Source organism: Arachis stenosperma, chromosome 10 (assembly GCF_014773155.1).
Source record: "Arachis stenosperma cultivar V10309 chromosome 10, arast.V10309.gnm1.PFL2, whole genome shotgun sequence".
In the NCBI taxonomy this organism is placed as follows: domain Eukaryota; kingdom Viridiplantae; phylum Streptophyta; class Magnoliopsida; order Fabales; family Fabaceae; genus Arachis; species Arachis stenosperma.
The window spans coordinates 33636632-33708720 of record NC_080386.1 but is presented as its reverse complement, the minus strand read 5'-3'; the positions used below and the strand labels follow the sequence as shown (position 1 = coordinate 33708720).

The following is a 72089-nucleotide window of genomic DNA, read 5'->3' as shown; positions in this document are numbered from 1 at the left end:
ATAAATGGCAATTTTTTACAGCATTTGTTCAATTTACAAACTAGCTAGCAGTTGGATTACTCATTTTCTATATCAGTAGAATTTATCTGACAAAACGGACTCAATAATACGGAGGATGGCTTCGACAGTCTTATTGCATTACTCGCTCTAATTGCTTCATCTCTCTCTTTACTCATTTCATTGAATAGTATCCACGAAGCATACTCCACTCTATAGTGGTCCATCTCGTCTTACAATTAAAAAGTATATTTTGTTTAAACAGCAATATTAATTCAGTAAAGTAATACAGAGTAATATAGTTCTAAAGATAGTTACCTGTTTCCAATTATCCCATTCATACTTCCCCCTTTTAATGTTTTCCGGCTCAATTAACTCAAGCCACTTCATAAGTCATATCTGAAAATGAAGAAAATAAATTACAAATCTCATTTAGGAAAGTTTAATGTTCAGAGTCACAAATTTATACGTTGATTTTTGGCCTGATATATTAACGTATGATGCTTTAATTTCCTTCTCCTTCTCGCCTTTCTTCAGAGGTTCCCCGCCGACATATGCTCTCATTCTTAAAATTACATATCCCTTAAATACCAAAACAAATCAGTAATACACCCGAATGAAATACACCCAAATGAATGCAAACAACCATTATTTAGAACATACTAAAGATATAAAATACACCCAAATGAATGCACTAGATACAACCAACTGAATAAACAACATACACCCAACATGATCAACAAAATACACCCAAATGGTTCCACAAAATACACCCAAAGGAGAACACAGAGCCAACTTACAGTGAATTTATTAAGCTGCTTTCTCTTATCGCTTGGAGCTTTCTTGTGTAGCGGGTCAAGTATATGAAATCTCCGCTTTCTTGTATCAATCACCCATAACCACCAATGGTCCGAGTGGCAAACAGGTGCAAAAATCTGAAGGATTGCCATATTTCAACAGTGTGTTATTTTATTTGGCATATAAGTAAAGCACGGTACTAACAAATTTTACAAATGAAAACTTACATATGGATGCGAAGTTAATTTTTTTGCATCTATGAAGGGAATAAAACTTGGGTAGTCTTCCACCCTGAATTCTTTATTGGTTTTAGGTGATATGAATTCCCCGTTTGGGTGCTTCGAAATGGCCATGTTCTGGAAGAATTGTGAAACAACAAATATAATACTGAAAATACACCCAAGTGAATACTATAAATACACCCAAATGACTACACAATTTACACCCAATTGAACTTAAAAAATACACCTAAATAAATACAAAGAATACACCCAAAATTCGTAGAAGTAACACTTACCACAATATCAGGGGGGAGACAGTATACTTGTTCTTGAAACCTTTTATCATTTGTCTGGTTGAGGATGAGGCACATGGCAGATACAATCTAGAAATATATGCCGAAATCAATTTATATTAATAAACATTGCAATAAACTTTGGTGTAAAAACATTAATGTTATTCTAATATTACCTCAGCTTCTATATAAGTTGCTACCTGGAGTGATGCAATGTGCATTTTTGTCAAAATGTATTTATCTTGGGCCATCAGAGTGCACATGTTCTCATACCGTTAGTTGTGCCATCCGCGTATGTCTTCACTCGCATCCCCCAGATGTAACACTTCTGTTTCATATCATCCGTATTCTGATTTATTCCCGCAGGAGTTTCAAACTTCCCAGAACTTTCTCCCTCAGTCTCCCTTTGAATTTGTGGACTTTTACTTTCTTCTTTCGCTGCACTTTTTGCTATTTTTTCTACCAAATTCTCTAATTGTTCTAGCAAATTTGCAGCTTTTGGAGATTTTGCCCTTTCTGCCTCCTGCATTGACGCTCCCTCCTGCGTTGATGCTTCTTCTTGGCTTGAATCAGTGAGGCCAAGGCTGAATGATGGCATCTGATCTGTTCTAGGAACATACGATGTTGTCCGTGCCATCATCAATAGGGCAGCAGCGTCTTCTGCGGCTGGATAACTGCGTCATCATGTATAACGTATTATAAGAATAAGAATATACGGATGATAAGCAAAGATTGATTTCAGTCTGATGAACTTACATTTTAGTTGGAGCTGGGGAAAGCGTGGGTGTGCTTTCTTCAAGTTGTTGGGGGGGTTCAGGAGTGCTGCACAGTTACACACAAATTAATCATGGCGTAAAAAAAACTATTCAGGAACAATATACACCCAAACTGTTACCAAATATACACCCGAACTGTAACCCAATATACAACCAAACTCTAAACAAATAATACTATTTCTTACGTTTTTGTAGTTCCTTCAATTTGTAGATGAGGGGTTGGTTCAAAATCTGTCTCAGGTGTTTCTTGAAATTCCGGCACCGTGGTTGTTTGGGACACTGGCACAAAAACTTGAATCGGAACTCTAAACAAGAAAAAAATGAAAGATTAACAATGCCTTTGAAAATAATAAGGTTATAAGGTTGAAATATTCTTGAAAAACTCACATTGCAAGTGCTTCCGACGGTGTCTGTTCCCTCACAACCATCATATTCGAATCAGTCGGCTCACTGGCTGACTGTTGAACCGGACTCAACCTAAAATACACCCAAAGAAAGTCAATAAATACACCCGAACAATTCAAAAAGAAGACAGTCTTTATTTTTTGAGAACTTACATACTTGCAGTTTTTGCTTTTTTCCTCCCTTTTTTTTCTCGAATAAAATAATAAAGGACTTTTTTTCTAAAAAAAATATATACAGAATTAGAAGTAGAAGGTAATAGAAGAACAAAAGTAACGGTTATTTGAAAGAGAAATTACATGCTCTCTGCCTGCTTGTTTACACTACTTTGTTCTGTGCGTCCTTGAGAGGAAGGATCATCACTTCCCAAGTTCACATCCGGTATTCTAAACAGATTTCATGTTAGTCAGAAAAAATATGATACAGGTATAAAATAGACCCAAATGAATGCACAAGATACAACCAACTGAATGGACAATATACACCCAACACAACAAACGAAATACACCCAATTTAATAAACAACATACACCCAACTTGATCAACAAAATACACCCAAATCATGATAACAAGATTTTATTAAATAAAGCTTCTTACGTTTCAGAGGAAACATAGCGACCTTCTGTCGATCGCAGGTCAGCTTCGTTCTGCCTGCGAAACAAGAAACAATTATTAGCAAAGAAAACACACTAAAATCTGAAATATACACCCCAACAAGACATACCCCTCTGCAGCAGATTTTTCATCGATTCCCCTTAACAATTCATCTAGATCTTCACTTTCTATTTCATATCTCTCACTACATTCATAAAAGAAGATGTTAACAAAAATAATTATGATGATAGACGGTAATATAGCTTACGAGGTACTGTACCCATCATAGTATTGATCTTCTTCAGGAGATGAATGCTCAACAACAACCTTTTTCTTTTTGGATTGTGTTTTGGGTGGAAAAAACAAGTATGAATCAGAAATAAAAAATTAATTTTATTACAGAATATTATCCAAAAAAGTGCTTACTTTTTTTGTGTTCTTTGTGTCTTTTTCTTTTTTTTTTGCTTCTCTACCGGTGATGATTCTTCACTTCTATAAGTTAATAAGAGACACTTTAGTTAATACACAAAATCTTTATAATGAGGCCAAAAGAAAGGAGTAATAATTTCAGAACATTACTCATCAGTTGATTCAGATTCTGAATCAGAATCTGAATCCTCTTGACTCTTCTTTCTTTTTCTGGAGTCCATTCTGGAAGGCAAACAATCATTATTTAGAACATACTAAAGATATAAAATACACCCAAATGAATGCACAAGATACAACCAACTGAATCGATAATATACACCCAACTTAGTTAACAACATACACCCAACTTGATAAACAAAATACACCCAAATGGTTCCACAAAATACACCCAACTCGACAAAGAAATTACACCCAAGTATGGTACTTACTTTTTTTCTTTTTTGCTGGGTTGTTTTCTTGGTGAATCCTCTGAGTCTTCTTGAGTCTCAGACTCAGAGGTAGAACTGTCACTGTCAGTTGTTTCTATCTCCGAAGACGATGTTGAACTCGCCTTCCTTTTTTGTTTTTTTGATTTCTTGTTTTTTTTTCTTTTTTCTCTATTTTTTTCATTTTCTCTCTTATTTCCACCATCTTTACAATCTCCTGAAACATTAGATATTTTAGTTAGCAGCATTCAGGTAAATAAAATACACCCAACATATTACGTTCACTTACCAAAATTTTCTCTGTTTCTGCACTCATTCTTTCGACCAACTACTCCTTACTCCAGTTGGCAATCCAGGGTTTTGGCGGTCTTTTAGCCTTCTTCTTGCCCTTGTTTTTAGAAAGATGAAAGTAAATTATCATCAGAGCAAAGAGGCAGACATCAATTGCCTTCTTCTTTTTCTCCTTGTAGTCGGTTATGCCCTTGACCATAAAGGTCAAAACATGCCCCCCCCCCAGTTTCGCTCCGTTATGCTGTCCATCTCAAAAATTGGGGCCAGGTGCACAGGCGAGATTTTGTTTATTGTCGTTGGTAAAAGGAATGCCATTTGTATATAGAGGATGAAAATCCTCTTAAACATTAGGCGTTCTTCTTCATTACCAACGCCAATATCCATCATCTCATCTGTAAGACTTTTGAGGGTCTTACCCTGGAATCTTCTAAAAATTACTTTGTCATCCTCAGAAAGTTTCTTATAATCGACTTTCTGAGGAAATAGATCTCCTACAAAAAGGAAAACAACAAAGCATCAAAGTCGGTTCAAATACACCCAAGCATCAACTTAAATACACCCAAGCATCAGTTAATATACACCTATAGTTTTTAGCGAGTTACCTGTTGCATTGATGCCAAGCGCATCACCTATTTTTCTTGGTGTTATTTTAAAAGAACCGTATCTCATTTCCAGTCTGTTCTCCCCTAGTTTGAAGTTGTTAGCCAGCTCCCTTAACACTTGGTGATGCACCCTTAGTGGTGGGATGTGCATCAAGCCACCGAATCCCGAATCCCTCACAATTGTTTTCTTTTCCTCACTCATATTTCTGAATTTATCACTTAAGAGATGTGTTGCACACTTAAGGTCTTTTGTTTGCTGTAAACAAAAATAAAATTATTGTCAGATATAATTCTATTATATAAAACTGATTTCATGTAAGACATATATTTGTTCTTACATTTCTTCCAGGTTGGTTTCTCGCTGCCATTTTCTCTGAAATGAAAAATACACCCAAAGATATCAGTAAGATACACCCATATATATGAGTCAGATACACCCATTGATAACAGTAAGATACACCCATAGATATGATTCAGATACACCCATATATATCAGTCAGATACACCCATAGATATGAATCAGATACAACCATATATATCAGTCAGGTGTCACTCAAACATGCATCAATATCAAGCAACATTACAAGGTCAACCAATATACACCCAACAAATTGATCCATATACACCCATAGATATGATTCAGATACACCCATATATATCAGTTCAAAAATATACACCCAACATTTTATGCCATATACACCCAACAAAGTACTGCATATATACCCACCAAACTACGGAATATACCCCCAAAAATGAGTTACAAGACCAGTAACACCTACAAGAATGAAGAAGAACAGTGTAACATAGAAGCAAGAATAACAGTAAAACCTAGAACATTAAAAACTATAAAATGAGACGTAGAGCAAAAAGAACAGTAAAAACTAGAAGAACGTAGAAGAACAGTAAAACCTAGTTCGAAATCTGGAAAATATACAGGAATTGTAATGTAACGTACCTTGAGTATTATAGCTTTGTTTACTCTGGAGATTCTTGATCGAGAGTTTTATGGTGTGTTGATGGAGTTTTCGAATGTTAGCGACGAGTTGTATATCTTGAGTTTCGAATGTTGCTCAAAAATGGAAGGGTTGCGTTTTCTCTGAATGGCTTTGAGAAGTGGAAGAAATGGAAGAGTCTTCCATTAAGGGGCGGTTTATGCGAAGAGAAGCGTAATCGTTTGAGTGGGAGCACGTGATGTTATGCTCCATTCAATATCAATACACGCGCGTGTGGAATGTTTGTGGGCTGGGGGCTTGTAACACTTGTAAGGCCTTATTGCTTGTATGTGTAGTAGGCCCGTATTATTTAATACGATCCGTTACATTTACTATTTAATTTGTGGCATTTAAAATGGAAAGGAAAGAAAAAAAAGAATGAAAATTAAAAAGAAAATGATTATTTTTTATTGTTTAGTTGAGGAGAGAAAATAGAGAAAAAAATTAGAAGAAAAGAAAAGTAGGCGAGACTATTAATTTTTTTCTTTTGGGTTAAGTACTGTTTTCGTCTCTAAGATCTGGGATGAAAATTAATTTCGTTCCCAACCTTTTTTCTATTACTAAAATTATCCCCAATATTACAAAACGTTATAAAATCATCCTTTTGTCCATAAATAAAATTTTTCGGATAATTTTGTCCTTAAGCAAAAATAAACACCTGCTGAACTATGATAGGTGTCCAGTTCCCGGATATGACAACGAATAATGGATTCTGGAAGGATTATTCTCTCCAACCACAGCCTTAAAACCTAAGCAATTGTAAGAAAAGGTTATAGAGAATAACCTTTCTGTAAGCAAGATTCAAGATTCACAAATCATAAACAATCACCTTTCAAACCAGGAGAACTTTGAGCAATGGAGTCAACAAGAAAAAATAGGTCCACACTTTCCGATGCAGGCTTGACTCAGTTTCCAGACTTGGTACAAGAATTTCCATCACCTAGAATACACCCAACCAGACCCAACCCCATAAAAGTACAGATATATCAAGAAACTAAATGAAAAGCACTAAGTACGAAAAATTTGTTTAGGAAAACTATAGCGAAGCTTCTTGACGATTACCACATTTTACACTCTCGTAACAAACTTCACACACTCTGTTCTACTGTTGGAGGAGCCAGTATGCTTTATTACCAGCCCCCTGCCTTCCCCAAGTAGAATCACACTGTTGATTCAACACCTGCTCTTGAGAAACCTGAACACAATGAAAAAAGATTATTAGATTCAAGTTTTTCAGAAATGCCTTCTTCCCAAAGACGGTTTTGTTACCTGAGGAGCGTGGTTACAGAACGAACGGCATATGGTGGTGTGGAGGTTCTTCGGCGCTGCTGCGGTGGCGCGTGCAGAGTTAAGAAACTCTCTGTTGCTCTGAGACACGTGGTCGTTCAGCTTCATCCTGGCCACTGGTTCTGCGGCTTGGTATATAATCTCCCAAGGGTCGTTTTGGTCGACGAACGGCGTCGTCGATAGGGAAGGAACACGGGAAGATCCGTTCGATGTTCCTTTGCCAGAAACTAAGCTACGGCGGAACCAGCTTCCGATTCCGCTAAGGGTAGACTGAGACGAGTCGGCGCATACCGCGAGTTTTGCATGCCTCTGAGGGTAAGGGGTGGGGTGATTTTTTTTATTATTTTTTATTTTTATTGAAAGGGCAAAATTGTCTGAAAAATTTTATTTATGAACAAAAGGACGATTTTATAACGTTTTGTAACGTTGGGGATGATTTTAATAATAAAAAAAGGTCGGGGACGAAATTGATTTTCACCCCATATCTTAGGGACGAAAATAGTACTTAATCCTTTTCTTTTCAATATTAAAAAAAATTATTATGTTTCTCTACTTTTAATATTATTTTTTAATATATTTTATAATATAAGAGTAAAATTATCTTTTTATAATATTTCTTTTCTTCTTATTTAACAAAAAGAACTACATATACAAACTAATTTATAATAACATATAAACTTAACAAATACTAATAAATTAAGTAAATAATAAAATATATAAAAAATATAAAAAATTAAACAAGACTAACGAAAAAATAAAATTAATATATTTAAATCAAGAAAAAATAAAACATGCTTTACTTATTCTATTATATATGATTATGTGTTTTAATTATTGATTCAATAGTTCTCTTGTAATAGAAAAGAGAATAAAAATAGAATTTTTTTTTTTTATAAAAGAAGAGTGGAAGACTACTCGTTGAACTGATTTTTTTTTAAAAAAAAATTAGAGTCAAAAAGTGGAAGAAAAGAAGATTAAAGAGATAAAAATAGAATTTTTTTTATATAAAAAAAGAGTGAAAGACTACTTATTGAACTGGAATATTTTTTTTTAAAAAAATAAGAGTAAAAAATAAAAGATATAAAGATTAAAGAGATAAAAAAATAAAACTTTTTACTGCTGCAAAAGTGAAGAATTTTTTGAATGTATGACCATATTGAAAAGAGAACATCGTTTATATTTTATTTTTTAAATAAATTGGACTAAAACTATTATTTCTTATTAGCATTATACAAGAATATTGGGTTTTTTTGTGGGTTTGTTCTAACTTATTAATGAATTATATTTATCTATTATAATTTTAAAAGGAGATTTTTTTTCGTAGAGGGGGACTATTTCCATAAATTTTTTTTGGAAAATTCTACCGTGCTTACAAACATTTTCAGCATAGTATGCTGATTGTGTGTGGCAATATGAATGATTGACACGTGGACGTGAAAATGGTTGTGAGATGGAATAGGAGAAGCATCCCGTTTTACAAGAGTAATTATGTGTAGTAATTAATTTTATAATTAATTGATAAGATAATTTAAAAATTAAGAATATAAAATATATAAAAATAAATATAAAAATTTTATAAGTTGTTTAAATTTTAGAATGTATAAAATTTATAAATTTAAATTAAATAAAATATTAAAAAAAATTAATTATTCTATTGATTTCTATAGTTTTGTAAAATTTTTAATTAGATCTTTATACTTTTTTTCTTTTTAATTAGTTCATTGCACCCTATTTTTTTTTTAATTAGGTCTCTCTTAGCCATAATTAGCTTAATTTTATAGGGACCCAACTAAAAAAAATTGGTACAAGGACCCAAATAAAAGAAAAAAAGTATAGAGACCCAATTAAAAATAAAATTGGTGCAAGAACTCAATTAAAAGAAAAAAAAGTACAGGAACCTAATTAAAAATTTCGTGAAACTATAAAGACCAACAAAGTAATTAAACTTAAAAAAGTTTGTTATATTATTATTATGTGTAACAAAATTAAGATAAACATTTATAAAGTAATTATTTATAAACATTATATAAGTTTATTCATTTATTTTTTTAACAGTATTTAATTTGAAGCAAAGATAAACATTATATTCAAAGTATTTTGTTATCTTCATGCATAATTTTAACTTTTATATTTAATTTATTAAATTATCTTTAATTTTATTATTTTTTTAAAATTATTAATTTATACTTTTATTATATTCATGTTTTATCGATTTTTAACAAATCAAAGGTGGTTCGATATCTAATAGTCTGGGTTCGATATCTAATTCATGTTTTATTATATTAATATTTTATCGATATTTAATTAGGTTCCTGTATTTTTTTTTCCTTTCAATCGAGTCCTTGCACCAATTTTTTTTAATTGGGTTCCTACATTTTTTTTCTTTTATTTGGGTCCCTGCACTAATTTTTCTTTGTTAGATCTCTATAAAATTAAGCAAATTACTATTAAGAGGGACCTAATTGAAAAAAAATTTGATACAAAGACCTAATTAAAAAGAAAAAAAAAGTATAAAAACCTAATTAAAAATTTTACAAAACTATAGATACTAATAAAATAATTAAACATTTTTTTAAATATTTTATTTAATTTAAATTTATAAATTTTATACATTCTAAAATTTAAATAACTTATAAAATTTTTATATTTATTTTTAAATATTTTTTATTCTTAATTTTTAAATTATCTTATCAACTAATTATAAAACTAACTATCAGGCATAATTACTCTTGCAGGAACGGGATGCTTCTCCTGTTCCGTCTCACAACCATTCCCACTCCTATGTGTCAATCATTCATATTGCCACGCAAAATCAGCATAGTATGCTGAAAACGTTGGTAAGCACGATAGAATTTTCTATTTGTTTTAGGAAAAATTAAATTTTGGGCACCGTCCCCTTCAATCCTTAAAGCCTCCGCGCTTGTCTGTTTTCAATTCATTTCGAGCAACTAAGTATATGTTTTCAATTGGTTGAACTTTTTGTAATTGATTATATTTCTTTAAAAAAGTACTAACAATAATTATAATAGAAATTTTTTTTGGTAACTAAATAATAAAGTTTAATTGAATAAAAAAATTATAAATTTAAAGTATTTCTCTTAATTTCACTCACTTCACATGTTAGTATTATCATACTCTTAACTTCTAAAATAATATCAATAAAATATTAAATTTTTTAAAATTTGAAAAATAAGAAACTGATATTCAAAAATATTTTCTGCAATAGAGTTGAACTCGAAAATTCTAATTAGTGAATATGCCTGAGTGCTATTAGATAGTAAAATTGTTACGTATCTTTTTAATAAATATTATTTGTATTATCTTAATTTTGGATTGATGTCTTATTTGACAATGTAAAAAGAGAATTAGTTATAAAATTATAAAAGTATTTATTATACTATAATATTTTTCTATAACTCTGAAAGTGATTTTTTTTTCATTGAAAACAAAATATTTCTCTTCGGTTCTATGCTTATGCCAAATAAAATATAAAAATATATTAAATATTATTAGTGATAATAAGTGTTATTTGTTTTTCATGATATTGAATTAATTACTTTTGAAAATTTCATTTACCTTATATTTTTAACAATATGAAAGTATTCAACTTACAAGTTTTAAAAAAAAATTATTGAATTCAATTTAAAATTAATAAAATTCTTAAAATAGAATTTAGATACTCATAATTCTATAAAAATAAAAAATGAAATAAAAAGTATCAATTTTTTGTTAGATATTTTTGTCATTAATTATGCACAAAGAAGATAAAGTGAATACATGAAATAAAGTTAAAAGAATAGAGTTAAAAAAATATTTAAATTACTTTTCAAAAAAAAATCTCAAACAAAAAACTTCAAGTTTTAATTTGGAAATTATAATGAAAAAAAAAACAGTAATTAATTCTTTCTTTAAAGTTATCGCACAAATATCAATAATATCCACAAGATCAAAAAATCTCATTTTAAGAAACTCATCTAGAATAACAAATCTCAAAAAAATAACTATTATTTATTTTTTTTAGATTTATCTTTAGCTTTATTAATAATAATGTAAAATTTGGCATCTCTAATCTATTCTCTAATTAAATTTCTCACCTTAATAGCAAGAAAATGTAAAACTTCTTTTTAGACATCAATTAAAATATACCTAGCAATTTTTGAGCATTTTTCAAATACATTCTTTTTCACTCTTTCATTGTAAGATCCCAAAAGTTTTAACATTTCTAGAAAATTATCTCTATTGCTTGAACTTTGACTTTTATCATATTTTTTTAGGCGTAACCTGGAAATGTCAACCATCTAATGTAATCTATAGATGCTCCTAGCCGAATTTGATTATTTTTAATCTCTTCTGATGTTTGCTTATGAAGAAGTCTATCAATATGTTGTGATTATTTTATCAAATTATCACACGATTTTAGCCCTTATGATAAAATGAGTTGGGACCTTTGTCAATGTGATTCAGAAGAGCACGTTCTTTTTCACTATTTATTTTTCTCCAATTCCTAAAACCATTATCAATAAAAGCATTTGAACTTGTGTTGATTGAATGTTTCTTAACATAAAGAAAGCATAAAAAATAGTATATGGCATCATCTTCTATAGAATATTCTAACCAAGATGAAAATAATTTAAACCATGAAACTTGAAAGTGACGATGATTTTTATCACCAGAAAATGAATAGTTATCAAGAATTGGTTGATTTGGCCCAACTTTAATATAAGTCCGACGAATTTCATCTCTTTGATTTGGATGAAACTTCTAAATCATTGGTCGCATTTCATGATCTCTTTCTAAATGAAAAACATCTAGTTAATTAGGAAGAAGTTGTGGATGCTTTAAGCTATTCAATGAAGAATTTGAAGTAATAAAATTTAATGACCCTCAAGTGTTAGAATTGTAATAGTAGAAGTATCTTCATTTTCTTGATCATTTTTTTTTTAAAATGTATCAATAATTTTAAACTTACCCATAATTCAAATGGCCAAATAAGTTCGTATAATAAAAAATGCATTTAGCAAAAAGTACAAGTTACAATCTATAATCTTTATAAAATATAAAATTATATTTCAATTTAAAATAAGATATTAAAATTCAGAACAATAAATGCTAGTATTGTAGTATCAATAATACAAAATTATAATTAAGTAATTGATGAATAAAGTACTAAATTAGTCTCTTACATTTGGGCATAATCCTATTTTGTTTCTTAAGGTTTAAAATGTCCTATTTGAATCCAAAAAAGTTTCATTTAGTTTCAATTTAGTTCCACCATAAGGTCAAAGTTAAATAATTACACGACAGCAGTACAAGATTTAAGTCGATAATTTGAAGAACAAATACAAGTTCTAAAGGCACAAAATTAACCGTGAATGTATTAATATATTTATTTATCATTCTCCTTAGTTCTATAGAAAATATTTCATTTAAATTGTAAAAAAATGATAAATAAATGTATTGATGTATCCACGGTTGATTTTGTGTCTTTGGAGCTTGTACTTATTTTCCAGATTATTGATTTTGTTCTTATACTGTTGTCACGTAGGATATTCTGTTAATTATTTAACATTGACCTCACGATGAGACTATATTGAAGCTAAATAAAACTTTTTTGGATTCAAATAGGACATTTTAAACCTTAAAGATCAAAAGAGGATTACGTCCAAACGTCGAGGACCAATTTAGTATTTTACTCATAATTGATTAACAAAAAAAAGTCAATATACAAACTAACTTATAATTATAAACTTAACAAATAATAATAAATTAAATAAATAACCAAATATATAAAAAAATTAAGCAAGACTAACAGAAAAATAAAATTAATTTATTTAAATCAAAAAAAGAAATAAGATATGTTTTACTTATTTTATCATGTATGACTATGTGTCTTAATTGTTGGTTTAATAGTTTTCTTATAATAGAAAAAAGAGTAAAAATATTTTTTTTGTGAAAGAAAAATGAGAGACAAGTTGTTGAATTAAAATCTTTTTTTTTTAATCGGAAAAAAATAAAAATAAAAAATAAAAGATAAAAAGATTAAAAAGATAAAAAATGAGAGAAATAGAAAATGTTATTATTATGCAAAAGTAAAAATGAGAAATTCTTCAAGTGGAGGAGGGCATTAAAAAAAGTAAGAATTTATATATTTTTTTAAATAAATTAAACTAGAACAACTATATCTTATTAACTTATACAAAAATATCTAAATTTTTTTTTGCTGGATTTACTCTAAATTATTAATGAATTATATTTATCTATTTTAATTTAAAAAAATAATTTTTTAGAAGAAAAATGAGATAATAATAAAAAAAAAAGATGAGTTATCTCCATCAATTTTTTTAACAGAAATCAAAATTTTGGCTCCGCCGAATCCTTAGAGCCTCCGCTCCTGCTAATTCTAGCTATTAAACTGGAAAAAATATAAATTCGCTACATGTTTAGATAGTTAAATTTAATGTTATCTTTCTTAAGCTGTTACAAAAGATAGATTTTCTATACCCATATAAATATATTTTATTGCCGCCAATAGAATTTGGCAAGAAGCATTCAATTTTTTTCAGTGTTCGTATCTCCCTTCAAGGTAATTTTTCATTCTTCCTTGCTTTTCAAACTATTTTTCTTCTTATTATTTTACAATGAAAAAAGTCGCAAGTAAGCATTCAATTTAATTTTTTTTCTTGTTATTATTTTATAGAAAACTCATTCTAAGATTATATCTGAAATCCAATTTATAGGTATCAGGTCAGAGAGATAGAGAGAGAGAATAGAAAAAGAGTAAAGTTCAAAAAATGTATTAGAAATGAATTGATAACAAAATTGAAAACCCACTGTGATTACATGTGTATCTCATAATATATAGTTATAGGAAATGCTGACTAGGACTGTAACAAACTCACTAACAAGCTATTAGTAATCCTAACAAGAGGCTTGGATAGCTTGCAAACTAAAGTCGAATTTTCTTTGTAACTAGGGGATGTTTCATATAAACTTCCTCAAAGAGATCACCATTATGGAAGGCATTGTTCACATCTAACTACCTAATATTTCGCCCTTTGGAGACAACAAGAGATAACACCATTCGAATTGATGTGGGGCGAATGACAGGGCTAAAAGTCTCTTTAAAATCCACCCTAGGTCGTTGGCTAAAGCCCTGAGCAACTAAGTGGGCTTTGTACTTCTACAAAGAGTCATCCGAGTTGTACTTAACTCGAAACACCCCTCGACACCCAATCGATTCTCTTCCCTCTGGCAGCGGTGCCAAACTCCAGGTTCTAGTTCGCATAAGTGCTCCATATTCTTCATCCATTACTTGCTTCCAATGAGGTATGGTGAGAGCCTCTTTGTAATTCTTTGGCTTCAAAGAAGGCAGAGATGACTTAGTTACATAAGGAATATGGCGACGACAACAGCATGTCGTAGAAGGAGATAACAGGCGGAGCCAACGATCCGCTAAGACTAACGTATCTACAACTCCATCCCCGAGTGGCAGTCAAATGAAGGCGTGAATGCAAGATGTTGGGTTTAAAAATACCATTCTTTGATTATGTGACCATGGGATGTCAGGGTTGTGGAGGTGCAAGAGAGGCCTGAATAGGTTGCTAAGAAGGGGTAGGGGTAGGGGCAGGTGCAGGTGGTGATAGATTGTTGGAGTTAATTGACAGTGAAGGAGTTAGTTGTGGCTGGTAAAGCAATTTGGGGTTGTGGCATAGGGTTAATATAAATAATAGGAAGATGAGAATTTGCTGAAGGGGAGCTAGAGAAGGGTGAGACGTCATCGGATGAAGCAAAATCAGTCTTGAAGGAAAACTTTATTTCATAAAAAAAGACATGAGTGCAGAGGATAATTTTTCCAGTGGCAATCAAACATTTGTAGCCTTTGTGTTGCACTCCATAACCAAACAATACACAAGGTTCAAATCGGTCATCAATTTTATGGGAGTTGTAGGGCCTGGTATAAGGAAAGCACAGACATCCAAAGGTTTGAAAAGATAGGTAATCAGGTTTAGAGTTGAATAGTCTTTCATAAGGTGTAACATTGTTTAGCACCAGAGTTGGTAGAGAGTTTATTAACCTAACGGCAGTCATGAAGGCATCCCCCCAGAACCTTTTTGGCATACACGCAGCTACCAATAATGTCAATCCAGTTTCTACAATGTGTCTGTGTTTGCACTCAATGGCACCATTTTGTTGATGTTCATATGGGCAGGAAAATCTCCACATAATACCTGTATCCTGCACAGACTTTGCCAAACTAATATCTTCTTTAGCGTTATCATTTTGCACACATTTAATCTTAGTTCCAAGTTGCAACTCAGCCATAGATTGAAAATTTACAAACGTAGATCTGATTTGAGACTTAGAGGACAACAAATAAATCCAAGTGAAACGTGAGAAGGCATCAAGAAAATGAACATAATATTTACAATTATTAACTAAAGCAACCGGGGCAGGTCCCCAAACATCTGTAAAGACCAATTCTAAAAGTTTTGTGTAAAGGGAATCAGATTTAGGAAAAGGAAGTTGATGTGCCTTTCCAATACAACAAGAAGAACACACAAAATTTATTGATTTCAAAGGAATATGACATGACTTAAGAACTTGACTAACTACCGAAGATAGTAGGCCAGCAGTAACATCATCTCTTGATTTCGGACAGAATTCAGAAAATTTGTACAATGCTTTATCAATTGTTCCTTGGAGTATGACCTCCTTAGAAACCTTGCATTTGACAACACAATGATCATCATGAAATTTAAAAATACCCTATTATCTTTTGTAAACTGATAGACACTTAACAAATTCTTTGAAATTTCTGGAACTAGTAGTAATTTGCTAAGTAAGAATTATTTTCTATTCAGATCTGAAATGAAAATTGAACTTCCAATGTGACTACTTGGCAAACCTGAACCATTGTGATGGTGAATCTTTCTGAACCAACGTATTCAGTCTTTTCGCCAAAGTTGTGAGCATCGGCAGACATGTGGTGCGTGGCTCTTGAATTTGGAAACCAATCTGAATCTTGCAGCATTGTTGGAGTAGCAAATTTAGCATCATTCTAAACCAAGGCATTTGTGTATGAAAAATTTGCGCTAGGGCTGTGCAAATGTGATGGGGCTTCAACTCTTCCATTACCATAACCATCATACCTGTACCAACAATTGAGAGCCGTGTGCCCAAGTTTGTTGCAAACTTGGCATTGCGACGGTATAGGACCACCTCTTCCGTAATTTTGAAATTGAGACTGCACCGTTCTTGCTCCTCTCATAAATCTTGCACCACCTCTGTCACGAAAGACACCTCTGCTTCCACAGAAACCACCTTTTGAGTGATAGAACTTTGATTGAGCGTGAGCCAAGTCTGCTTGCACAAGGTGATTTGGTTTCTTGTACTTTTCTAACAACTCCTCATGTGCCATTAGCAAAGCTTCTAATTTTTCTATGGACACAGGCTTGGATCTTGCCGTGATTATTATGATAAAAGAGGTATACTCCTCAGGCAAACCATTCAACACAGCTTCAACATGATCAACATCACTAATTGCAGCTCCAACACATACTAATGGATCAACTATTTTCTTGATTTCAAGTAAATAATATGAAACAGAACCTTCCTTCTTCGTATTGACTAGTTCTTTAATTGCCTAACTTTTGTTGTAATTTGAGATGCAAAGAACGTTTCTAACCTGCACCAAATTTCATGCGAGAAGACACAACCGACCATTCTCATCGTCAACCACTTGCTCATCGACACTAGTAATCAAATCTTCAACAATGCATACTGCTTCTTCCACTTCGAATACGCTGGATTTATCACATCGGCAACTTCATTTCCGTTGGAGAGATACTTCACTAGAATTGATTGTCTTGTGATGTGGTCAAGCATCTCGTATCTTTCAATCATTGATTCTACTTGATCCTTCCATGGTAGATAGTTATCCTCATCGAATCTCATAGCTATTAAACTAGAGAAGGCTTGCGCTACTTGTGTCAGAGACATTGTTGCAGAAGCCATGGGAGAGAGAAAGCTCTGATACCATATAGGTATCATGCCAGAGAGAGAGAGAGAATAGGGAAAGAGTAAAGTTCTGGAAGTATGTTAGGAATAAATTGATAGCAAAACTGAAAACCCACCGTGATTACATGTGTATCTCATAATATATAGTTATAGGGAATGTTGACTAGGACTGTAACAAACTCACAAACAAACTATTAGTAATTCCTAACAATAAGCTAACAATAAGCTAATTTCCTTTATCTCCTTCACAATTTTTTTTGTAGAGGACAAATTTGCCGTGTCCTCGACGAATCTTGTCAAATTCATAATGTTTTTTGTATATATGTGTTAGTTTATTTTTAGTGTTGGAGAGCACCATTCTTACTATATCATTGCTATATCTGCATGTATGTGTCATATACAATTAAATAAATAATAACTTGAAAAAGTCATACTTGTTGTTTATCCAACTTTTTTTTCATTCAAACTAAACTAAATTTTCTTTTAGAATTAAAAGTTTTAGTCATAGTTTATATTCTTCTCAAATTGGAGGGGCATAGACTTTAAAGTTCACCATACATTTTTTATTGAGTTTGCCAAAGAGCACGACAAACTTGTTCCTGCTCAAATAATAATAATTTTTTTATTTTATTTTAAAAAATTCTTTATTATTCTTGACGAACTTTTTATGAAGTAAAATAAAAAAAATTAATTTCAGAAAATTTTATTTTATTTTTATTTTTTTGAATCTATTTTTTTTTTTGTTTACAAGAGATTTTGGATGATGTTTGCCTAATCTTTCGGCGAACTTTATCACAGCTAGCAGGAGTTAGGCGAATTTTTTTTAAAATGCTAAAGTTCACTTAATGTTTGGACAAACTTTTTGTAAACAAAAAAAATTGAATTCTAAAATATAAAGGTGGAGTAATTTTTTTAAAAAAAGTATTTTTTTTTTATTTTACTTCCGTCAAAATTCCTTATTCATGATATCTATATTACATGGATACATGCGTTATGCCAACATACTCATTTATAACTTTGTTATAATGTTTATGTTTAGATCGTTGTTAATTCTATGTAAACTTTAAAGTGAATTCAAAATATGCACACAAATTATGAGAATTTAACATGGTTTACGCATAAATTAAAATAACATATAAATTGTGGGTTTTTTTTTCAGAAATAAAATAAAAAATTCATATTTTCTCAAACACTGTTTTTAAACTTTAATTCTCTAAATATGATTTTTTTTGTTTAGAGCAAGTTTGTCGCACTTCCGACGAATTCAGAGTTCGCTTTACCCCGGCGAACTCTCTTCACATGTTTTAAACCCCACGTTTTTAATCCATTATCATCATCTCCAAATAGTATGTAGATCTATAAATAGTATATAGGAATACATAAAAATACACAGACAACAAGCATAATTTCTTCAAGAATTTTTTTAATTATAAATTAAAAAAATAAGCCATATTTAACAATGACAACCATTATTATCGTCTCCAGAAATACACAAGTACACTGGAATAAAGCCATATTTAACAAGAATATTTTTAATTATAACTCGTATTTTATTTTAAAAAAAATTATTTATATTTTTTAAAATTTATTTCAAAATAAAATACGACTTATAATTAAAAAAATTGTTGTTAAATATGGTTTATTCCGGTGTACTTGTATATTTCTGGAGACAATGATAATGGTTGTCATTGTTAAATATGGGTTTAAAATATTTGAAGGGAGTTCGACGGGGGTAAGACGAACTCTATAATAGAATGTAGTGAACTTGCTCTAAATAAAAAAATCGTATTTAGAAAATTAAAGTTCAAAAATGATATTTGGGAAAATATAAATTTTTTTATTTTATTTCTGAAAAAAATCCCATAAATTGTAGTAGACAAAAACGATTTATGAAAAGGAATTATTCATGTATAAACCGTGAGAGGCTCCAACGTTTTATGAAGAAGGAATCTTGAATAACAAAGCTTCACAATTCTTTTTGTACCTAAAATGTCAAGATACTAATAGGATAGAAATCAATTGGGTTAAAGGATAAAGTATTCTTTTGATTTCTAATATTTGGATCAAATTTTAATTTGATATCTAACGTTTTGAATATCTTATTTTAGTACTGTTCATACCCTGACCCAACGCTAAGGCCCAAGTCCATGTAGCGAGATCCAACCCACTAATTGGACTCCTCAATATACCGACCTCCTCTCAAGAGGTCGGTGCTCCCTACGGCTTGCTCTAAGGAAGTCGGGATCAAAGGTTACCTGTCAGATAATAACTGCCCCTAAAATCTCTCAACCCACTTCCAGGAGCCATATCGTAACCTTCCTAAGATAAAGGGACGGTTATCCACCCTAAAAGGTGGAACTACTCCAATGGTGGTTATTGGTTCACCACTATAAATACACTAACATCCCTCAGGTATCTCTAAGTCCCAATACTCTCTAGACCTGCTCATACCCTTGCTAACTTAGGCATCGTAGTGTCTTTGCAGGTACCAACCCCCATTCTCCCACACTCACAAGTCGGAAGGAGTCTCAAAAGGCGCTAACCCGCTCAAAGGCTTCCTCCCTCATACGATTGGACCAATCTAACGAGTCCAGCCCATTAACCTCCGGTTACCCAACGTAACATTGGCGCCGTTGCCGGAGACCCGAGGGATCAACCCATAATGGCAGACAACTCACTAGAAGAGGGTCATACAACGTCTGATTCCGAGCAAGAAAATCCAAATATCGAAAACAATGATGCAGACCTGACCCTTCATCAAGGAACCAGCGACCAACATATAGAGGCACTCTGGGCTCAAAAACCCAAAGGTAAACTCCTCGGAAGGACGAGAATCCAGAAAGGAAGGGCCACCCCACGCGACTGAACTAATGGGCCTGGTCCATGGCCACCAAGGTCGTCTGGAGCAACTGGAACAGGAACTAGAACGACAGCGAGAGGCGGAAAGAAACCTCCGGGAGGAAATAGAACGACGAAAAGAGTTGGAAGAAAAACTCTTAAAACTTGAATCCTCCCTTAAAAGCCGAAACTCCCGCGGCGACCGAGAAGAGTCGCCCCTGGGAGGAGAGGACCCGTTCAGCGAGGACATAATGAGGGCAAAAGTTCCAAGAAACTTCAAAAGCCCTGATATGAACCTCTATGACGGAACCACAGACTCAAAGCATCATTTAAGCAATTTTAAAAGTCGGATGTATCTGACTGATGCCTCTGATGCAACACGCTGCAAGGCTTTTCCGACCACCCTGTCGAAAGCGGCGATGAAGTGGTTCGATAGCCTCCCTCCAAGGTTGGTTACCAGCTTTGAGGACCTCTCAAGAAAATTTCTACTGCGATTCTCCATCCAGAAGGATAAAGTAAAACACGCGCCGAGCCTCCTGGGAGTTAAACAAGAGGTTGGGGAACCTCTGCGTGATTACATGGAAAGGTTCAACAAAGCGTGTTTGGAAATTCAAGATCTGCTCACGGAGGCAGTTATCATGGGATTAGTAAATGGACTTAGAGAAGGCCCATTCTCTCAGTCCATATCAAAAAGGCACCCGACCTCTTTGAGCGATGTACAGGAGAGAGCAGAAAAGTACATCAACATGGAGGAAAATGCCAAACTACGGGAACCCAGCTGGCGACTGGGGCCCCCTCACTCAGCAAAAGAAAAAGAAAGGGAGCCAAAGAAAAAAGAGGAGGTTGGCCCCGACAGACCTAGGAGATATCACTCCTACACTCCTCTAAAAGTCTCCCTAGTAGATGTGTACAGAGAAATCTGCAACACTGAAAGATTGCCGCCTCCCAGACCCATTAAAAATAAAAAAGGGGGGAGTCGCAACGACTACTACGAATACCATAAGATATATGGCCACCCAACAAATGATTGCTACGACCTCAAAAATGTGATAGAAAGGTTGGCCAGGGAAGGCTGACTTGATAGATATCTCACGAATAGGTCGGACAATCATGAAAAAAGGAAGTGAGATGATGAAGACAGAAGAGACCCGCCGCCACAAACTCCCGAGAGACACATACATATGATCTCTGGAGGATTCGCAGGAGGGGGACTAACCAAATCATCTCGCAAAAGACACCTGAAGCGAGTTTATCAAGAAGGAAACGAGTCTCCCGATCTCCCAACCATCTCGTTCACCAAAGAGGACGGGCAGGGGATCGTACCCGGGCATGACGACCCGGTGGTGATAACCATGATCTTGGCAAATTCCAACCTCCACAGGATCTTGGTGGACCAAGGGAGTTCGGCAGATATACTTTTTAAGCCTGCATTTGACAAGTTAGGGTTGGATGAAAGGGAGCTAAAAGCTTACCCGGACACCCTATATGGATTAGGAGACATGACAATAAAGCCACTAGGATACATCCCCCTACACACAACCTTTGGAAAGGGGGAAAGTTCCAAAATTCTGAGCATTGACTTCATCGTCATTGATGTCGGATCGGCGTATAACACCTTAATCGGCAGGACTACGTTAAATCGGCTCGGAGCGGTGGTGTCAACTCCTCACCTTTGCATGAAATTTGCAACACCTAAGGGAATAGCGACAGTACGAGGAGACCAAAAATTGGCGAGAAAGTGCTACAACGAAAGCTTAAACCTCTGAGGAAAGAGCAAGGAAATCCACACCATTGAACTCGGAGGAATAAAAGCAAGGGAAGAGCTGCGACCACAGCCGGGTGGAAGAACCGAAGAGGTTCAAATCGGAAAAGAGGAAGGAAAACAACCAACATAGGAGCCAGCCTAGGCGAAGATCTGAAACAAAGGCTAATAAAGCTCCTACAACAAAATTCTGACCTCTTCGCCTCGAAAGCTTCCGACATGCCAGGGATAGACCCTCGTCTCATGTCCCACAAACTTTCAGTACACCCCGGATCACGACCCGTACAGCAACGCAGGCGTAAGCTCGGCGCAGAACGAGCCCAGGTGGTGAAAGAGCAAGTACAAGCCCTCTTGGAAGCCAGCTTCATCCGAGAGGTCAAATACCCGGCATGGCTAGCAAATGTAGTACTAGTTAAAAAACAAAACGGCAAGTGGAGGATGTGCGTCGACTATACCGACCTAAATAAAGCATGCCCCAAAAACCCGTATCCACTCCCCAGTATTGACACCCTAGTAGATGCAAGCTCAGGGTATCAATACTTGTCGTTTATGGATGCTTACTCGGATACAACCAAATCCCGATGTACAAGCTAGATGAGGAAAAAACTTCATTCATCACATCTAGAGCGAATTACTGCTACGTGGTGCCATTTGGGTTAAAAAATGCCGGGGCCACGTATCAAAGGTTGATGAATAAAGTGTTTGCCCCCCACCTTGAGAACTTAATGGAGGTCTACGTAGATGACATGCTGGTAAAAACTAAGGAGGAAGCAGACCTCCTGACAGACCTCTCGCAAGTTTTAGACACCGTAAGGTCGCATGGGATGAGACTAAATCCCACAAAATGCACCTTCGTAGTGGAAGCAGGAAAGTTTCTAGGGTTCATGCTTACACAAAGAGGAATCGAAGCAAACATCGATAAGTGTAAAGCTATCTTGGAAATGAAAAGCCCGACTTGCCTGAAGGAGGTCCAGCAATTAAATGGAAGGCTTGCCGCCCTTTCTAGGTTCCTCGCGAGATTAGCACTAAGATCCCTCCCACTATTCTCCCTACTAAGAAAAGGATGCCAGTTCGAATGGACTTCGGAGTGCCAAGAAGCTTTCCGGGAGTTCAAAAAGTTCTTAAGCCAGCCTCCAATCCTGACCCGACCCCTAGTCGGGGAAGAACTCGTCCTATACCTGTCAGTAGCAGACAAAGCTATAGCATCAGCTCTAGTACGGAAAGATGAAGCCGGACATCATCCTATATACTTCACTAGCAGAGTTCTACAGGGCCCAGAACTAAAGTATCAAAAACTTGAAAAGTTACATACTCCTTAGTAGTGGCCTCACGCCGATTACGGCCGTATTTCCAAGCGCACACGATAAAAGTCCGAACGAACCAGCCCATAAAGCAAGTCCTCCAGAAGACGGACATTGCGGGAAGTATGGTTCAGTGGACAATCGAGCTCTCCGAGTTCGACTTGAAATACGAAGCCCGAACGGCAATAAAAGCTCAATGCCTCACCGACTTCCTAGCGGAGTGCGCGGGGAATCAAGAAGAGAAATCCACTGCATGGGAGTTATATGTAGATGGGTCCTCCAATAAAGCTGGAAGCAGAGCAGGCATAATATTGGTCAGCGAAGGGGGAACGCAAATTGAAGTTTCCCTCAAGTTTGAGTTCCTAGCTTCCAACAACCAGGCAGAATATGAAGCCTTGATCGCAGGGTTAAAACTGGCAGAAGAAGTCGGTGTGACTAAAGTAATAATATTCAGCAACTCTCAGGTGGTGACCTCCCAAATAAACGGAGAGTATCAGGCCAAAGATCCCAACATGAAAAAATACTTGGACAAAACCTTGGAGCACCTTAGGCACTTCGAAGAGACCGAGGTAAAGCATATAACTTGGGATCTCAACAGCAGGGCATACGCCCTCTCCAAGCTAGCAAGTACCAAACTAGGAGGAAATAACAGAAGCCTGATCCAAAAAACTTTCCCTGAACCCTCCGTGGACAAAGTGGAGGTTGCTCAAGATGTCTTTGAAATCATCGGATTAGACCTCGGATGGATGAAGCCCTTTGTCGAATACCTGAAATTCGACATCCTCCCCAAAGAGGAAAAAGAGGCCAAGAAAATCCGGAGGGAAGCACAAAACTACACGCTGGTGAAAAATATCCTCTATAAAAGGGGGATATCAACACCATTACTAAAGTGCGTCCCGACCTCAAAGACAACCGAGGTGCTAGAGGAGGTACACAATGGGATCTGCGGAAATCATCTTGGAGCAAGGTCGTTAATTAAGAAGGTAATCTGAGCTGGATTCTACTGGTCGACCTTACAAAAAGACTCCATGGAATTTGTGAAAAAGTGCCAGCCATGCCAAATGCACGCAAACTTCCATTTAGCCCTTCCCGAGGAACTCATTAGCATAACTTCCCCATGGCCCTTCGCAAAATAGGGATTGGACTTACTAGGATCATTCCCACAAGCGCCGGGGCAAGTAAAATATCTAATAGTGGGAGTGGATTACTTCACAAAGTGGATAGAAGCAGAACCATTGGCCACTATCACTGCTCAGAGGAGTCGGAAGTTCCTCTACAAGAATATTATCACTAGGTATGGGGTACCCCACTCCATCACCACTGATAATAGCACTCAATTCACCGACTCAACCTTCAAAAACCTGGTAGCCAGTATGAAAATCAAACATCAATTCACATCGGTGGAACATCCACAAGCAAATGGACAAACCGAATCTGCAAACAAAGTCATATTGGCAGAGTTGAAGAAAAGATTGCAGGATGCAAAAGGAGCATGGGCCGAGGAACTCCCACAAGTACTTTGGGCTTATCGGACCACACCTCAGTCTGTCACAGGAGAAACACCCTTCCGACTTGCTTATGGCGTAGAAGCCATGATACCGGTTGAAATCAACGAGCAAAGCCCAAGGGTGAACTTCTACGATGAGGTGGGAAACATAAAGGGGCACAAAGAAGAACTCGAACTTCTCCCTGAAGTCCGTGAACGAGCCCATATTAGAGAAGCAGCATTGAAGCAAAGGATGACGAACAGATATAACCAGAAAGTCATTCGAAGGAGCTTCGCCTCAGACGACTTGGTCCTAATTAGAAATGACATAGGAGTCAACAAGTCTGGGGAAGGAAAGCTCGCCGCTAATTGGAAGGGACCCTACAAGATTAGCGAGGTCCTAGGAAAAGGTTATTACAAGGTGACCGACTTGAATGGCACCGAGTTACCCAGGTCGTGGCGTGCTTGTAATATGAAAAGGTACTACAGCTAAAAGCGAACTCTACTCCCTGATGTACTCTTTTCCCAAACTTCATGATTTTTTCCCAAAGTAAAAAAGGGTTTTTTCTGAAGAAGGATTTTTAACGAGGCATCACAGTAGAGACTAAGAGGTCATAGATACCCCGAAACCCTTAGTAGCGATAAATTACATTTGCAAATAAATAAAGATCTTTTTCAAATATCTCTTATAAATTCCTTCTTGCTTTTTATGAAACGCGCCGACTTAAGCTCGACAAAGCATAAAAATCCCATGAACCGACCTAGATGGTCGTCAGAATAAAACGACGAGGTACAAGTCGGTGTAAAGAGGTTATAAAAGTCGATCGTGAATAAACTTGGAAATTAACCGATTAACAAATCGGAAATTTCGAGAAACAAAGAAATGCATCGCAAAAATAACCTAAGTTATGAAAAATCAATATATCAAAAAATTGAGCATAAGGAATACTGAAAAGAGGTCAGAAAATCCATATAAGGCAATAAAGACTGTCCCAAACCTTCAAGGAAAGTTCAAAGAAAAACTTAAAAAAAGGGACAGCCAGCAAAAAAAAAGGGGGGGTTTTTTCGGAACAAAAAGATCAAAAAAGGTTTCGAAAACCTAAAACAGAAAGAGCATGCACACAACCAACAAAAATAACCTAAACCCTTGTCCAAAAAAGGGTATTTTTAAATATTTAAATATTTTGTTTACGGCCATAAAAGGCCAAGAAGATGTCAACCGCATACCACATCAACATAAAAATAAATAGTTTAAAAAAAATGGGGACCCACAGGCCGGGCCCCCATATAGCCAGAGATAATTTTTCAAAGGGCATCACCATCACCACCTGGAAGAGTAGTCAGAGCACCACCAGAGTTAGGGAAAGAGACTTCCATAGGAGTTGGAGGAGAAGTTTCAGAAGCCTTGGAGGAACTCGGAGCATCATCTGGTCGGGAGGAAGACTCTATGATTCTCTGACCCCGAGTCTTCAGCTCGGATTCAGAGACAGGTCGAGGAGGAGACACGATAGCCCCATCGATTACAACCTTGTCCGGATCCAAAGGTGAGAGGTCCAAGTCGGGAGCAATAACTCCAACATGTTCCTTAAAAACCCTCCATGCCTCCTCGGATCCCTCAGCAATAGAGTCCTCCAGCTCCGCATAAGCATCCCGAACCCTCACCAGATCTTTTTTGACCTCCACAAGGTCTTGGAACAAACTTGAATAGCTCTGCTCCACCTTCTCTCGTAGGCCCTCCGCCATAAAGCATCGGCCCTTCAACTTGTCCCCCTCCTTCCGAAGATTATCCCTCTCCTCCCTCAGCTTGGTAACCTCCTCCTTCAGACTCCTCTCAGATTCTTGATACAAAAGAATCTTCCTCTCTAGCTCTTCAACCTTTTGGGATGAGCTCAAAGAGCAAAGGGAAGTCTTCTCAAAAATATCAAGAAATTTGTTGCACACCCCCGCTGCCCTAACACTCTCCTGAGCCAGAATAGTAAGGTGGTTCCGAAGAGAAGCATCATCCATACTTATACGTGTATAAGGATAGATATGCTCCCGGATGAATTGACGCGCATCCACCTTGGCCTCACCTTCGAAAGGAGAGCCAGACTCTAGAGCCTTGCGTTTTTTCTTTTCTGGCTCAGGAGAAAGTCGGAAAGAAGGGGGCGGCAGAGAAGAAGCCGAGGAAATAACGATAGGTCGGGCGGGGGTTCCCAAACTGTGAGAAGAAGGGGGAGGAGAAGGACCGGCTGTCCTGGCACCACCAACCCGGGCGCGGGATCTACCTTTGGCCTCCTGAACCCTCTGGTAAGACTTCCTCGAATTTCTCTTCGCCATCTCTGCAAAAACCATTAAAAAAAAGTCAATAAAACAAATCAGAGAAAACAACTCGGAAAATCGGAAGACCCAACAAACCAATATGGCACTACCTAATTGGGCCTGCACAAAGGTCGGGGAACCCTGGAGGAATTTCTTGGTATCCAAATAAGGGGCTCTTCCCCAAACTTCTCGGAGGAACCCAACGATGGCGGCCTCCACCTCGTCCAAATCATCTAAACTATATTTCTCGCAAGGAGAGGCCTCTAACCAGTGCAGAGGAAAGCGAGGGGAAGAATTTTCATCCAGGAAAAAAAGGGTGGTGACCTTCTACAGCTTGCACTTTGAAAAAGAAATTTTTAAAGTCATGGAAGGATTCATCAAAAAGGGTAAAAACTCTCCGGCCTTGTATAGCCCGGAAAGAAACCCATTGTTGTTTGTTATTTTGCCCACTGAAGGGCTTAGTCATGTGAAAAAGAAAAAAAATCCTCAAAGAAGTCGGGAAATCTAGGGCATGGCTAATGAATTGATAAATTTTCAAAAATCCCAAGAGTTGGGGTAGAGGTGTGTAGGAGCAACACGACAGTGGCCTAAAACATCAATCTCAAAGTCGGAAAAAGGGAAAAAACGCCCAGGCGAGTAATCATACTCTCATATATATAGAAAAAATGAGGGGCTGCCTCAGAGGCCCTCCCAAAGCAAACCCGGTCTTCGGGACTTGGGACAACCAGTTCATATTTCGGCTCGTCCTCATCAGAGGAACAAAGCCTATGATGAGTGCGGAAGTTGGTGATGAAGTCCGTATCAACAAAGGGCTCTTCCCCCAAAACCGTGACATCCACCCATTGAGCAAGAATTTTAATAGAAGACATTTTTTGTTTTTCTAGAAAAAACCTACAAAGAAAAGAAAAAGGGATCAAAAATAGGGTTTCTAAGGGGGCCTGAAGTCAGATCCCTGACAAAACAAAATCTACGACCAACTCTCCTCTCAAGTAAAAAAACATGCAACTCTACAGAGAAAGGATGAGAAAAGAAACTTACCTTTTTCTCTTGCAAGAAAATGGAAGCAACAGCACTCGAAAAGGAAGGAGCTTTCTTCTTTCAAAGGGTGTAGATGGAAAAAGTTTTCAGAAACGAAACAAGCAAGAAGAAGGAAAAATATTTATACACACGTTAGGGGCACAAAGGTAAAAACAACGCAGACCATTCAAAAGTTACACCGTTACCAATGTAACCGCCCCCGCGTATAAATGCTCAGACCCTTAAGAGACGCGACGTTTGATTTGACGCGACTGTTGAAAACTTTTAAAACACGTCGGTTCCGAAAAATCACGTCGGATCCTTATCACATCGGCTACGGTCCTGAGTTATAATACTCGACCCCAACCCTTAAAAGGAATTGGGCTCGAGTAGGGGCACTGTTCATACCCTGACCCAACGCTAAGGCCCAATTCCATGTAGCGAGATCCAACCCACTAATTGGACTCCTCAATATACCGACCTCCTCTCAAGAGGTCGGTGCTCCCTACGGCTTGCTCTAAGGAAGTCAGGATCAAAGGTTACCTGGCAGATAATAACTGCCCCTAAAATCTCTCAACCCACTTCCAGGAGCCATATCGTAACCTCCCTAAGATAAAGGGACGGTTATCCACCCTAAAAGATGGAACTACTTCAACGGTGGTTATTGGTTCACCACTATAAATACATTGACATCTCTCAGGTATCTCTAAGTCTCAATACTCTCTAGACCTGCTCACACCCTTGCTAACTTAGGCATCAGAGTGTTTTTGCAGGTACCACCCCCCATTCTCCCACACTCACAAGTCGGAAGGAGTCTCTAAAGGTGCTAACCCGCTCAAAGGCTTCCTCCCTCATACGATTGGGCCAACCTAATGAGTCCAGCTCATTAACCTCCGGTTACCCAACGTAACAAGTACTAAAAAATTTTAGTTTTGGTCTTTAAAGTTTAGACCAAGTCCTAATTTAAATGTAAAGTTTAAGACATTAAGTTAACTATTTAAACTATTTAAATATTTAGTTTTAATTTAGAAAATACTAAATATATTTATATATACTATTTAGTTTTAGTTTTGAATTTTGTTATAAAATATATATATTCTTGCTAGTTAAAAAATATTATTTACTTTTGTTACGGTTACAGACCTGCCTTTCGGATTCCGCACCTGAAACGGCTTCTGAATTCGGATACCCGGATCCTATTTCTTATTTTTAGAAGGCCCAAAACCAGTTTATTAGACCTCTGCATTCAAATAAGAATAATTTTCTTATCTTGGTCAAATAAAATAAGATAAGATAATTGTCATCACTTATATAGAAGGGAGCTCCAGGCCCATGGGGTATGTCATTCATTCTACACATCTCATATCTCTCATATCCATTTTGATTTGAGCGTTAGAGTGTCTTTGCAAGTACCACTCCCATTGCTCCAGTCAAATGATTTGGCCACTATTTCAACCCGTAAGTCCCTGATCCATCTCACAACCCATACCGTAAACATTCAGTACAACTTTTAAAAATTTTGTGAATTTACATATATTTATATATACTAACGCACTTTGTAAGTTTGTATGCTTTTGTTTTTGGCTAAAATTTCCGCACCTGTACCTGTATCCTTACAACTTAGAACTATTTTATGTAACACCAATCCTAAATCAAACATGTTCTTGGTTATTTTTATAGTTTCTAACAGTAATAATCTTCTTTTGTGGTTTAGTAAGACAAGGTTCAAAACTGCATTCAACACAAATTCTTCAAAACATGGTGCCAAAGCCATTTTTTGTTCCCAACTATTCTTCATTATCTTGTACTTCTTCTAGCTATGGTAGAAAGAGACCTGCAACAGCTATATATGGAAGAGAAGGAGGTTATCCATTGGAACCCAGAAGAACGCGAGTGAGTTTTATATAAGAACATTAAAACCAATGACTATTTTATAATTTGAATTCCTATACTATTAAATTCTCTTAATCTCTTGTAATATTTGCTTAACATGATTATATTTCTGGTTTTAGGCAATTTTTGAAAGGAGTTGAAAAATATGGTAAAGGAAAGTATAAAAGAATATCTCGCGAGTTTGTACCGTCGAAGACTCCAAAGCAAGTTGCCAGTCATGCTCAAAAGTACTTTTTAAAACAACAAGAACAATCTGAAGAGAACACTAATAAAAGAAGGTGCAATAATATCCATGATATGAATAATGCTTCCAATGTTGGAGAAACTGAACCTAACAAGTTGGAGAAGACATTGACCATTAGGGAGCCACAAGTGCAACATGGTATCATTGATCAGCACAATGATGTAGAGCCAATAATAAGTTTGGAGAGTGCCAACAATAATCAATTTGAGGTCATTCCGAATTCTGGTAATTTGCATAGCGATGATCCTTATGAATGTGATCAGTGTTTCCGTGAGGCTTTAGAGAGCTTAGTTGCTCAGGGTGTGACCTTTGACGGTAATTCTTGGTGCATACCACCCCATACAATAATTCCGAGGATTCTTTTATAAAGAGACACACTAGCAACTGTTCGTATACCGTTGGTTCTAAAACGTAGGCATTATGATTAGTCTATATTTATCTTATCTTAGTAGGATAAAACTAATTTTTCACTTTTCAGCATAGTGTACTCAACTCCTCTGTCAAATTTGCTTTTAAGTCCATACTTGAAAGGAATTTTGGATAAAATTAAGGGTGTGTATGGCCTGACCCGACCCGACCCTGAACAGTTTAGGGACTAATTTTGTGTGATTTCATTGGGTCTGGAGTCGGGTAAGGGTCTCAAAAAGTAGACCCGGTCATTATTTCCGGTCAGGTCTGGGCCATGGCTCGAGTCGCCCGAACTCGGTCCGGTGGTCCGGTCATTATACACAATTAATATTTTTGTGTTATTAGTGATGGATGATGGCTATTCTTATGTGGAATTTAAGTATTGTAAACCTTAATATATTGTGTTATTAGTTATTATAAGACTATAAGTTAATGTTTTATGTTTAAAATGCATAAGATTTTAGACTAATGCATAATATTATGTTATTTGTATTAATTTAAATATTTGGTGTTATTATACAATATTAGTATTGATTATGGTTATATTTTAATTTTAGAGAAAAGTTGATTCTTGTTATATTTTTCTAAGTGAATTTTACCATGTCAAATAATAGTTGGAGTCTTGAAAATTTGGATATTTTCACATACTAGCTTATAAAAAAAGTATCAAGGTAATGTAATGTTAACGATCCGGTTTTCACCCGATTTTTACCCAATATAATCGTGATCCGAAAGTGTATAGGTTTTATCAAGTTTAGGGCCGGATTCGGGTCTAATAAATAGGCCTGGTATATATTTCGGGCCGAATCTGAGTCACATCAAACCCGCTTTCACCCGACCCATACACACCCTAATAGAATGTCAAATGAGAATCTTATTATATCTATTTTTGCACAAGAGAATTCTTTTGTTGATTACTAATTAATAATAGTTTTTACCCATGTTCATTTGACTTGATATTTAAGCTTGTTTAATATGGAGCGCGCTCCATAGTAAGGAGTTTTCATGTAAACTAGTAAATTAAGGATATTGGATTTGATATTTAAGCTTGTACAATGTGAATACAATTTTGAACACACTAGTTTTACATTAAAATTGTTTTCTTAATTGCAAGTTAAACTCTGCTAAGCATCATAAGAAAGTTAAGGTATTAATTCCATATGTTTATATTAATATCTAATTTCCACTATTTTTTCCAAAATCAGTCTCACTGAACATTCCAAACAAAAAGACAAATGTTTAATATTAAATAGAAAAAAGTTCAAAACTTCTCTTTAAGAAATATTATCTAACTAAAGAAGTAAAGACTTTTTTCTAACTAAGAATTTAGATTTAGGTAAATTCGACCTCTATTGTTTCATCAAAGACGTGTCCTCCGAATCAGAGACAGACTGAGATTCAATTGGGAAGCCTGTCTTGAACCTACGATCTTATTATATACATTCAGAATTTCAGACAATGAAGCAAATGATTCTATATAACATTTATAGTCTCCCAATTTGTTCAATCAAAGGTGTCAACAATGGCACAGAATAGAGAAAATAACAGTTGCATCTTTCAAGAAAAAGGATTATACACGTGTGGTAGAATCCAGAGGTACAACAGAATCTGGAAAATCAGATCTCTGTCCGGCAAGAGAGTAATATGCAAGAATGTGTGCCGGATGCTCAACAGCTACAGGGCCTCGAGATTCATCATTGGCAATCACACGCCTCGAAGGAATCAACTCAATATTCCAAAAGGGGCGAGCCATAGCCACAAGATCACCTCTGGAAGTAGATTGCCCACATCCTTGCACCCACAAGTACCTAAGCGAAGCCAGTTGCGTCGCAGCAGCAGCTAGTGCACGCTCGCTGAAATGATAACAACCTCTCATTTCAAGTTTCTGAAGATTAGGACATCCCTTAGAGAATTCCAAAAGCCCTGCATCAGACTCCCCAAGGTAACCAAGCAGCATCCACCTAACATTTTGGCTGTATTTCCCAATATAGCCAAGACCCTTGTCGGTCAAGCCCCCGGGACGCAGATATAGTGCAAATCTTATAAGCTTGTCGCAACCCATGAGTAAAGCCCTTACTCCATTGTCAAGTGGCAAATCAGTTATTTTTTCACGGTGATCAAGCAAGACAAGCCGAAAATCATAGAGATTTTTGGAGTGAGTACCGATGTGCTCGAGACAGGCATTCGTCATGTCAGATACATAAACAGCCAAATATTCTAGTTCTGGACATCCCTGTGACAAAGCAATCAATCCTTTATGGGTAACACTAGTACCAACTTCATCACTGTCTCGTTCAATCCTAAGCCTTTTAAACCTCTTACAACAGCGAGCAAGAACTTCCAATCCTCTATCTCCAATCACATTCCTCGACTGTCCATGGGGAAATATAATATTAAAAATACAATTCTGGCCATTCAAAATAAACTATTTTGTCTCAAGATGTTGTTATGAATAAACAGTTAAACACCCAAATTGGTCCATAAGGAATTTTAAATCCTGACGCTTTGGTCCCCAATAAGTTTTTATTTCCTCAAGAATTACTCCTGTTGAACAAATTGGTCCCTTCGTTGTTTTGAAAATGACTAATTTGTCTTATAATGATAATTTTTGGGACCTAATTGTCTTAGGATTAAATTTGTTAAGAGAATTATTTGTCCACATGCATATTAAAAACTTGATTGAAAGTGATGGAGAGACTAACCTGTCCGATCTGAAATTATTTGGGGACCAAATTGGGTATTTACTCATGTTGTTATCGACTTAAAATTATTTTCTTTTTCAGAGTTTCTACATTTCCCTTTATGCTTGATCAAAGAAGTTCAATTCAAAACAATATATACAAACATCAACCCAGTAGAGAAGTAGACAGGTAAATTAAGATATCTCAAATGGCAAGAGCTCTGGAACTTACCTCAAGGACCTCCAAATTGGGGCACCTCTCGATTAACATACAATGATCCTCTGAATCCAAAAATGAATAAAGCAGATCCAATTTTGTAAGCCCGGATGCACACCTGAACACCACCGGCAACTCATTCCCTCCGATATATGTCAAACCCAATCGGTGTAATTTTTCTGGTAACACAACAGCATTGTACTTATCCGGTTCGCAGTTGTAGGAACCTCCACTAAATTCTTCTAGAGCAGAGGCATAGCAAAAGAAGTTCACAAGATCCAAGACTTCAGAATCAGTAATTTTCACAGAGACTAAGTTAGGACAATTTTTGGCTATAAGTTCCAGGTCCTGAAATTTGACAGCAGCAATGTCTGTCAAGTAAAAATTCAGCGTCTCAAGCACAGTATTGTTCAAAGCAAGCTCATGCAGCCATTCACAATCTTTCTCAACAATTGTGCTTTCCTCCAAAAACAAGACTCTTAAATTCCTGCAAATTTCGAAGTTCACATTCAGAGCTGCACAATAACTATGTTGGCATGAATTCAATTATTATTATCGCATCTGGTTTAAGAAACTGATCAGTACATTCAGCATACTCCAAACATCAGTCAACTAAAAATTGCTATCAGTTTGAAACAGGAAAACTAGGTTAAATCTTCCCATCACCCGGCATTTTGCCTAATTATCAGAAAAAAAAAAAATCTTGGATATTGGTCTAAAATGAAATAAGGCAGAATTTATCATTCCAAGGGTATGAAACAAAAGCTTCCTACCGAGTAAATAGCCATTTTGCACCCTGGAATATTACGATTTTGACAAAATCGACCCCAAAAGATGCAAATGAGAAAATGACCTCCAAAGATATTCTCTATTTGATAAAATGAACCAAACTTATACAAGTAAATTAACTAAACGTTTGGTTCAATTTGACAGACGCAACATATCTTTGGAAATCATTTTGTCATGTACATCTTTTGAAATTTAATTTGTCAAAATTGTAATCTTTTAGGGTCAAAATGGTTATTTACTCCTGCCAAACAATTGGAATAGCAGAGTGATAGTAAAAGCACAACGGACTGGGAAAATAAATGAGAATTTCTAATTTAACCGTTGAAAATTCGCAAAGTGAAGTACCAAATTTAGTTATGAAAGATCATACCCTGACAAATTTAACTATAAAAGAACAAAAATTTCCCTGGTATACCAAAAGGCTTGATTCGTTCGTCCAATCTACGCAAAAATTAAAAATTTTGAAGCAAACATTATCTTTTGTTAATAATTTTCGTTATATTTGAATTTCCTTCTTCTTCTACGGATAATTTTGTACTTTACTCAAGAAAACCTAAAAGATAAAATAAAATAATAAAATTAGGGCATGTTCAGTTTACAGGTCCCAAAATAGGAACATGATTCCAACGTTCCAACTTCGAACGAGAGTCAAAATAGAAAAAGAAAAAACCACTTATGCTTTAAATGATTGAAAACTTGGTCTTTTCTATTTTAGGGAAAAAAGAAACAAAAATGAAAAAAAAAAGGAATAGTGCAGAGTTCAGAGCATACCTGCAAAACCTAGTAACAAAGAGAAGGCCATCAGTGGAGAAACCAGAACACTTATCAAGCTTCAAAGCCTCAAGCACGTGACCACGTGACCTCGCAAGAAGCTCAAGATCCGAATCCCTAACAATCATTCGCCGGAAATGAACGCTCTTCAGAAACTCGAAACCCTCCGAGATTTCCCTCACCCAAGGTGTCACGTGACCACCCCAATCCTCCGGTATGAGGTTGAACATCGCCGCCCTCGGCTTCCCCTTCAGCTTCAGGGACTCCAGCCGTGGGAACCGCCGCCTAAGGCGCTCCGGAGTGGTGGTGTAGCAGAAGGCGACGGTGACGTGCTTGCGTGTAAGAGAATCGAGCTGGTGCCATCGACGACAGACAAGGGAGACGGCGCTGCGGTCTTTGGGGTCGTCGATGTAGCGAACGACGCATTCCATGGCAGCGTCGATGTGGCAGGTCTTGGGTTTCGCTCCGGATCTGACCAAACTATCAGCCATGGGGTTCAGGTGAGAGTGAGAGCATGGAGCCTATGGAATCTTTTGTACGGTCCCATCTTCTTTGCTGTGTAATATTCTCATGTATATAGCGGAGCCTATGAAAATGAAATTTGGACAATAATTGGAAAATTTTTAAAAGATAAATATTTTAAAAAAGGCTCTTTTTTTTTTAATATTGGAGTGCTTGGGGCCAATTTTTTTTGCATATAATGCAAGGTTTAGTGTAATGTCCGGTTATGGAGTTTATAGGTATTTTACATTGGTGTGATGGCAGTTAGATAACGGAGGAAAATTAGACGGTCCGATTTCTTGCAGGTGTGAAGGGGCACAAATCGGACCGTCCAATTTGTGCGTGGTGGATGTTGCGTGCAAAGAAGTCGGACCATGCGATTTGTTGCATGGGAAAGATTTTTTTTTTGCCCAACCAAATCAGACTTACCGATTTGAGGGCTGCATTAAAAAAAAAATAGCAGGCACCCAAATCGGACCCAACGATTTCTGGGTTTTAAATTTTTTTGGGCGGGCTGTTTAGTAACCTGACTGTCCGATTTTTAGTTCAAAATTCGAATGGCCATGCAAGCGGCCGGATGGTCCGATTTGAGTGTGATATATATATGTACCTACCCAAGCTGACCAACCCATTTCATTTTCTTCTTCTCCGGTGCTACAAGTCTCTAAACATCTTCTCTGCATATATCTTCTTCTTATTGGTAGATCTCTTCTTCTCTATTATCATGGATGATAGAGTAAGATTAAAAGTGTATTATCATGGTCAAACTTTATTACAAACATCAGAAGAAGTAAAATTTGTGTGTGAAAATCCGTTAGATATTATTATTCCATTCACACTATCATTTGAAGAATTAAAAGGTATCATTTGTGAGAAGATGGATTCTCAAATATCTAGGAGAGTGTCGTTTATTCTGTACAGATATTTTATATCTGTCTTTGGTGGGTTCCTGCAATTTCAAACGAAATACGTGACCGACGAAGCGAGCATGCAAAAAATATTTTCAGTGTATCTTGAAAGTCGGTCGCGAATATCGTTCATTGAACTGTATATCGAGTTCGAGCAATCTGCAGCGGACCGAGATATTGAATTGGAAGATTACAACAGTGATAGTGAAGAAGAGTTCGAAAGTAACTACGAGGTCGTTGATCCGGGTGTAGACAAAGATCAAGCTGACGAGGCTTTGGTGGTAGATGTGGCGGATGTGGCAAACGCACTAGCAAACCAACAGCCGTTTGTGGAGCCAAGTTTCATGCGGTCGTTGGATTTGGAGGCCATGCATGCACCGAAGTTTCCTCAATACGTAAATGCAGGTGCGCCATCAATTTAAATTAAGATTTGTTAAAGTATGATTTGTGCATGGGTTTTGAGTTTAGGACAAATAGTTAAGACAACGGTAAATAGGCAAAATATAGCATGTAATTAGTAATTGTTTAATGTTTAATTATGAAGTGAACATGTAGACTGAGAGATGTAGTATTTTCCGTCGTCGTTGATAAAACCGGACCGAAATGGCCAGTTTGACCGGACCGGCCAATTCGACCGGACTGGTCGGTTTGACCGAAAAATCGTTAAACCGGATCTTAGACCGGTCCGATCCCATGATGAGACCGCACAAAGCAACGAACCGGTGCAACCAGGTTAAATTCGGAGTGAACCGGTTAAAACTAGTCAAATTCCGTAAAATTAACAAAATACTATTGTTCCTATTTCATATTGTTTTGGAATAGCTAGATATTTTTGAAATGTTAGTGAAAATTTTTTACTATCCTTTATTTTTTATTTACATAGGACCGGGTAAATCGGTTCAACCAGTGATGCACCGGTTGAACCAATGACCCAGTAACCTGACCGGTTCGATCACCGCTTCGATTTTGACAACTACGTTTTCCATTATTTTGTGATTATTAGTTTATTAGATTGTTAGTTCTGATAACTCTAAAATTTGTAATGTGATTGTAGCAGAGCTTTCCCTTATGCCAGATGGTGAATTTACCGTGGAAATGGAATTCAGTTCTAGGGAGGCAGTAATTAAGGCGATGAAAGATTATACAATCCACAGAGGTGTAGATTATCGGGTGCATAAGTCAGAACCGACTACATTCTATGCTAAATGCACCCAGTATGGTACAGGATGTGATTGGCTGATCAGGGTGAGCAAAATGTCCAGAAAGTTCTGTTGGGAGATAAGGAGGTACAATGGTAGTCACACATGTACTAGAGAAAGATTCGAGGATTGCTTGGAATCGGTGCAATGAATGGTAGACGGATCCAAGCCCAGGCAAGCAAGAGTGTCAGCGGACCATCAATCTCCTTACAGTCAACACGAGTTGCCCTACACAATGCTCTATACAGGTGTACCAGGTAGGCCGATCCCCAACTAAACTGTATGATCCCGGCAAAGTTACAGAGTAATGGCAGAAACTTCCAATGCACCCCTGCTCCAGACTTATCTCCAAACATAACGGTCCCAAACAATAACATTATGTGGCACTTCACGTACCTCGGAATCTGGATATCATCAACCAATACTAATCGATCTTTCAATGCTCAAAACCACGTCAACTTGATGAAACTTCCCTTGCAGTCTGCCTTCCTAGGTGCAACACCAAACTGATCCAAGAATTTAGCCTCTAACGCTTCATAACTGCTCAGTGCCGGTCCCGTAACTGGCAAATCATTCGTCGGAAGACCAAGAATTAACGCCACATCCTCTAGTGTTACGGCACACTCACCAACCAGAAAATGAAATGTGTGACTCTCAGGGCGCCATCTCTCGATCAGAGCATTATTCAATGCCGACTGACATTTGACAACTCCAATCTGTAAAACATGATAAAAGCTGGTGTCCCGTAAATACCCCTCCACTATTGGATTGTACCAATCCGGTGGCATGTAATGGTCACATTGCAACATTCTAGAACCCTAAACACAAACATAATATTAATTAATTAACAAATTAAATTTAACAAAATCAAATTTTCATTATCAAATAACCAGTAAAACATATCCACAATCAATAATAATAATAATAATAACAATACTGCTAAATAAATAACTATTATATTATATACTAATATTCAAGTAACTATTCAATTCTTTTCTAACAACATATATACAACAATAAATCAATCATTAATCCTTTATTAAATATTTATGTTATACTTATAACAAAAGTAATTAATTTAATAATTTTTAAATTATAATATTTATTTTACTATCTTACGAAAAGCTTAATAATAAATATTATTACTACAAAAAAATTATTTATTACTAACAATTAATACTAATTAAATGATTTATTATCACACGTACTACCAATCTTAATATTACTGTTGTATTCTAATAATAATAATTAAACCATCAGTAGTAAATAACAATTATTATTATTATTATTATTATTATTATTATTATTATTATTATTATTATTATTATTATTATTATTCCAATAAATTCATTAATAATAATTATTTTATTTATCATATCTCCATTTTTAATAATAGTATTATTATTATTATTATTGCAATTATCCTATTAATAACAATAATTAATTTATTATCATAATGTACCATAATTCTTCCTTCTAAATAATATTATTATATTAATCCCTAATCTCTGCATTATAATCTAATATTACTAATTCCTAAAATTATTTTAATCAGATTAAAATATACAAAAATTATTACTACACTAATTTCTAACATTATCATCATAATAAACTACTAATCTCTAACATTATAATAATTATTATTTTAATTAAAATAAAATTTTCTAAAATAAAAACTTACATAGTTAGGATGATCAAGATAATTAGTAATGTGAAGCTCCGGATGATTGACATCTTTTATTTTTCTTCTTCTAGGCATTGTTAAAAAGGAGTGGTCCAATTTTTTTTACTTTAAAGCTTCATCAATGGAGGGCCATGGAAGAACGAAGCTGGTGGTGAGGTTGGAGGAGAAGAGATTTTCGTTGCTGCTTGAAAGTGAAAGGGAATGGGGGGCATTCAATCAGTAAAGGCATGTATACATCTTGGTGGGGGGACACTTGCATACACAACACGTGGCTGGGGGCACAAATCGGACGGTCCAATTTGTGTACCCTCTCAGCCCCTAATCGGATCGTCCAATTACTGGCGTCAAATTGGACAGTCCAATTTCTTCATCGCAGTCGTCACATCTGCGTGAAGCACCATGGATGCCCATAATCGTGTTATACACCATCTTCTCCCCAATATGTAAAATAAAAAAGTGTGCTTTTGGTGTTATTCCCCGTTATAATGTGAATCTGGGTTTTACTTGAATATTGGACAGTGGCAGAAATCGCTGCCAATGATTTGTGAACGAACAGAAAACGAGAAAGAAAAGCTAAAAAACGGGGAGAGCGATGACTGCAAAAATGCAAGAAGTTTTTTTTTTCTTTTTATAGAACAAAATGGAGGGGGCGAATTGATAGATGGTAGGGGCGACTTGAGGTATGGTGAGGGTGACTTGGCATATGAAGGGGGCGATTTGTTCAAAAAATTAAAAAAAAAAATAATTGCAACGGCTACAAATAAGGTCTCAGTCAGGCTTCGCATTCATCTTTCTTGTCTTATTGTTCTTTTTTCTACTCTACATCTCTGTTTTCTTTTTTCGTTCTTATGAATTTGTTGCGATTGTATCTATTTTTTTAAAAAATATTGAAAAAAATGGGTGATAGAGTTTGTTTGAGAGTGTATTATAATGGTCAAATTTTATTTCAGACATCTAAAGGTGTAAAATTTATGTGTGAGAATTTATATGATATTGTTGTTCCTTTCACCATATTATTTGAAGAACTAAAAGGATTAATTTGTGAAAGGATAGATCCTCATATATTGAAAAGAGTGACTAGTGTTGTGTACAGATATCCTGTAATAGTATTTGGAGGATTCATACAATTTAAGATGAAGCATGTCACTGATGAAGCAACAATGTAAGAAATATTTTCAATATATCACGAAAGTCGACCACAAGACTTTGTCATCGAGCTATACGTTGAACTCGAACACTTGACTTATGGTGTTGAAGAAGCCGATGGAGGCATGGATTAGGAAGGTTACTATAGTGAAAGCGAAGATGATTTTGAAGGCAACTATGAAATAGATGATTCAAACGTAGATGGAGACGATGTTGATTGCATTAATGAGCCAGATGTAGAAGAAGTGGCAAATGTCCCAGCAAGCTAACATTTGTTTGGGGAGCCATCTTTTATGCACACTTTGGACCTTACGGCATTAAATGCACCAGAGTTTCTTGAGTATGTGACTGCTGGTATGTGAATATGATAATAAGAGAGTAGATATATTTTCTGTACTATGAGATGTGGATTCTGCCATGGTTGGTAAATCATATTGTATAATTACTTTTTGTGGTATTATTGCAGACCCACCTATTGTTGCAGACGACGAATTTGTTATTGGGATGGAATTCAGTTCTAGAGAAGTTGTGGTTGCAGCCATCAAAGAGTATACAATTCGTAGAGGAGTTGACTACCAGGTATACGTATCTGAACCAACGACAGTTTATGCCAAATGTGTACAATATGGCAGTAATAGTGATTGGCTTATTAGGGTAAGTCTGATCCGAAAGAAATATTGCTAGGAAATAAGGTGTTATAACGGTAGTCACACTTGCACCAGATCCACCATTTCTCAAGACTATTGCAAGTTAGACTCAGACACAATCGCAGAAGCGATAAAGCCATTAGTTGAAGCTGACCCATCTCTAAAAGTGCAATTTGTGATTGCAGATGTGCAAGCAAAGGTCAATTACACCGTGAGCTATCGCAAAGCATGGTTGGCAAAACAAAAAGAAGTGGAGAAATTTTTGGTGGTTGGGAGGCCTCATATGAGGCTCTGCCAACATGGTTTGAAGCTATGTGTAACAAAGAAACATCAACAGTTGTGCGTTGCCTGTTTATCGAGGAGATGAGTTGGCTCAGGATACCCGGGTATTACAACATGTGTTCTGGAGTTTTTACCCTTGTATTAGAGTGATGAGCGGATAATTTGTACCCTTTTTGGCATTGTTTTTAGTATGTTTTTAGTAGTTTTAGTTGAGTTCTTAGTATATTTTTATTAGTTTTTAGTTAAAATTCACTTTTCTGGACTTTACTATGAGTTTGTGTGTTTTTCTGTGATTTCAGGTATTTTCTGGCTGAAATTGAGGGACCTGAGCAAAAATCTGATTCAGAGACTGAAAAGGACTGCAGATGCTGTTGGATTCTGACCTCCCTGCACTCGAAGTGAATTTTCTGGAGCTACAGAAGCCCAATTGGCGCGCTCTCAACGGCGTTGGAAAGTAGACATCCTGGGCTTTCCAGCAATATATGATAGTCCATACTTTGCCCAAGATTTGATGGCCCAAACCGGCGTTCAAAGTCACCCTCAGAAATTCCAGCGTTAAACGCCGGAACTGGCACCAAAATGGGAGTTAAACGCCCAAACTGGCATAAAAGCTGGCGTTTAACTCCAAGGAGAGTCTCTACACGAAAATGCTTCTTTGCTCAGCCCAAGCACACACCAAGCGGGCCCGGAAGTGGATTTTTATGTCATTTACTCATCTATGTACACCCTAGGCTACTAGTTCTCTATAAGTAGGACCTTTTACTATTGTATTTTGATCTTCGGACATCTAGTTCTTAGATCAGATCTTGGTTCTTCTGGTTCCCTCTCTGGGGCCGAAACCAATGATCACTTTTGTTCTTATGTATTTTCAACGGTGGAGTTTCTACACACCATAGATTAAGGTGTGGAGCTCTGCTGTACCTCGAGTATTAATGCAATTACTATTGTTCTTCTCTTCAATTCTGCTTGTTCTTATTCCAAGATATTCATTCGCACTCAAGAACTTGATGAATGTGATGATTATGTGACACTCATCATCATTCTCACTTATGAACAAAGTGACTGACAACCACTTCTGTTCTACAAGCAAACAAGGCTCTAATGTTTATCTTTTGGATTCTTTAACCGGAATCTTCGTGGTATAGGCGAGAACTGATGGCGGCATTCAAGATAATCCGGAAGGTCTAACCTTGTCTGTGGTATTCTGAGTAGGATTCAATGATTGAATGACTGTGACGTGCTTCAAACTCCTAGCAGGCGGGGCGTTAGTGACAGACGCAAAAGAATCACTGGATTCTATTCCGGCCTAACCGAGAACCGACAGATGATTAGCCATATGCTGTGACAGAGCATAGGAACGTTTTCACTGAGAGGATGGGAGGTAGCCACTGACAACGGTGAAACCCTTGCATAAGCTTGCCATGGAAAGGAGTAAGAAGGATTGGATGAAGACAGTAGGAAAGCAGAGAGACGGAAGGGAAGGCATCTTTATACGCTTATCTGAAGCTCTCACCAATGATATACATAAGTATCTCTATCTCTATCTTTATGTTTTATTCATCATCTATACCCATTTGAGTCTGCCTGACTAAGATTTACAAGGTAACCATAGCTTGCTTCATACCAACAATCTCTGTGGGATCGACCCTTACTCGCGTAAGGTTTATTACTTGGACGACCCAGTGCACTTGCTGGTTAGTTGTGCGAAGTTGTAGTGATCACGATTTCGTGCACCAAGTTTTTGGCGCCGTTGCCGGGGATTGTTTTGTGTATGGACAACTGACGGTTCATCTTGTTGCTTAGATTGTGTATTATTTTTCTTCAGAGTTCTTAAGAATGAATTCTAGGGTTTCAAGGTGATGTTCTTATCATCACCAAAGCTGATTGATCATCATCAATTTAGCTCTTGAATGCAATGTCCTGCTGAAGCTTAGCTAGCTATGTCTAATTCCTTTAGACTAAAGCTTTAGACTAACATTGCATGATTCCTGGAATTCTCATTAAGAATTTTGATACTTTTATTTTCTTCTTCCACTTAATTTTCGAAAAATCCAAAAAAATTACAAAATCATAAAAACCAAAAAAATATTTCTTGTTTAAGTCTAGTGTCTCATTTTAAGTTTGGTGTCAATTGCATGTTTCTGTTCTTCTTGCATTTTTTCGAATTTATGCATGTGTCTTCATTAATTTTCAAGTTGTTCTTGATGATTTTCTTGTTTTGATCTTTGAATTCTATTGACTTGAGTGTTTTGTGTTTCTCATATGCATTCTCATGTTGTTAGTGTCAGTAGTATACAAACTGCTAAGTTTGGTGTCTTGCATGCATTGTTATTTGATTTTAATTACATTTTGATTATTTCTTCATTATTAAAAATCCAAAAATATTTTTAATTTGTGTCTTTTCAAGTCAATAATACAGAGAATTGAAGATTCAGAACATACTGCAGAGGAATTATACAGAAAAAACTGGGCGTTCAAAACGCCCAGTGAAGTAGGACAGACTGGCGTTTAAACGCCAGCCAGGGTACCTAGCTGGGCGTTTAACGCCCAAAAAGGTAGTGCATTGGGCGTTAAACGCCAGAATGTGCACCATTCTGGGCGTTTAACGCCAGGATGGCACAAGGGGGAAGATTTTGTTTTTCAATTCAATTTTCAAATCTTCAAAGTTTTTCAAAATCAAATCTTTTTCAAATCATATCTTTTCAATCAAATGTTTTCAAAATCAATTTCTTTCCTTTTTCAAAGATACTTGCTAACAATTAATGATTTGATTGAACAATTTAAGTATGTTGCCTTTTCTGTTGAGAGAGGTTTAATGTTTGAATCATATCTTTTCTTGTTAGGCAAGTCATTATTTTTTTAAAATCAAATCTTTTTAAAATTGTTTTCAAATCATATCTCTTCAATCACATTTTTTAGACCATAATTTTTCAATCATATCTTTTTCAAAATAATTTTCAATCATATCTTTTTAACTTCTAATTTCAAAATCTTTTTCTAAAATTACTTGATTTCTTCTCCATTCTTAGTTTTCGAAAATCAATTCAAGTTTTTCAAAATGTTTTTTAAAATCTTTTTAACCTAACTTTCGAAATTTCTTCCCCTCTTCTCACATCTTTCTATTTTTGGAGTACCACTCCTCCTCAATGCACAATTCGAACTCTATCTCACTAAGTTCGAATTCTTCTACCTCTTTCTTCTATTTTTCTGTTCCTCTGACACCTCAAGGAATCTCTATACTGTGACATAGAGGATTCCATATTTTCTTGTTCTCTTCTCTTTCACATGAGCAGGAACAAAGACAAAGGCATTCTTGTTGAAGCTGACCCTGAACCTGAAAGGACCTTGAAGCGAAAGCTAAGAGAAGCTAAAGCAGAATTCTCTATAGAGGACCTGACAGAAATCTTCAAAGAAGAAGAACCCATGGCAGCTGAAAACAACAACAATACCAACAATGCAAGGAAGGTGCTTGGTGACTTTACTGCACCTACTCCCGACTTCTATGGGAGAAGCATCTCTATCCCTGCCATTGGAGCAAACAACTTTGAGCTTAAGCCTCAATTAGTTTCTCTAATGCAACAGAATTGCAAGTTCCATGGACTTCCATTGGAAGATCCTCATCAGTTTTTAGCTGAGTTCTTGCAAATTTGTGACACAGTCAAGACTAATGGGGTTGACCCTGAGGTCTACAGGCTTATGCTATTCCCTTTTGCTGTAAGAGACAGAGCTAGGACATGGTTGGACTCACAACCTAAAGAAAGCCTGGACTCATGGGAAAAGCTAGTCAATGCCTTCTTGGCAAAGTTCTTTCCACCTCAAAAATTGAGTAAGCTTAGAGTGGAAGTCCAAACCTTCAGACAGAAGGATGGAGAATCCCTCTATGAAGCTTGGGAAAGATACAAACAATTGATCAGAAAATGTCCTACTGACATGCTTTCTGAATGGAACATCATAGGTATTTTCTATGATGGTCTTTCTGAACTATCCAAAATGTCTTTGGATAGCTCTGCTGGAGGATCTCTTCATCTGAAGAAGACGCCTACAGAAGCTCAAGAGCTCATTGAAATGGTTGCAAATAACCAATTCATGTACACTTCTGAAAGGAATCCTGTGAACAATGGGACTAATCAGAGGAAAGGAGTTCTTGAGATTGATACTCTGAATGCCATTCTGGCTCAGAACAAGATATTGACTCAACAAGTCAATTTGATTTCTCAAAGTCTGTCTGGAATGCAAAATGCACCAAGCAGTACTAAGGATGCTTCATCTGAAGAAGAAGCTTATGATCCTGAGAACCCTTCAATGGAAGAGGTGAATTACCTAGGAGAACCCTATGGAACCACCTATAATTCTTCATGGAGAAATCACCCAAATTTCTCATGGAAGAATCAAGAGAGACCTCAACAAGGTTTCAACAACAATAATGGTGGAAGAAACAGGTTTAGCAATGGCAAGCCTTTTCCATCATCTTCTCAGCAACAGACAGAGAATTCTAAGCAGAACACCTCTGACTTAGCAACCATGGTCTCTGATCTAATTAAAACCACTCAAAGTTTCATGACTGAAACAAGGTCCTCCATTAGGAATTTGGAGGCACAAGTGGGACAGCTGAGCAAGAAAGTTATTGAACTCCCTCCAAGTACTCTTCCAAGCAACACAGAAGAAAATCCAAAAGGAGAGTGCAAGGCCATCAACATGGCCGAATTTGGAGAGGAAAGAGAGGAAGTGGACGCCAGTGAGGAAGACCTCAAGGGGCGTGCACTAGCCTCCACAGAGTTCCCTAATGAGGAACCCTGGGAATCTGAGGCTCAAAATGAGACCATAGAGATTCCATTGGATTTACTTCTGCCATTCATGAGCTCTGATGAGTATTCTTCCTCTGAAGTGGATGAGTATGTCACTGAAGAGCAAGTTGCTAAATACCTTGGAGCAATCATGAAGCTAAATGACAAGTTATTTGGAAATGAGACTTGGGAGGATGAACCCCCTTTGCTCACCAAAGAACTGGATGACTTGTCTAGGCAGAAATTACCTCAAAAGAGACAAGATCCTGGGAAGTTTTCAATACCTTATGCCATAGGCACCATGACCTTCAAGAAGGCTCTGTGTGACTTAGGGTCAAGTGTAAACCTCATGCTTCTCTCTGTAATGGAGAAGCTAGGGATCTTTGAGGTACAAGCTGCAAGAATCTCACTAGAGATGGCAGACAATTCAAAGAAACAAGCTTATGGACTTGTAGAGGATGTTCTGGTGAAGATTGAAGACCATTACATCCCTGCTGATTTCATAGTCCTAGAGACTGGAAAGTGCATGGATGAATCTATCATCTTTGGCAGACCCTTCCTAGCCACAGCAAAGGCTGTGATTGATGTTGATGGAGGTGAACTGATCATTCAAGTGAATGAAAAATCCTATGTGTTTAAGGCTCAAGGATATCCCTCTATCACCATGGAGAGGAAGCATGAAGAGCTTCTCTCAAATCAGAGTCAAACAGAGCCCCCACAGTCAAACTCTAAGTTTGGTGTTGGGAGGCCACAACCAAACTCTAAGTTTGGTGTTGAACCCCCACATTCAAACTCTAAGTTTGGTTTTGGGAGGTTCCAACATTGCTCTGAGTATCTGTGAGGCTCCATGAGAGCCCTCTGTCAAGCTACTGACATTAAAGAAGCGCTTGTTGGGAGGCAACCCAATGATTATATTTTATCTATTTTCCTTTGTTATTTTATATTTTTTTGTAGGTTGATGATCATAAGAAGTCACAAAATCAATTGAAAAAGCAAAAACAGAATGAAAAACAGGAAGAAAAACAGCACACCCTGGAGGAAGAACCCACTGGCGTTTAAACGCCAGTGAGGCTAGCAGATGGGCGTTTAACGCCCAGTCTGGCACCATTCTGGGCGTTTAACGCCAGAAAGGGGCACCAGACTGGCGTTAAACGCCAGGAAAGGGCAAGAACCTGGCGTTAAACGCCAGAAATGGGCACCAGCCCGGCGTTTAACGCCAGAATTGGCTCAAAACGTGATTTTGCATACCATTTGGTGCAGGGATGACTTTTCCTTGACACCTCAGGATCTGTGGACTCCACAGGATCCCCACCAACCCCACCACCCTCTCTCTTCTTCACCCATTCACCAATCACCTCAATACCTCTTCCCCAAAAACCCTTCACCTATCAAATCCCATCTTTCTCTTCACCACTCACATCCAGCCTTCATAAAACCCCACCTACCTCACCCTTCAAATTCAAACCACTTTCCCTCCCAAACCCACCCATACATGGCCAAACCGCAAAGCCATCTCCCTCTCCTCCATTTCTTCTTCTTCTACTCTCTTCTTTCTTCTTTTGCTCGAGGACGAGCAAACCTTTTAAGTTTGGTGTGGTAAAAGCATTGCTTTTTGTTTTTCCATAACCATTTATGGCATCCAAGGCCGGAGAAACCTCTAGAAAGAGGAAAGGGAAGGCAAAAGCTTCCACCTCCGAGTCATGGGAGATGGAGAGATTCATCTCAAGGGTGCATCAAGACCACTTCTATGAAGTTGTGGCCTTGAAGAAAGTGATCCCCGAGATCCCTTTCAAACTAAAAAAGGGTCAACTTTGATCAAAGGTTGGACCAAGTCCTCATAAACATTTGTGAAGAGGGCGCTCAATGGAAGAGAAACTCAAGAGGGAAGCCGGTTCAACTGAGAAGGCATGACCTCAAGCCCATCACTAAGAAAAGGATGGAGCAAACAAGAGATCCCACTCATCATGAAATCCCTGAGATACCTCAAGGGATGCACTTTCCTCCACAAAACTATTGGGAGCAAATCAACACCTCCCTAGGAGAATTGAGTTCCAACATGGGACAACTAAGGGTGGAGCACCAAGAACACTCCATTCTCCTCCATGAAATTAGAGAAGATCAAAGAATCATGAGAGAGGAGCAACAAAGACAAGGAAGAGACATTGAGGAGCTCAAGCACTCCATAAGACCTTCAAGAGGAAGAACAAGCCGCCATCACTGAGGTGGACCCGTTCTTTAATCTCCTTGTTCTTTATTTTCTTGTTTTTCGAATTTTTAGTGCTTATGTTATCTATGTTTGTGTCTTATGATCATTAGTGTCTTAGTGTCTATGCCTTAAAGTTATGAATGTCCCATGAATCCATCACCTTTCTTAAATGAAAACTGTTTTTATCACAAAAGAACAAGAAGTACAGGATTTTGAATTCATCTTTAAAACTAGCTTAATTAGTTTGATGTGGTGACAATACTTTTTGTTTTCTGAATGTATGCTTAAACAGTGCATATGTCTTTTGAATTTGTTGTTCATGAATGTTAAAATTGTTGGCTCTTGAAAGAATGATGAAAAAGGAGACATGTTACTGAGGATCTGAAAAATCATAAACATGATTCTTGAAGCAAGAAAAAGCAGTGAATACAAAAAAAAAGAGAGAAAAAGAAGGAGAAAAACGAAAAAAAAAAGGGAAGGAGAAAGAGAAAAAGAAAGAAAAAAGAAAGAAAAAGAAAGAAATAAAGCTATGATCCAAGGCAAAAAGAGTGTGCTTAAGAACCCTGGACACCTCTAATTGGGGACTCTAGCAAAGCTGAGTCATAATCTGAAAAGGTTCACCCAATTATGTGTCTGTGGCATGTATGTATCCGGTGGTAATACTGGAAGACAGAGTGCTTTGGGCCACGGCCAAGACTCAATAAGTAGCTGTGTTCAAGAATAATCATACTTAACTAGGAGAATCAATAACACTATCTGGATTCTGAGTTCCTAAAGAAGCCAATCATTCTGAATTTCAAAGGATAAAGTGAGATGCCAAAACTGTTCGGAGGCAAAAAGCTACTAGTCCCGCTCATCTAATTTGGAGCTAAGTTTCATTGATAATTTGGAGTCTATAGTATATTCTCTTCTTTTTATCTTATCTGATTTTCAGTTGCTTGAGGACAAGCAACAATTTAAGTTTGGTGTTGTGATGAGCGGATAATTTGTACCCTTTTTGGCATTGTTTTTAGTATGTTTTTAGTAGTTTTAGTTGAGTTCTTAGTATATTTTTATTAGTTTTTAGTTAAAATTCACTTTTCTCGACTTTACTATGAGTTTGTGTGTTTTTCTGTGATTTCAGGTATTTTCTGGCTGAAATTGAGGGACCTGAGCAAAAATCTGATTCAGAGACTGAAAAGGACTGCAGATGCTGTTAGATTCTGACCTCCCTGCACTCGAAGTGAATTTTCTGGAGCTACAAAAGCCCAATTGGCGCGCTCTCAACGGCGTTGGAAATTAGACATCCTGGGCTTTCCAGCAATATATGATAGTCCATACTTTGCTCAAGATTTGATGGCCCAAACCGGCGTTCAAAGTCACCCTCAGAAATTCCAGCGTTAAACACCGGAACTGGCACCAGAATGGGAGTTAAACGCCCAAACTGGCATAAAAGCTGGCGTTTAACTCCAAGGAGAGTCTCTACACGAAAATGCTTCTTTGCTCAGCCCAAGCACACACCAAGCGGGCCCGGAAGTGGATTTTTATGTCATTTACTCATCTATGTACACCCTAGGCTACTAGTTCTCTATAAGTAGGACCTTTTACTATTGTATTTTGATCTTCGGACATCTAGTTCTTAGATCAGATCTTGGTTCTTCTGGTTCCCTCTCTGGGGCCGAAACCAATGATCACTTTTGTTCTTATGTATTTTCAACGGTGGAGTTTCTACACACCATAGATTAAGGTGTGGAGCTCTGCTGTACCTCGAGTATTAATGCAATTACTATTGTTCTTCTCTTCAATTCTGCTTGTTCTTATTCCAAGATATTCATTCGCACTCAAGAACTTGATGAATGTGATGATTATGTGACACTCATCATCATTCTCACTTATGAACAAAGTGACTGACAACCACTTCTGTTCTACAAGCAAACAAGGCTCTAATGTTTATCTCTTGGATTCTTTAACCGAAATCTTCGTGGTATAGGCGAGAACTGATGGCGGCATTCAAGAGAATCCGGAAGGTCTAACCTTGTCTGTGGTATTCTGAGTAGGATTCAATGATTGAATGACTGTGACGTGCTTCAAACTCCTAGCAGGCGGGGCGTTAGTGACAGACGCAAAAGAATCACTGGATTCTATTCCGGCCTGACCGAGAACCGACAGATGATTAGCCATATGCTGTGACAGAGCATAGGAATGTTTTCACTGAGAGGATGGGAGGTAGCCACTGACAACGATGAAACCCTTGCATAAGCTTGCCATGGAAAGGAGTAAGAAGGATTGGATGAAGACAGTAGGAAAGCAGAGAGACGGAAGGGAAGGCATCTTTATACGCTTATCTGAAGCTCTCACCAATGATATACATAAGTATCTCTATCTCTATCTTTATGTTTTATTCATCATCTATACCCATTTGAGTCTGCCTGACTAAGATTTACAAGGTAACCATAGCTTGCTTCATACCAACAATCTCCGTGGGATCGACCCTTACTCGCGTAAGGTTTATTACTTGGACGACCCAGTGCACTTGCTGGTTAGTTGTGCGAAGTTGTAGTGATCACGATTTCGTGCACCATAGAGCATTCAGACATTTCAAACCAATTGTGCAGGTAGATGGCACACACTTATACAGAAAATACAAGGGAGTTCTGATGGTTGCAGTATCACAAGATGGCAACGGGAATATTGTGCCTATTGCGTTTGCCCCATTGTCGAAGGGGAGAGTGCTGATGCATGGTACCTTTTTCTTTCTAATTTGAGAAGACATGTCATGACTCGGGATGGTATGGGTCTTATTTCTGACCGTCATGAGTCCATTACTTCAGCCATAGCCCGTAATAATTGAGCATGGGATCCTCCGAGAGCTATCCACATGCATTGTATTAGGCACATAGCAGCAAACTTTTTGAGAAAATTCAAGGCACCGTACTTGCAAAAGCTTATTGTCAACATTGGAAAATAGACTTTAACATTATAGAATTTCGAATCTTTTCAATGTGTGTAAATGCCTAACGGTCATTTTTTGAAACAGGCTATTCCAGGACAGTGCATGAATTTAATACGCGATACCAACAACTACGTGACCGCGGTGAGGTATTTGCTCGGTGGTTAGATAGGACCCCTCGACATCAATATGCTTTGGCATTTGATAGTGGATATAGATGGGGATATATGACCACGAATCTAGTTGAGTGTCAACGGCGTTTTGAAAGGGGCACTGATGAGTCCATATTTGTTGGTATATTTTGACTCAATTTGGATGGATTCTAGCACATGAACTCACACTTAAGTACCAAAATAGTATACTTTTGTGTTTGATCCCTAAATTGAGCCTAAATATGAAAACATGCAATTTTATGCTTAAATTAGGAAAATTAATTCTACTTTCATGTCATTCGATGCCATGACTTGTTTGTTGAGTAATTTCAGGTCATTTAGGCAAGAATGGATGGACAAAAGTGGAAGAAAGCATGTACAAGGGAGAAAACATGAAGAAAACAAGGAAAATTACACATAGCAAAGTGTGCGTGCATACAGCCCTGCGTACATGTGCACAAGCGAGAAAATCCATGTGTGCGTGCACACAAGCACCTGTGCGTACGCACAGGTCAATTTTTAGCCGAGTGTGCGGACGCACACGTCTGTGCGTCCGCACAGGTCCCTGCACGTGATTGCATTAATGAAACACGTGCTGCGCAAAATTAGAGGCCCTTGGCTCATTTTTGGAAGGCTGAATTGCTGTTTTGGAGTGCTATATAAAGGATAATTCAACACTTATCAAGAGAGCTCATTAGTAGTAGTATAGGAAGCTTCCATAGGAGTAGGAGTAGTGTAGAGTAAATTGCTCTATTAGGGTTTAATTTCCATCTCCATTGTAGCGTTTTATAGATGCTTTGATCTTTGATTTTGCTCATCTTTATTGTAAGTACTCTCAATTTCCTCTTCAATTATAGCACATTTACTTTCATTTTCTTTGGTTCAAGTTACTTGTTTATAATTGCAATTTTGAGTTTCTTGAAGTTTTGATTGATGAATTTAATGTTTCATGCTTTCTTTATGTTTGTTTGGACGTTTATTGTTGATTTTATTGATAGTTGGTTATAGTTCTCTAATTTTCCTTGCAATTTTCCATGCTTTACTTTTATGCACACAAGGTGTTTGTGAAAATGCCAACTTTAGGTTTTGAATAGATTTTCACACCTTGGCTTGCGGTTTGAGTTCCTAGGATACTAGAGTCATAATGTCCGACATTTAATGATAATTCTTGGGTAATTAGTTGACTCTTGTTTTCATTGACGCTAGCATTTTATAAACTAGTTTGGTAAGTTGGCTAGGACTTATGGATTAAGGTCAATTATGCTTGCTTGACTTACTCCTCGATGGTTGGGGTTGACTAGGCAAGATTGACTCATCATAATTACCATAGTCATGGTTACGGCGATGATAGGATTCCTTGGATCCTCATTCCAAGTCAAGGCTTCTTTTATGCATTTTCACTAGTTTTGATCTTGTTCGCTTTTACTTGCATTAATTTCCAATTTTGATTGGCAAGTTTATGTGAATGAGGTTTATCGGATGGATGAGATCAGAAAGGTCTATAGAGCCAGGTTTAGGCCACTGGGAAACCCAACTACATAGCCAGTGGTTGAAGGACTAAGGATGATACCTAATCCTAACCTTAGGAGAGCATGTAAGGGTCGGCCAAAAATAACTCGATTTTTGAATGAAATGGACATGCGCAAGATGTGTGCTCCAAGGCGGTGCAGGCTATGTGGTGCGGAGGTTCACATCCATAGTAGATGTCCTCATAGGGGTGGATCAAGTGCAGGGAATAATGTTCCTACTCGGGATGGTTGAGTTGTTAACGTTTATAGTGAACTGTTGTTCTAATTTTTTGTATAGTTTAAATTCTCCAATTATTTTTTATTATCCTCTGTTCTAATTTTTTGTCTAGTTTAAATCCTCGCGTGAAGTGTCAATTAACTACAAATCAAGCAAAGTAATGATGGATGAAAAAATTGTAAACAATACAGTCCAACAAATACCCAAAGCACAATAAGAACAAAGTCCAACATAGCCATGTCTTCACAAAATAAAATAACATGTTGTCCAAAAGGACTCAAACCACAATAAGAACAAATTCCAACATAGTCCATATCTTCACACACAAAAAAAAAAAAAAAAACAAAGTCCTAAATGAGTCAAACCATGATAACAACAAAGTCCAACAAAGTTCACATGAGGAGAGACTACTTAGTAAACTTGTTCTTTACTACCTTGGCCATACTCTTCATTTTTTTCCAACATTCTTCTTGATTGTTGACAGGGTAAATTGGTTTCGACTTCTTCGTGGAGGATCAGTCCGTAAGTTGTAACCCTTATCGCGAACACAATTTATGATACCTGTGGCAGGTTGGTGCACGAAATTGTGATCTCATTGGTGCCAATAACTTGGTACGCATAATTGTAATCTCAACTCTTTTTCACAACTTTGCACAACTAACCAGCAAGTGCACTGGGTCGTCCAAGTAATAAACCTTACGTGAGTAAAGGTCGATCCCACGGAGATTGTCAGCTTGAAGCAAGCTATGGTCATCTTGTAAATCTTAGTCAGGTGGATTCAAATGGTTATAGAGTTTTGATAATTAAAAGATAAATAAACATAAAATAAAGATAGAGATACTTATGCAATTCACTGGTGGGAATTTCATATAAGTGTATGGAGATTCGTTGTTCCTTCTGAATGTCTGCTTTCCTATTGCCTTCATCCAATCCTTCATACTCCTTTCTATGGCAAGCTGTATGTTGGGTGTCACCGTTGTCAATGGCTACTTCCTGTTCTCTCAGTGAAAATGGTCCTCTACGGTTTCTGTACGGCTAATCAACTGTCAGATTTCTCATCTCGGATGAAAAATACCATGCACAGATATCGTATGGCTAATCAGCTGTTGGTTCTCGATCGTGTAGGAATAGGATTTACTATCCTTTTGCATCTGTCACTATGCCCTACAGTCATGAGTTTGAAGTTTGTCACAGTCATCCCGTCCCAGATCCTACTCGGAATACCACAAACAAGGTTTAGACTTTCCGGATCTCAGGAATGCTGCCAATGGATTCTAGCCTATACCACGAAGATTTTAATCTCCGATTCAGATGCCCCATTGTTAGAGAGGAGTCGATGTGAATCATTGATTAGAAATCCAAGAGATATGCATTCAAGCTTGTTTTCATGTAGAACGGAAGTGGTTGTCAATCACGCGTTCATAAGTGAGAATGGTGATGAGTCTCACATAATCATCACATTCATCATGTTCTTGTGTGCGAATGGATATCTTAGAATAGGAATAAGCATGAATTGAATAGAAAATAGTAGTAATTGCATTAATACTCGAGGAACAGCAGAGCTCCACACCTTAATCTATGGTGTGTAGAAACTCCACCGTTGAAAATACATAAGTGATAATGGTGTTCATTGGCTTCGGCCCCAGAGAGGGAACCAGAATAACCAAGACCTTGGTCTAAGGACTAAACGTCCAAAGATGATGTCTAATATAATAGTAAAAAGTTCTATTTATACTAAACTAGTTACTAGGATTTACAGAAATAAGTAAATGATGCAAAAATCCACTTCCGGGCCCACTTGGTGTGTGCTTGGGCTGAGCATTGAAGCTTTCACGTGTAGAGGTCTTCCTTGGAGTTAAACGCCAGTTTGTAACTTGTTTCTAGCGTTTGACTCGAGCTTGCAACTTGATTTTGGCGTTTAACGCCAGAATATGGTAGAAATCTGGCGTTCAACGCCAGTTTGACTCGTCTAAACTCGGGCAAAGTATGAACTATTATATATTGCTGGAAAGCCCTGGATGTCTACTTTTCAACGCAATTAAGAGCGTGCCATTTGGGTTTCCGTAGCTCCAAAAATTCTATTTCGAGTGCAAGGAGATTAGAATCCAACAGCATCAGCAGTCCTTTTTCAGCCTCTGAATCAGATTTTTGCTCAGGTCCCTCATTTTCAGCTAGAAAATACTTGAAATCACAGAAAAACACACAAACTCATAGTAAAGTCCAGAAATGTAAATTTTGCTTAAAAACTAATAAAAATATACTAAAAAGTAGCTAGATCCTACTAAAAACTATGTAAAAATAATGCCAAAAAGCGTATAAATTATCCGCTCATCACAGGTGTACATGCATCCTCAACTACCCCATCATCGTCATCATCATCGTCACCATCAGTGTTGCCATTGTCATCATCGGCATCGTTGTTGTTACTATCATCCACCCTATCCCGGGGTGCATTCACGAGGGTGCGTATGAAGGCATCTGATGATAGCTCTTCCTCCTCCGCCTCAACCTCTTCCTGAATTGTTGTTGCAACCGTGTTAAGATCAAAACGAGGAATGATCCCACTAGGAACTTCAGGATCAACAAATTCAACGCCTCGATCGAGCCCACTCCTTCCTGAGTCAAAGGGGAAACGACCCATCCATATGGATCCCCAGAATGCCCAAACATCGACGGCATGTTAAGTCTAGAATCTAAAGACATACGGCCAGTCACCATTTCAAATGGCCTATTGTCTTGAGGTTGGAAGACTTGATTTTCATTTGGATAAATACCCCTCTGTGATTGATCTGTGTCATTGGTGCATGAAATTGTGATCTCAATGGCGCCAACAACTTGGTACGCACAATTATAATCTCAACTCTTTTTTACAATTTCGCACAACTAACCAGCAAGTGCACTAGGTCGTCCAAGTAATAAACCTTACGTGAGTAAGGGTCGATCCCACATAGATTGTCAGCTTGAAGCAAGCTATGGTCATCTTGTAAATCTCAGTCAGGCGGATTCAAATGATTTTGGAGTTTTGATAATTAAAAGATAAATAAAACATAAAATAAAGATAGAGATACTTATGTAATTCATTGGTGGGGATTTCAGATAAGCGTATGGATATGCATTATTCCTTCTGAATCTCTGCTTTCCTACTGCCTTCATCCAATCCTTCATACTCCTTTCTATGGCAAGCTGTATGTTGGGTGATCACCGTTGTCAATGGCTACCGTCCGTCCTCTCAGTGAAAATGGTCCAAATGCGCTGTCACCGCACAACTAATCATCTGTCGGTTCTCACTCATGTTGGAATAGGATCCATTGATCCTTTTGCGTCTGTCACCATGCCCAACACTTGCGAGTTTGAAGCTCGTCACAGTCATCCCATCCCAGATCCTACTCGGAATACCACAGACAAGGTTTAGACTTTCCGGATCTCAAGAATGCTGCCAATTGATTCAAGCTTATACCACGAATACTTTGATCGTGAACCAGAAGGCTAAGAGATATGCATTCAAGCTCGTTTGCATGTAGAACGGGAGTGTTTGTCAGGCACGCGTTCATAGGTTGAGAATGATAATGAGCGTTGGTGCACGAAATTGTGATCATCAATGGCGCCATCAACATGGTACGCTCAATTGCAATCTCAACTCTTTATCACAACTTCGCACAACTAACCAGCAAGTGCACTGGGTTGTCCAAGTAATAAACCTTACGCGAGTAAGGGTCGATCCCACAGAGATTGTTGGTATGAAGCAAGCTATGGTCATCTTGTAAATCTCAGTCAGGCAGATTCAAATGGTTATGGATGATTTATGAATAAAGCATAAAATAAAGATAGAGATACTTATGTAATTCATTGGTGAGAATTTCAGATAAGCGTATGGAGATGCTTTGTCCCTTCTGTCTCTCTACTTTCCTACTGTCTTCATCCAATCCTTCTTACTCCTTTCCATGGCAAGCTGTATGTTGGGCATCACCGTTGTCAGTGGCTACAGTCCCGTCCTCTCAGTGAAAATGTTCAACGCGCTCTGCCACATCACGGCTAATCATCTGTCGGTTCTCAATCAGGTTGGAATAGAATCCAGTGATTCTTTTGCGTCTGCCACTAACGCCCAGCCTTCAGGAGTTTGAAGCTCGTCACAGTCATTCAATCATTGAATCCTACTCAGAATACCACAGACAAGGTTTAGACCTTCCGGATTCTCTTGAATGCCGCCATCAATTCTAGCTTATACTACGAAGATTCCGATTAAGGGATCCAAGAGATATCCACTCAATCTAAGGTAGAACGGAGGTGGTTGTCAGGCACACGTTCATAGGTGAGAATGATGATGAGTGTCACGAATCATCACATTCATCAAGTTGAAGGACAAGTGATATCTTGGAACAAGAATAAGCTGAGTTGAATAGAAGAACAATAGTAATTGCATTAATACTCGAGGTACAGCAGAGCTCCACACCTTAATCTATGGTGTGTAGAAACTCCACCGTTGAAAATACATAAGAACAAGGTCTAGGCATGGCCGAGAGGCCAGCCTCTCAATGATCTAAGAACTAGACGTCCAAAGATGATCCTAAGATCGAAAATGATCAAAAGATATCAAATACAATAGCAAAAGGTCCTATTTGTAGAGAACTAGTAGCCTAGGGTTTACAAAAATGAGTAAATGACATAAAAATCCACTTCCGGGCCCACTTGGTGTGTGCTTGGGCTGAGCATTGAAGCTTTCATGTGTAGAGACTTTTCTTGGAGTTAAATGCCAGCTTTTGTACCAGTTTGGGCGTTTAACTCCCATTCTTGTGCCAGTTCCGGCGTTTAACGCCGGGCAGTTTTGAGCTGATTTGGAATGCCGGTTTGGACCATCAAATCTCGGGCAAAGTATGGACTATTATACATTGCTGGAAAGCCCAGGATGTCTACTTTCCAACGCAGTTAAGAACATGCCAATTGGGATTCTTGTATCTCCAGAAAATCCACTTTGAGTGCAGGGAGGTCAGAATCCAACAACATCTGCAGTCCTTTTCAGCCTCTGAATCAGATTTTTGCTCAGGTCCCTCAATTTCAGCCAGAAAATACCTGAAATCACAGAAAAATACACAAACTCATAGTAAAGTCCAGAAAAGTGAATTTTAACTAAAAAATAATAAAAATATAATAAAAACTAACTAAAACATACTAAAAACATACTAAAAACAATGCCAAAAAGCGTATAAATTATCTGCTCATCAAGCGTCACACAATCATCACATTCATCATGTTCTTGTGTGCGAATGGATATCTTAGAACAAGAATAAGCATAAATTGAATAGAAAACAGTAGTAATTGCATTAATACTCGAGGAACAGCAGAGCTCCACACCTTAATCTATGGTGTGTAGAAACTCCATAGTTGAAAATACATAAGTAATGATGGTCCAGGCATGGCCGTGAGGCCAGCCCCCAATGTCTAAGATAGCATAAAACTGATAAAAGATCCCAGCATGTCCAATACAATAGTAAAAGGTCCTATTTATACTAGACTAGTTATTAGGGTTTACAAAAATAAGTAAATAATGCAGAATCTACTTCCGGGCCCACTTGGTGTGTGCTTGGGCTGAGCATTGAAGCTTTCATGTGTAGAGACTTCTCTTGGAGTTAAACGCCACTTTGCAGCCTGTTTTGGACATTTAACTCTAGCTTGTAACTTGTTTTTGGCGTTTAACGCCAGAATAGGGTAGGGAATTGGCATTTGAACGCCAATTTGCGTCGTCAAAACTTAAGCAAAGTATGGACTATTATATATTTCTAGAAAGCCCTGGATGTCTACTTTCCAAAGCAATTGAGAGCATGCCATTTTGGTTTTGTAGCTCCAAAAATTCCATTTCGAGTGCAGGGAGGTCAGAATCCAACAACATTAGCAGTCCTTTTTCAGCCTCTAAATCAGATTTTTGCTTAGGTCCTTCAATTTCAGCCAGAAAATACCTGAAATCACAGAAAAATACACAAACTCATAGTAAAGTCCAGAAATATGATTTTTGCATAAAAACTAATAAAAATATACTAAAAAGTGACAAAATCATACTAATAACTACCTAAAAATAATGCCAAAAAGCGTATAAATTATCCGCTCATCAGTTATCAAGAAACCTCCAAATTTAGTTCATAGTGGCTTGATCCTCTTCAGAGATAAACAACTGTTGTTGGTCCACTTGGTTAAAAGATGAGATCTCAGGACCCTGATGAACTTCTTGTTGTGGATGTGTTTGTAACTGTGGATGTGGTGGTACTGGTTGTTCACCAGGAGCATTGACTGCGGCCAAGAAGAAATGATTTGAAAATCGACATCTGTACCAACTCATATAAAACTCATCCGCATCATACGTAATGCATGGATTAAGATTAAAAAGTCGGCGATCATATCGGTCCTGCCATATTGATATCCACTTATCGTGCGCTACAATTCAATTCAAAATTTTCAGTTTAGTCAACACATTGTTATGCACACCGCCAAGATCCCTTGTGGCTCCCGAAATGCCTTGTTGCTTACCAAACTGTCTCATCACCCCATCAGTTGGATGCCACTCCACGCACTCAAATGAGATTAAAGGGACCGTTGCATTCCAACATAATCCATCATGACAGATATCCGCCGGCACTAGGTAGGGAGGGAGCCTGTCTTGATTATATAAATCCCACACAAACTGCATCAACATGGAAAATAAATGACATTTTATCCAAACAGATTCTAAGCATTGTAAATGAACATTAAATGACAACTAAATTAATATATGAATCTATACCCTCACAGCATCATCCACCGTGTCCAAAAACTCCCTACACCGTCGTGTTGTCCAATGTCTATAATCATTCGACGGAGATATCCAATCAATCCGCCTGTCAAAACATAGTTAAGTTAAAGAAAAAGCATGAATTTAGAAAACTATGCACCACATTATACAAAGTAACACGTACCGACAAGCTAGTAAAAACCGTGGAGTTCGAGAAATCGGAGCTAGTAAAGGCATCCGCTCATAAGTCCATATCTGGAGGAGAAGCACCGGCCCATCTATGTCTTTACAATCAAAACATGATGCTCGACACAGTGATCGATACATATGAGCAAGACATGTCGAACCACAGCTAAATTTCCTTATTCGGTAAAATTCACAGAGCAATGGTAGAAATTTCCAATGGACCCCAGCACCAGATTTATCACAAAACAAGGTTGTACCAAATAAAATCATAATGTGCGCTTTTACATACCTTTGTATAGCAACAATATCAGTCAAGTCTATATTATTTTTGTACCGCCTAAGCCAAGGCAACTTAATGAAACTTCCCCAACAATCCTTCTCTGTGGGTGCACTTCCAAACTGATCCATGCATTCATCCGCTAGGAGGTTGTGACTACTTATCGTTAACCCTGAAACTGGCATGCCATTACTTCTAAGACCAAGAATCATTGCTACATCCTCCAAAGTTATCGTGCATTCACCAGTCGGAAGGTGGAAAGTGTGTGTTTCTGGATGCCATCTTTCAACCAAAGCTGTCAACATTGTTGAGTGTCCTTGTACTCTTCTAATACGAGATATGTGTCCAAACCAAGTCTCATTTAAAAGTTCAGTAGTAATTGAATCACATGTTCTAGCACGTTCAGATGCCTGGGTTCCAATAATCTTGAACCCTGATCAACAAATAAAAAAAATATGATAAGACTTAAATTTAAAGCATATATAATTTTTTTCATAACTGGAATATAAATATAACTTAAAACAAATATATTATAACTCTTTCCTTTAGACTTTGAATGATTTGTGTTTGTTAACATTTAAATTTAGTAGCTACACATTTGAAAAATACCATTTCTAAACAAATTTATCTATTCATGTAATTAAACTTATTAAAAAACTAACCCTATAAAAAAATTTCTATATAAATTATCGTTTTTTTTTTGCTAAATAACAATTTGTTTCCTTGTTGGAAAGGCAATGTTCCTACACAAATATATTAACGTAATGAAATACATTAAAATATATTAAAATAATAAAAAAAATATTCATGCTTGTTATTAAAATTTAACAAAACAGCAACATAACAATAAAAATCATACTTTCTATCTTTTCTAATAAAATAATAACTTTTAATAAACATATTTTAATGAATATTAGTAAACATACTACTAAACGTTTTTAAACTTATTTTTAAAAAATATCAATAATAACTTTTAATATTTTCATTCTACAAATATTATTATTACCGTTAGTAATAATTTTTTTTTAAAAAATATTATATACAACTTTTGATTTTCCATTTTTATTAATCACGTGTCATTTCTATTAACCCTAAATATATTACAAAATGAATTTAAGTACAAAATCTAAAATTTTAACTAATTATATCAATTTTATATTAACATAAAATATTTTTTTCAAAAAATTTACTCTATATATTCTAACATTTCAAAATTAGAGCACTGATTATTTTACTAATAATATCTTAACTAAACTAAATTTTTAAACTACACTAACAAATTCTAATACATTAACAATCTCTAAATAATCTTAACTAATACGTCAACAATAACATTAATTAAAATGAATATTAAAAAAATTAACTTGCATATATAGGATGATCTAAAAATTGAATAATGTGTTCTTCAGATTTGGTGAGATCATGAAATACCATTATTGCTTCATTCTTCTAAATTTAAGATTTTATTCTATTTCAGAGAAGAAAATTTTTGCAGTAACTAAAGAAATGAAAATGACTTTACTACTTGCCATCCAATTTCCAATAACTTGGTTTGGTGAACCCGTGAAGAAAGAGACAAAGCAATCTTTCCAAATCAACCATGCATCCCCTCCTGGCCAGCTGCATTGTGGACATTTGTCTACTCCCCATCAATTCGTCCCCTTGTACTATCCACACGCTCCCTCCCCATTTTCTATTCAAGTTTCAAAACTACCTTTGAAATTGGGTCTCTATCTCCAATACTACACTTGGATTTTTTGAAAAATTTTGCAATTCGCCCCCTTCATTTGGGCTTGATGATTTGACCCGACGATTTCGGCCCGTTTATTTTTATTCTCCATAAAACCGGATTACACATTAAATGGCCCATTTCCAACAAATTCACCAATACTAGTCCAATATGAAAAAAAACGTTAAAAAAAATTATTATAAACCTATTTAAAATATAGTTAAAAAAATTCTTATAAAGAGGTTTTTTTGTGACTTCTTATGAAGGGTTTTATTTATACATCACATCTTCGTGTGAAATATAAGAATATTTAATTATTTTAATATTTTATACTGTTATGATAATAATAATATTTTATAAAAAATATTTTAATTAGAAAAAGATAAAATATTATTGATATTTTGTAAAGATCCACAATAACATATAATATAGGAAACCGATTTCATATGACAGTCTATTTGAACGGAATGTCATATTGCAATTGTTTGACCATAGAGATATAAATTAAAATATATAAACGATATAGATTGATGTCATATTGGTTTGAGTGGACACGAAACGGTAAGGTTTATGGAAAGCTTGCAACTGATTCAGAAGTTGTGCCGTATAATAGGTTTTATTTTTTTGGTCAGGTGGATTGGACAACCCCCAATCCTAGGTACAAGTACACACACCCACACACTCCTTATATACTTACTAATTTTTTCTCTTCGAATGCAGTCGGTAGAAGTTGAATCCGAGACCTTTGAGATGGGGAGGGAGCAGAATGCCGTGTGAGCTAAGGCTCATTGGCTGCCGTATAATAGGTTAGTTAATGTCCTCTTTATCCAGCTTGGACCAGAGTTTAGTTCTATAGGGCTATAGGCCTATGTTTCATTAAGCTACGACGAAAGGCAAACTCAGCCAACATAGTGTGGGGCTCATTTTTTTAATCTCTTTTTATCACAAGTTTTATATACTTTCTTTGATTGTTATATAAATTATAGATCTAAATTGGGATGAGGAGAATAATTAATTTTGCTTATTTTTTAGAATGAGTTTAATTAATAGTTTATTATATAAAATTATTTCATATTTTTAATGAATTAAATATAATGATATTAGTTAACAATACATAGAATAATTCTTTTTAAAAGGAAATTTTTTTGCCTTATATTAGTTTTACTTATGACAACATGAAACTTAACAATGCCATGAATATAAAAGGCTAAGAAAATAAAATATGAATAGTGTAATATATATATATATATATAGGATTTACATTACCATACAAAACATGACAATATTTGTTAAGAGAGTAATTACCAAGTGGACCATACCAACATTTTCGGCTTAAGAAACCGTAATCGAGCATGAGCCAGGTTACCACAAAAACCTCAGTAAACTAACATTACCGAGATTCCCGCACCATTAAGACCGATTTCAAAAATCAATTTCAAAACCCCTAAAGATCCGAGCATTACCTGATGCACCATTAATTCGTGGTACATCTTGTGCTTAATTGAGTAGATTTTATCCACTATTCTCACATTTATTCACAGAATCCGCATGTTTTACACTTTTCTTCCTAATTTTGTGCTATGATTGAAAACGTGCTTCTTTGGCCTTAAATTTACTATGTTTAATCCTCTCTTATCACCATTCGATGCCGTGATATGTTTGTTAAGTGCCTTCAGGGTTCATAGGCCATGAATGGCTTAGAGGATGGAAAGGAAGCATACAAAAACGGAAGGAATACAAGAAATTGAAGGAATCGCTGAGCTGTTAGCCCTGACCTCTTCGTACTAAATCGATCATAACTTGAGCTACAGAGGTCCAAATGAGGCGATTCCAGTTACGTTGAAAAGCTAACATCTGGGGATTTGCAACGATATATAATTTACCATAGTTGTATGGCTGTTGAGCGACGTGTACGCGTGAATGATGCGTACACATGGATAGTGCGACAGACAAGCGACGCGTATGCGTGACAGAGCCACGCGCTGGGGGCGATTTCTAGGCTATTTTTGACCTAGTTTTTGGCCAGAAAACACATATTAGAGGCTGCAGAGTGGGAGAATCATTCATTCATCAAATCACTTCTCATTATTCACAATTTTTGGTTTTAGATTTATCTTTTAGAGAGAGAGAGGCTCTCTCCTCTCTCTAAGTTTTAGGATTTAGAATTTCTCTTAGTTTTAGGTTTATTTCTTTCCAATTTTAGAATTCTACCTTGCTTTAATTTAGGTTTCTTCTACTTTGATTGTTCTAGTATTTTGGTTTATTTATTTCTCTTGTTGATTTGTTTATTTCCCTAATTTGGTTTATGAACTCCATGTTAGATTTGATTTTCTATTTAATGCAATTTGAGGTATTTCATATTTATGATTGCTTTCTTCAATTTATGTTATTGATGCTTTCAATTGGTTGCTTGGATTTTATTATCTCTTATTACTTTTCTATGCTTTTGTGTTGTGCCTTCCAAGTGTTTGATAAAATTCTTGGGAAGATCTCAAATTAGACTTTTATGTTCTTGACTTGGGATGGTAACTTAGGAACTCTTGAGTCACTAATGTCCAAGGAATTGATGATTGGGAGCCATTAACTCTAGTTCTCACTAATTGAATTAGTGAAGAGCTATGACTTATGGACTTGGATTGATATAGCTCATTTAACTTTCCTTTACTATTAGTTAGAGGATGATTTAATGGGATTGATCCTTGTCAATTCTCATGTTATGGTTAGTGATAAGGATAGAGATCCTTGACCACCAAACCTTGCCAAGAGCTTTTCTGGTCATTTGATTTCCTTTGCAAGTTACTTTTCTTGTTTCCTTATTCAAAAACCCCAAAATATATCTTTACATAACCAATTATAAGAACACTTCCCTGTAATTTCTTGAGAGACGACCCGAGGTTTGAATTCTTCGGTTATCAATTTTATTAGGGGTTTGTTACTTGTGACAACCAATCTTTTGTATGAAAAGATTCTTGTTGGTTTAGAAGCTATACTTTCAACGAGAACTTTTTTGTAAAATTCTAGACCATGCAAGAATCTGTTCGTCAAAATGGCGCCGTTGTCGGGGAATTGCAAACATGTGCCTTATTATTGGTTATTGTAAATATTTGCTTTTTTTTTTGCTTGTTTGCTAGTTTTTGTTAGTTTAGGAATTAGTTGCTTATTTTTACTAGTTTTTGTTTTTATTTTCTTTAGCTACTATGAATTATCACCCCTTTGGCTATGAGTTTAGTTCAAATTATGTTGTAGGGAATGGAGGCTACAATGAGAATATGCATCACGGTTGGAACAATCAAGGTTGGGAGGAGCCACAAGGATTTGATCAACCCTCTTGGCAACAACATCCACCAACATACTATAACCAAGAGCCATTCCAAGAAGCATATCAAGATGATGGCTATGGTGAGCACTCTTTTGATTATTAATAACCACCACCATACGCCTATGAACCCCCTCCTCAACATAATTTTGAACCACCATACTCACAAGCACCTTACCAGCAAACAGCCCCATATGACCTTAATCCTTACCCACCATGCCAAGAGCCTTATGAGCCATACTTAGAACCACCACCTCAATATACACCATCTTCATATCCTTATCAAGAGGAACTACCTCCGTATTATGAGCCCTTTCTCCCAACAAATGAACCCTCCTATCCAACCCAACCTCCGTTGGATAACAACACACTTATCTCTGAGCTCATTGGTCTCACCTCTAAACTCTAATATCTTATATCCCGTAGGAACTAACCATCTACCTCTAATATTCAGCCCTCAAGCTTTAGTGCACCACCACCCTCCGTGTAAGAATACCCATATCCATCAATCAAAGAGCAACATGATCCCAATGATACTACTGACCTGGAACAAGAGAGAATGGATCGTCTTTATGAATTCATACTTCAAAAGAAGCTAGAGAAGGCCCAAAAGGTGGAGGTAGTAGAGACTCTTGAAGGCGAAGGGGTGGTTAAAAAATTAGTGAAGGAAGACATCAAGGAGGAATTTGATTTTGTATTGGAGCAAGTGGAGAAAGCTGAAATTATCACAGAAGAGGAAGTGGTTGAAGACTTGGGAGATGCAGAACCTCCATAGAAAAGTCCAGTCATAGAGCCTCCTTCCAAAGTATTTGATGTTGATGTTGAGGAGGGTGTACAACCTCCAAGGCATATCATGGTTGAAGATTTCAAAGAGGTTGATCCAGAGATGGATTCAATCATTGATGAATTCTTATATGCAATTGAATCCTCTTCCACCATATTTGACATGGAGACCAAAGAGGACGAAACACAACCTCCCATGCCCTTGGTGAGCAATGAAGAAGAGATTGAATTGGAAAAAAGCTAGCAAGAGGGAGAGTTTGATATTGAAGAAGATCGCAAAGAGGTGGAAGTTGTCAAGAAAGAACACGCGGGAGTGGAACTTGAAATCACCTTACCAAAATTGTTGGAGACCTCTCCCCCTAAGTCACCATCATCTTTCACAACATTCAAGTGGATAAAATTCATATCCCTTAGCTTTCTCATTCCACTTGAATATGGTTTCCTTGAGATAGATGGTCAGCTTAGAGCTCTTTGTGGCTTTAAGAGTAAGAGGGAGATGGTCAGTGATAGGAGTTATCATGCAAGGTTCACTATGGTTACATGCTCCAAGTTGAAGTGCAAGGATTGGTGTAGAGCTCGATTGCATGGGTCTATGGTGGACGAAATTGTGATCCATGTTCTAACTATTTTGTATGAAATCATTATTATGGCACTGGCTGAATTCACAACTCCGTTCAACTAACCAGCAAGTGTACTGGGTCGTCCAAGTAATAAACCTTACGTGAGTAAGGGTCGATCCCACAGAGATTGTTGGTATGAAGCAAGCTATGGTTACCTTGTAAATCTCAGTTAGGCAGATTAAAATTGTTTATGGTTTCGGAAATTAATAATAAGAAAATAGAAGAAATAATAAAACGGATAGAACACTTATGCAGATTCATTGGTGGGAATTTCAGATAAGCATATGGAGGTACTGTAAGACTCAAGGACGCCTGCTCTCCTACTGCTTCAACTCAATCCTTCTTACTCCTTTCCATGGCAAGTTGTATGTAGGGCATCACCGTTGTCAGTGGCTACATCCCATCCTCTCAGTGAAAATGGTCCTCTGCGGCTGTCACTCGCATGGCTAATCATTTGTCGGTTCTCAATCAGGTTGGAATAGAATCCATTGATTCTTTTGCGCTTGTCATCACGCCCAGCCTTCAGGAGTTTGAAGCTCGTCACAGTCATTCAATCCCAGAATCCTACTCGGAATACCATAGACAAGGTTTAGACTTTTCGGATCCTCATGAATGCCGCCATCTATCTAACTTATACCACGAAGATTCTGTTGGGGAATCTAAGAGATACACATTCAGGCTCTGTTGCATGTAGAACGGAAGTGGTTGTCAATCACGTGCGTTCATAAATGAGAATGATAATGAGGGTTATCTAATCATCACATTCATCATGTTCTTGGGTGCGAATGAATATCTTGGAATAAGAATAAGAGAGAATTGAATAAAAGAAAATAGAACTGCATTAATACTTGAGGTACAGCAGAGCTCCACACCCTTAATCTATGGTGTGCAGAAACTCCACCGTTGAAAATACATAAGTAAAAGGTTCAGGCATGGCCGAGAGGCCAGCCCCCAAAACGTGATCACTAGATTCAAAATACAATCCAGGATGTCCAATTATGATAGTAAAAAGTTCTATTTATAATAAACTAGCTCCTAGGGTTTACATGAGTAAGTAATTGATGCATAAATCCACTTCCGGGGTCCACTTGGCATATGTTTGGGCTGAGCTTGATCAATCCACGAGCTGAGACTTCTCTTGGAGTTGAACTCCGAGTTATGACGTGTTTTGGGCGTTCAACTCCGGATCATGACGTTTTTCTGGCGTTTAACTCCAGACAGCAGCATGTACTTGGCGTTCAACGCCAAGTTACGTCGTCAAATTCCGAATAAAGTATGGACTATTATATATTGCTGGAAAGCCCTGGATGTCTACTTTCCAACGCCGTTGAAAGCGCGCCATTTGAAGTTCTGTAGCTCCAAAAAATCCATTTCGAGTGCAGGGAGGTCAGATTCCAACAGCATCAGCAGTCCTTTTGTCAGCCTTTTTCAGAGTTTTGCTCAAATCCCTCAATTTCAGTCAGAATTTACCTGAAATCACAGAAAAACACACAAACTCATAGTAAAGTCCAGAAATGTGAATTTAACATAAAAACTAAGGAAAACATCCCTAAAAGTAGCTTAAACTTACTAAAAACTACCTAAAAACAATGCCGAAAAGCGTATAAATTATCCGCTCATCACAACACCAAACTTAAATTGTTGCTTGTCCCCAAGCAACTGAAAATCAAATAGGATAAAAAGAAGAGAATATACTATAAATTCAGAAATATCAATGAATATTAATTATAATTAAATGAGCGGGACTTGTAGCTTTTTGCTTCTGAACAGTTTTGGCATCTCACTTTTTCCTTTGAAGTTTAGAATGATTGGCTTCTCTAGGAACTTAGAATTTCGGATAGTGTTATTGAATTTCCTAGTTAAGTATGTTGATTCTTGAACACAGCTACTTATGAGTCTTGGCCGTGGCCCTAAGCACTTTGTTTTCCAGTATTACCACCGGATACATAAATGCCACAGACACATAACTGGGTGAACCTTTTCAGATTGTGACTTAGCTTTGCTAAAGTCCCCAGTTAGTGGTGTCCAGAGCTCTTAAGCACACTCTTTTGCCTTGGATCACGACTTTAACCACTTAGTCTCAAGCTTTTCACTTGGACCTTCATGACACAAGCACATGGTTAGGGACAGCTTGATTTAGCCGCTTAGGCCTGGATTTTATTTCCTTGGGCCCTCCTATCCATTGATGCTCAAAGCCTTGGATCCTTTTTACCCTTGCCTTTTGGTTTTAAGGGCTATTGGCTTTTTCTACTGCTCCTTCTTTTTCTATATTCTCTTTTTTTTTTTCGAATGCTTCTTCTTTTTCACTGCTTTTTCTTGCTTCAAGAATCAATTTCATGATTTTTCAGATCATCAATAACATTTCTCTTTGTTCATCATTCTTTCAAGAGCCAACAATTTTAACATTCATAAATATCAAGATCAAAAGACATATGCACTGTTCAAGCATTCATTCAGAAAACAAAAAGTATTGTCACCACATCAATATAATTAAACTAAATTCAAGAGCTATTTTCGAAATTTATGTACTTCTTGTTCTTTTGAATTAAAACATTTTTCTTTTAAGAGAAGTGAAGGATTAATGGGATTTATTCATAGCTTTAAGGCATGGTTACATACTAATGATCATGAAATAAAGACACAAAACATAGATAAACACTACATTGAAAACCGAAAAGCAGAAAGAAATAAGAACAAGGAATGAATCCACCTGAGTGAAGGTGGCGCCTTCTTGAAGGTCCAATGGTGCTCTTTGAGCTCTTCTATGTCTCTTCCTTGCTTCTGTTGAATGATTCCTAGTAATTTTGGTGTTTCTACCCTTAGTTGCTTCCAATATTTGTGTGGAGGACAACTTATCCCCTGAGGTATCTCAGGGATCTCTTGATTTGCAGCCACATGTTCTACCACTGAGCTATGACGGCTTATATGAGTCTTTCCATCTCCCATGACTCAGAGGTGGAAGCTTTTGCCTTCCCTTTGAGGTTTCTCTGGCCTTAGGTGCCATTAATGGTAATGGAAAAGCAAAAAGCTATGCTTTTACCACACCAAACTTAAAATATTGCTCGCCCTCGAGCAAGAGAAGAAAGAAGAGAAGAAGAAGAAGAAGAAGAAGAAGAAAATGGAGGAGAGTGAGGGGAGATGGATTCGGCTATATGGGTGGGATTGGGTGGGAGGGGAGAATATGAATTGTAAAGGTAGGTGGGGTGTATGGGGAAGAGTGGATAAATGTAGGTGGTGAATGAAAAACAGAAGGGATGACCATGAATGGAGAGAGAGAGGGCGAGGTAGGTGGATCCTGTGAGGTTCACAGATCCTGAGGTGATCCTGTGGGGTCCACAGATCCTGAGGTGTCAAGGAATTCCATCCCTGCACCAAATAGGCATGTAAAATGCCTTTGCACACCATTCTGGCGTTTAAACGCCCATTGGTGCGCATTCTGGGCGTTCAACGCCCATGTAAAGCATGTTTCTGGCGTTGAACGCCAGTTTCATGCTTGTTACTGGCGTTCAGCGCCAGTTTTTCCTCTCTGGGCACATTCCTGGCGTTCAGCGCTAGAATGTTGCTTGTTTCTGGCGTTTAGCGCCAGAATGGTGCTCTGTTCTGGCGTTGAACGCCAGCTAGATGCATCTTACTGGCGTTGAACGCCAGCCCGTGCGTCCTCCAGGGTGAAATTTTTTTCTTCTGCTGTTTTTGATTCTGTTTTTAATTTTTATGATTTTTTCGTGACTCCTCATGATCATGTACCTAATAAAACACAAAATAACAATAAAATAGTATAAAATAGAAATTAGATAAATAAAATTGGGTTGCCTCCCAACAAGCGCTTCTTTAATGTCAATAGCTTGACAGTGGCTCTCATGGAAGCCACAAGGTGATCAGGTCAATGTTGTGTAGTTGTCCACACCAAACTTAGAGTTTGGATATGGGATCTTAGCACCAAACTTAGAGTTTGGCTGTGGCCTCACAACACCAAACTTAGGGTTTGACTGTGTGGGCTCTTCTTGACTCTGAACTGAGAGAAGTTCTTCATGCTTACTCTCTTCTGTCACAGAGGGATGGCCATGTGCCTTAAACACAAGGTATTTCCCATTCAATTGAAGGACTAATTCACCTCTGTTGACTTCTATCACAGCTCCTACTGTGGCTAGGAAAGGTCTTCCAAGGATGATGCAATCATCCTCTTCCTTCCTAGTGTCCAAGATTATGAAATCAGCAGGGATGTAAAGGCCTTCAACCTTTACTAACACGTCCTCTACTATTCCATAAGCTTGTCTCAATGACTTGTCTGCCAGTTGTAATGAGAACAAGGCAGGTTGTACCTCAATGATCCCCAGCTTCTCCATTACAGAGAGTGGCATAAGATTTATCCCTGACCCCAGATCACACAGAGCTTTTTCAAAGATCATGGTGCCTATGGTACAAGGTATTAAGAACTTGCCAGGATCTTGTTTCTTTTGAGGTAGAATTTTCTGAATCCAAGTATCCAGTTCATTAATGAGCAAGGGAGGTTCACTTTCCCAGGTCTCATTACCAAACAACTTGGTATTCAGCTTCATGATAGCTCCTAAATATTGAGCAACTTGCTCTCCAGTCACGTCTTCATCCTCTTCAGAGGAAGAATAGTCTTCAGAGCTCATGAATGGCAGAAGGAGATTTAATGGAATCTCTATGGTCTCTGTATGAGCCTCAGATTCCTTTGGATCCTCAATAGGAGACTCCTTCTTGCTTGAGGGACATCCCAGGAGGTCTTTCTCACTAGGATTTTCGTCCTCCTCCTCCCTTGTGCATTCGGCCATATTGACTATGTCAATGGCCTTGCACTCTCCTTTTGGATTTTCTTCTGTATTGCTTGGGAGAATACTGGGAGGAGTTTCAATGACTTTCTTACTCAGCTGGCCCACTTGTGCCTCCAGATTTCTGATGGAGGATCTTGTTTCACTCATGAAACTGAAAGTGGCCTTTGACAGATCAGAGACTATATTGGCTAAATTAGAAGTGTTTTGTTCAGAATTCTCTGTCTGTTGCTGAGAAGATGATGGATATGGCTTGCTATTGCCCAGCCTATTACGTCCACCATTGTTAAAGCCTTGTTGAGGCTTTTGTTGATCCTTCCATGAGAAATTTGGATGATTTCTCCATGATAAGTTATAGGTGTTTCCATAAGGTTCACCCATGTAATTAACCTCTGCCATGGCAGGGTTCTCTGGATCATAAGCTTCTTCAGAAGCTGCCTCTCTAGTACTGTTGGATGCATGTTGCAATCCATTCAGATTTTGAGAGATCATGTTGACTTGTTGAGTCAACACTTTGTTCTGAGCCAATATGGCATTCAGAGTGTCAATTTCAAGAACTCCTTTCTTCTGAGGTATCCCATTGTTCACGGAATTCCTCTCAGAAGTGTACATGA

At 37.1% G+C, this 72089-nt stretch overlaps 3 protein-coding genes and 1 non-coding gene across 4 annotated transcripts; 2 read left to right on the top strand and 2 right to left on the bottom strand.

Annotated features, from left to right (window-relative positions):
- The first annotated feature begins 29647 nt into the window (after nucleotides 1-29647).
- LOC130956964 (transcription factor MYBS2-like) lies at nucleotides 29648-30333 on the top strand. Its single transcript, XM_057883886.1, has 2 exons — nucleotides 29648-29721; nucleotides 29841-30333. Exons 1-2 carry the CDS (start codon nucleotides 29648-29650, stop codon nucleotides 30331-30333), a joined length of 567 nt encoding a protein of 188 aa, XP_057739869.1.
- A 1452-nt stretch (nucleotides 30334-31785) lies between these two features.
- On the bottom strand, nucleotides 31786-35401 carry LOC130955755 (coronatine-insensitive protein 1-like). The gene is made up of 3 exons (XM_057882713.1): nucleotides 34831-35401; nucleotides 33286-33757; nucleotides 31786-32744 (listed from the first exon to the last, which is right to left on the bottom strand). The coding sequence occupies exons 1-3, from the start codon at nucleotides 35319-35321 to the stop codon at nucleotides 31944-31946; spliced, it is 1764 nt and encodes a 587-aa protein (XP_057738696.1). The 5' UTR covers nucleotides 35322-35401; the 3' UTR covers nucleotides 31786-31943.
- A 654-nt stretch (nucleotides 35402-36055) lies between these two features.
- Nucleotides 36056-37589, top strand: LOC130956963 (uncharacterized). Its single transcript, XM_057883885.1, has 2 exons — nucleotides 36056-36644; nucleotides 37294-37589. Exons 1-2 carry the CDS (start codon nucleotides 36056-36058, stop codon nucleotides 37587-37589), a joined length of 885 nt encoding a protein of 294 aa, XP_057739868.1.
- Nucleotides 37590-45025: 7436 nt separating this feature from the next.
- Nucleotides 45026-45133, bottom strand: LOC130959738 (small nucleolar RNA R71). The gene has a single exon (XR_009078805.1). It is a non-coding gene; the product is annotated as a small nucleolar RNA R71 (small nucleolar RNA).
- Nucleotides 45134-72089: the final 26956 nt, after the last annotated feature.

What these genes read in the sequence shown, in the direction of transcription:
- LOC130956964 (XM_057883886.1), top strand. Translation starts at nt 29,648, where the DNA reads ATGGTAGAAAGAGACCTGCAACAGCTATATATGGAAGAGAAGGAGGTT. An exon ending in TGGAACCCAGAAGAACGCGA is followed by an intron (nt 29,722 to 29,840) that starts GTGAGTTTTATA and finishes TTCTGGTTTTAG; the next exon opens with GCAATTTTTGAAAGGAGTTG.
- LOC130955755 (XM_057882713.1), bottom strand. Translation starts at nt 35,321, where the DNA reads ATGGCTGATAGTTTGGTCAGATCCGGAGCGAAACCCAAGACCTGCCAC. An exon ending in TTTGTTACTAGGTTTTGCAG is followed by an intron (nt 33,758 to 34,830) that starts GTATGCTCTGAA and finishes CGAAATTTGCAG; the next exon opens with GAATTTAAGAGTCTTGTTTT. An exon ending in CCAATTTGGAGGTCCTTGAG is followed by an intron (nt 32,745 to 33,285) that starts GTAAGTTCCAGA and finishes CCCCATGGACAG; the next exon opens with TCGAGGAATGTGATTGGAGA.
- LOC130956963 (XM_057883885.1), top strand. Translation starts at nt 36,056, where the DNA reads ATGGATGATAGAGTAAGATTAAAAGTGTATTATCATGGTCAAACTTTA. An exon ending in TCCTCAATACGTAAATGCAG is followed by an intron (nt 36,645 to 37,293) that starts GTGCGCCATCAA and finishes ATGTGATTGTAG; the next exon opens with CAGAGCTTTCCCTTATGCCA.